The sequence below is a fragment of the Triticum aestivum genome, chromosome 5A (genome assembly GCF_018294505.1).
Source record: "Triticum aestivum cultivar Chinese Spring chromosome 5A, IWGSC CS RefSeq v2.1, whole genome shotgun sequence".
NCBI lineage: Eukaryota > Viridiplantae > Streptophyta > Magnoliopsida > Poales > Poaceae > Triticum > Triticum aestivum.
Genome location: NC_057806.1, coordinates 638,914,417 through 638,986,505, shown reverse-complemented (window position 1 = coordinate 638,986,505; position 72,089 = coordinate 638,914,417). Strand labels below are relative to the sequence as shown.

Here is a 72,089-nt window from a genome sequence, read left to right as displayed (position 1 = left end):
TAAACTCTCTCGCGAGGGCTGATCTGGAGTCTGTTCGGGGCTTCGGAGAGGGGAATCCGTCGCCATCGTCATCATCAACCTTCCTCCATCACCAATTCCATGATGCTCACCACCGTGCGTGAGTAATTCCATCGTAGGCTTGCTGGACGGTGATGGGTTGGATGAGATTTATCATGTAATTGAGTTAGTTTTGTTAGGATTTTATCCCTAGTATCCATTATGTTCTGAGATTGATGTTGCTATGACTTTGTTATGCTTAATGCTTGTCACTAGGGCCCGAGTGCCATGATTTCAGATCTGGACCTATTATGTTTCCATGAATATATGTGAGTTCGTGATCCTATCTTGCAAGTCTATAGTCACCTATTATGTGTTATGATCCGTTAACCCCGAAGTGACAATAATCGGGATACTTACCGGTGATGACCGTAGTTTGAGGAGTTCATGTATTCACTATGTGTTAATGCTTTGGTCCAGTACTCTACTAAAAGGAGGCCTTAATATCCCTTAGTTTCCATTGGGACCTCGCTGCCACAGAGGGTAGGACAAAAGATGGCATGCAAGTTCTTTTCTATAAGCACGTATGACTATATTTGGAATACATGCCTACATTACATTGATGAACTGGAGCTAGTTCTGTGTCACCCTATGTTATAATTGTTGCATGATTGATCGCATCCGACATAATTATCCATCACTGATCCATTGCCTACGAGCTTTTTATATATTGTTGTTCGCTTATTTGCTTTTCCGTTGCTACTATTACAATCACTATAAAACCAAAACTGCTACCGTTACTTTTGCCACCGTTACCACTACTATCATATTACTTTGCTACTAAATACCTTGCTGCAGATATTAAGTTACCCAGGTGTGGTTGAATTGACAACTCAGCTGCTAATACTTGAGAATATTCTTTGGCTCCCCTTGTGTTGAATCAATAAATTTGGGTTGAATACTCTACCCTTGAAAACTATTGCGATCCCCTATACTTGTGGGTTATCATAGATGGTTGAGGATCCGTTTGTGTTGGTGGAGGCGCGTCGGTGGATGGGTATACTTGGAGATGGCCGAGGGTCCATTGGTGGGGGCGGAGGGGTCGGTGGAGAGGGTCGACAAGTAGGAACGGTCGAGGGCGCGGGGGCGGCGTTGGGTGGAGGGGGTGGATGACGGAAGTGGCAGAGCATGTAGGGGGGAGGCCACGGAGCATGGTGCCGGCGCTTGAGGGGGCCGGCGGCGTGCGGTGGCGTTCGGGGGGATTGGGTGGGGGGAGCTCGGTGTCGTGAATTGGGCGGGTGGGGGAATATCTTTCATGGCTCACCACGCAGACATAATTTTCATCGAGTTCCGCACCGGAAATTTGAAAAAATAAGTTGCAGTGGTGGGTGCGGCTGGTCGGCCGCCACATGTAGTGGACTTAATTACCAGTGGTGGGTCTTTCTGGCCGGCCGCCACATATAATAGGTCTGACATTAGCAATTTATTTTATCTGATCCACATCTTACAAAATAAGCGTCATGAATGCATTACACCACACGGTGATTATCGATTGGTCGATTCAATCCACATGTCTTAATATTACAAAAATAAGCTTCATGAATACATCACACCACACGGCGATTATCGATCCGATCCAAATGTCTTCATATTACAAAATAACCTTGATATAACATTACAAAATAAGCTATTAATGTATTCTACTCACGGTCTTCGCATGAATTTTTGTGATCTTCTTCCTAGTATGAACTATTGCCTTGTTGTGACTCCGTCTTAACCATGGTGCAATGTTGTCATTGGCCAATGTTGATCTTCTTCTTCTTCTCGGTACATGTTTTACGCCTCGTTCTTCTTCGGCTGGGTAGTCGTTGAATTGGCCATAGTCCTCCTCATCATTGACTTTGTCCACTCCGACGATACTCCTCTTTCCTCTCCGGTAGACCACATGGCTAGCCTTAATTGGGTCTTCTATGTAGAAGCATTGGGACAAAGTCTTGGTCAGTACCCATGGCCCATTTAAGGCACTTATTGCAAGCACGTTCACGAACTCATTTCATGATGGTATAACAATGGTAGTGAAATAATCGTCTTCTTGAAGTACTTGTTTCGCCCATCTAACATGGAACATGAGGAATATCCCTACATCCGCGTACCTTAGTTCCCAAATCTCTTCGATTCTGCCATATTGTTTGTTCTTCTCATTACTGGTGTATGCATGTAGTGAAACCTGAATTATGGTACACACCTTTCAGCTTATCTCTGGCCTCTGTATAGAAAGTGTATCCGTGGATGTCATAGGCTTGGTATGTGGTCACATTCAACACCGGTCCCGATGCCAAGGAGAATAGCTCTATAACTCTGTCATCATTTTCTAACAATGGATGTTCTCGCATGTATGTCTTGAACCAACCGGCAATTTATGTTGTTCTCATTTGTTAGTTGCTCAACAGAGTGTTTTATCCCACATGTCCTATATTCAGTTCTCAACTCCAACATGTGCTTCCTAGCATATGGGTTGACACACTTAATGTGTTATAACACCATACTGTGAGCTCTTACGAAGTCGGGCTCTCGGTTGGGAATGTTGAAGCTCACATGCAAATCATTTCTCCTTTTCTTGTGACCTATGCCCTTCAGCCAGCCAATGTGCTTATTCTTGGGCATGCCCAAAGGTTTGTTGACTCCAAGGTAGTTTGTGCAAAATGAGATAGCCTCTGTGGTTAGATATCCCTGGATAATGCTTCTGTCTGGATTGACCTATTATGACGTATCGTTTCCCATTTAACCTTTCAGAGGGGAACATATTGTGGAGGAATACTAGGCCTGGGTCTATGATATCTCCTACATCGTGGACAAGCAGATGCACCATCATGTCAAATAAATGAGTGCGGGGAGTATACCTCAGGCTCACATAGTATGACAACAATCTCTTCTTGCAGTTTTTGGCAATGCTCTAAGTTGATCAATTTATGAGAGATGACATCAAAAAAGTTACAGAGGTCTTGGAGTGTCTTTCTGACATGCGGTTCCATTATCCCTCTAATTGCAACCGGTAGTATCTGTGTAATCATCATGTGATACTCATGCGACTTCATCCCAGATAAAGTTTTCTTCTCACATAACAAATATCTGTGTATGTTTGACGAGTGCCCGGAACTGTTTCGAACATTAGGAAGGCAGTTGAATATCTTATCAAGCTCCTCTGGAGACAGATTGTAGCACGCGGGTTTGAATTTTAACATCGTTTTCTTACCTTGCCAACGTCGCTTTCCTCCACGTCAGCCCACAAATCCTCCCTAATTTCAAGTGCTTCTAGGTCTTTACTTGAGCTCCCCATATCTTTCATCTTGTCTAGGATGTTCAAAATGGTAGCAACCATACTCTCGCAAACGTTCTTCGTGATATGCATGACATTGATACAATGGGGCGTGGAGAGATACTTCCAATATTCCAAGTCCCAAAATGGACTCCGCATTTTTCCATACTTTGACGCTCTTCCCATTTGTTCAACATTTCTAGGATTTCTATTCCACTCCTCTTGCGTGGCTTCCCTCGCTTTTATTTTGTGTTATCAAATTGATCTTCTTAGTTTCTCCATTCATCATTGTTATTCAGTCATCTTCTATACCCCATGTAAACTGTTATGAGAGTCCTTTAGATATAGAGGATGAGTTTCATTCATACACCTAAAACATGCATGGTTCCCGTGGCAAATCTGACCCGAATTATAACCGTGTGTCGGATAGTATTGCATTGTCATGAGTGGCACAATTTTCAAAGGGAAATACGTACCCATTTTAGATTCATATGTCCACACCCCTTTATCTGACCATAAAATTTCTAGCTCCTCCTTGAATAGCCGCAGATACAAGTTCAGATCACTACCCAGTTGGCTTGGCCCTTGAATTAGCACGACTCCCCTCAAAAAAAAAGAATTAGCATGACCATGCATGTGTAGATGCTTCCCCTTCATGCACACCCACGGGGGGCGAGCGGTTGTATATGTTGGAAATATGCCCTAGAGGCAATAATAAATTGGTTATTATTATATTTCCTTGTTCATGATAATCATTTATTATCCATGCTAGAATTGTATTGATAGGAAACTCAGATACATGTGTGGATACATAGACTACACCATGTCCCTAGTAAGCCTCTAGTTGACTAGCTCGTTGATCAATAGATGGTTGCGGTTTCCTGACCATGGACATTGGATGTCGTTGATAACGGGATCACATCATTAGGAGAATGATGTGATGGACAAGACCCAATCCTAAGCCTAGCACAAAGATCGTGTAGTTCGTATGCTAAAGCTTTTCTAAATGTCAAGTATCATTTCCTTAGACCATGAGATTGTGCAACTCCCGGATACCGTAAGAATACTTTGGGTGTGCCAAACGTCACAACGTAACTGGGTGGCTATAAAGGTACACTACAGGTATCTCCGAAAGTGTCTGTTGGGTTGGCACGAATCGAGACTGGGATTTGTCACTCCGTGTAAATGGAGAGGTATCTCTGGGCCCACTCGGTAGGACATCATCATAATGTGCACAATGTGACCAAGGAGTTGATCATGGGATGATGTGTTACGGAACAAGTAAAGAGACTTGCCGGTAACGAGATTGAACAAGGTATCGGGATACCGACGATCGAATCTCGGGCAAGTATCGTACCACTAGACAAAGGGAATTGTATACGGGATTGATCGAATCCTCGACATCGTGGTTCATCCGATGAGATCATCGTGGAACATGTGGGAACCAACATGGGTATCCAGATCCCGATGTTGGTTATTTACGGGAGAACGTCTCGGTCATGTCTGCATGGTTCCCGAACCCGTAGGGTCTACACACTTAAGGTTCGATGACGCTAGGGTTATAACGGAAGTTTGTATGTGGTTACCGAATGTTGTTCGGAGTCCCGGATGAGATCCCGGACGTCACGAGGAGTTCCGGAATGGTCCGGAGGTAAAGATTTATATATGGGAAGTCCTGTTTTGGTCACCGGAAAAGTTTCGGGTTTTATCGGTAACGTACCGGGACCACCGAGAGGGTCCCGGGGGTCCACCAAGTGGGGCCACAAGCCCCGGAGGGCTGCATGGGCCAAGTGTGGGAGGGGACCAGCCCCAGGTGGGCTGGTGCGCCCACCACAAGGGCCCAAGGCGCCTAAGGGGAGGAGGGGGGGCAAACCCTAAGGGCAGATGGGCCTTAGGGCCCATGCCTGGTGCGCCACCCTCTCCCCCTCCACCTGGCCGCCACCCAGATGGGATCTGGGGGCTACCGCCACCCCTAGGGAGGGAAACCTAGGTGGGGGCGCAGCCCCTCCCATCGCCCTATATATACTTGAGGTTTGGGCTGCCCAAGACACACGAGTTCCTCTCCTTCTTGGCGCAGCCCTACCCCTCTCCCTCCTCGTCTCTTGCGGTGCTTGGCGAAGCCCTGCTGGAGTACCACGCTCCTCCACCACCACCACGCCATTGTGCTACTGCTAGACGGAGTCTTCCTCAACCTCTCCCTCTCTCCTTGCTGGATCAAGGCATGGGAGACGTCACCGGGCTGTACGTGTGTTGAACGCGGAGGTGCTGTCCGTTCGGCACTAGGATCTCCGGTGATTTGGATCACGACGAGTACGACTCCTTCAACCCCGTTCTCTTGAACGCTTTCACTTAGCAATCTACAAGGGTATGTAGATGCACTCTCCTTCCCCTTGTTGCTGGTTTCTCCATAGATAGATCTTGGTGACACGTAGGAAAATTTTGAATTTCTGCTATGTTACCCAACAGTGGCATCATGAGCCAGGTCTATGTGTAGTTTCTATGCACGAGTAGAACACAAAGTAGTTGTGGGCGTTGTTTTTGTTCAATATGCTTACCGTTACTAGTCCAATCTTGATTCGGCGGCATTGTGGGATGAAGCGGCCCGGACCGACCTTACACGTACTCTTACGTGAGACTGGTTCCACCGACTGACATGCACTAGTTGCATAAGGTGGCTAGCGGGTGTCTGTCTCTCCCACTTTAGTCGGATCGGATTCAATGAAAAGGGTCCTTATGAAGGGTAAATAGCAATTGGCATATCACGTTGTGGTTTTTGCGTAGGTAAGAAACGTTCTTGCTAGAAACCCATAGCAGCCACGTAAAACATGCAAACAACAATTAGAGGACGTCTAACTTGTTTTTGCAGGGTATGCTATGTGATGTGATATGGCCAAGAAGAATGTGATGAATGATATGTGATGTATGAGATTGATCATGTTCTTGTAATAGGAATCACGACTTGCATGTCGATGAGTATGACAACCGGCAGGAGCCATAGGAGTTGTCTTTATTTATTGTATGACCTGCGTGTCATTGAACAACGCCATGTAATTACTTTACTTTATTGCTAACCGGTAGCCATAGTAGTAGAAGTAATAAGTTGGCGAGACAACTTCATGGAGACACAATGATGGAGATCATGATGATGGAGATCATGGTGTCATGCCGGTGACGATGATGATCATGGAGCGCCGAAGATGGAGATCAAAAGGAGCAATATGATATTGTCCATATCATGTCACTATTTGATTGCATGTGATGTTTATCATGTTTATGCATCTTGTTTACTTAGAACGACGGTAGTAAATAAGATGATCCCTCATAATAATTTCAAGAAAGTGTTCCCCCTAACTGTGCACCGTTGCGACAGTTCGTTGTTTCGAAGCACCACGTGATGATCGGTGTGATAGATTCTTACGTTCGAATACAACGGGTGTTGACGAGCCTAGCATGTACAGACATGGCCTCGGAACAGATGCAAAACACTTAGGTTGACTTGACGAGCCTAGCATGTACAGACATGGCCTCGGAACACAAGAGACCGAAAGGTCGAGCATGAGTCGTATGGTAGATACGATCAACATGAAGATGTTCACCGATGTTGACTAGTCCGTCTCACGTGATGATCGGACACGGCCTAGTTGACTCAGATCATGTAATCACTTAGATGACTAGAGGGATGTCTATCTGAGTGGGAGTTCATAAGATAAACTTAATTATCCTGAACATAGTCAAAAGGTCTTCGCAAATTATGTCGTAGCTCGCGCTTCAGTTCTACTGTTTAGATATGTTCCTAGAGAAAATTTAGTTGAAATTTGATAGTAGCAATTATGCGGACTAGGTCCGTAAATTGAGGATTGTCCTCATTGCTTCATAGAAGGCTTATGTCCTTAATGCACCGCTCAGTGTGCTGAGCCTCGAATGTCGTCTGTGGATGTTGCGAACATCTGACATACACATTTTGATAACTACGTGATAGTTCAGTTAAACAGTTTAGAGTTGAGGTACCGAAGACGTTTTGAAACGTCGCAAAACATATGTGATGTTTCGAGGGCTGAAATTGGGATTTCAGGCTCGTGCCCACGTCAAGAGGTATAAGACCTCCGACGATTTTCTTAGCCTGCAAACTAAGGGAGAAAAGCTCAATTGTTGAGCTTGTGCTCAGATTGTCTGAGTACAACAATCATTTGAATCGAGTGGGAGTTGATCTTCCAGATGAGATAGTGATATTTCTCCGAAGTCATTACCACCAAGCTGCTAGAGCTTCGTGATGAACTATAATATATCAGGGACATATATGATGATCCTTGAGATATTCGCGATGTTTGACACCACAAAAGTAGAAATCAAGAAGGAGCATCAATTGTTGATGGTTGGTGAAACCACTAGTTTCAAGAAGGGCAAGGGCAAAAAGGGATGCTTCATGAAATGGCAAATCAGCTGCTGCTCTAGTGAAGAAACCCAAGGTTGAACCCAAACCCGAGACTAAGTGCTTCTGTAATAAGGGGAATAACCACTGGAGCAGAATTACCCTAGATACTTGGTAGATGAGAAGGCTGGCAAAGTCGATATAAGTTACATTGTGTTAATGTGTACTTTACTAGTACTCCTAGTAGCACCATGGTATTAGATACCGGTTCGGTTGTGTAACACCCCGGATATAACTTTCCCTATTTGTACTCCAACTCTTGCCGTTTCCGGCGTTAAGTTATATTTATTTCCTCGGGTTCGGGTTTTTGTCTCCGTGTGTTGTTGTCTTTGTCATGCATCTCATATCATGTCATCATGTGCATTGCATTTGCATACGTGTTCGTCTCATGCATTCGAGTATTTTCCCCGTTGTCCGTTTTGCATTCCGGCGCTTCGCTCTCCTCCGGTGGTCATTTCTAGCTTTCTTTCGTGTGTGGGGATTAAACATTTCCGGATTGGACCGAGACTTGCCAAGCGGCCTTGGTTTACTACCGGTAGACCGCCTGTCAAGTTTCGTACCATTTGGACTTCGTTTGATACTCCAACGGTTAACCGAGGGACCGAAAAGGCCTCGTGTGTGTTGCAGCCCAACACCCCTCCAATTTGGCCCAAAACCCACCAAACTCTGCTCCATGTCCTAGAGCGTTCGATCACGATCGCGTGGCCGAAAACCGCACCTCATTTGGACTCTCCTAGCTCCCTCTATGCCTATAAAAGGCCCCTCCATTTTCGGATCTCCTTCCTCCCCCCGAAACCCTAAAATTCTACCCGCCGCCGCCGGACACGTCCGGCCCGCCACCGGACATCACCACCGCCCAACCGCAGCGCGCCACGTGGCCAGTCGCGCCCACATCGCCGCCTCAGCCGCGCGCGGCCCGCTCGGGCCCATCCCCGGCCCTCCTGGCCCGAAGGCGCCTAGCCGCCCGCGCCCGAAGACCCCGCGCCGCGCCGCCTCCCTCCTCGGCTCCGGTGCCGCCACGCTAGCCGCCGCTGCCCTTCTCCATCGCCGGCGTCCGCCTCCGCCTTGGTCGCCGACCGGCCGCCGCCATCGCCCGACGCCGCGCGCCGCCCTAGCCTCCCCGACGCCGCGCCCGTGCCCCGTGCTCCGGCGAGAGCAAGCCGGCGAGCTCCTCCTCACCTCCGGCGTCCTCCTCCGGCGAGCCCCGACGCCGATCCTCAGCTTCCGCGCCGCCGTGAACAGTATGCGATCCAGATCTGGATCGGAGCTACAGTAAACCCTAGGAGGTCGAAATTTTATCCAAGTCCCTAAATTTTCAGTCCATATGCTCTTGTTTAAGGCCCCGTAACTTTGCATCCGTAGCTCCGATTCATGCATATAGCATATCAAAATGTTCATCTCAGAGAGTACATCATTTCATTCCATTGCAGCATTTTCATTTGAGCTCATCTTGATGCCCGAAATGCTATTAGAAGAGGGCTACTTGAGTTAATTGTCAGATCTGTTACTCCGTTTAGCACTTTTGTTATTTTTGCCATGATTAATGTGTGCATGTTATGCCCGTGAGTTCTACATATGTTTTGTTAAGGGTTTTGTCATCTTTCCAGAGGTGCAAACCATGTATTTTTGGGATGTGTGTGGTGACTTGTGCAAGCTTGCAAAGTGAGGCACCCGGTAAATCTGTTTTCAGGGACTTAGTAGTTTCACTAAGTCCTGGGATTGTTTAGTTCACGATGCCATATGTTCATGTTGTTTCCTAGTGATCCGTGCCTCTTTTCTGGATGATCAGTAAGGGAGTTTTGTTAATATTGTAGTGCTCTATCCATCCATGTCTTTGTTTGCAATTATGGAGCACCCTAGCTTGAGTCAATCGAGCTCTACTTTTGCTTCGTTGCGAATCTGGGCAGATCGTCAACTTGTTTGCGATTTTGCCGATGTTATTGTAGTTGATCCGTGCATGCTATGCCATTGTTCTTGCCATGTATAGCTTGCATTTTGTGCCTTCTTAAGGTATGTATGCTTGTCTTGCCATGACTTGCACCGTGGTGAGTGCATCGAGCTCGTAAACATGCCTTCGTGAGTTATGTTTCAGCATGTCCCAGTTTTCACTAAGTCTGAAAACTGGTTATGTTTTTGCTATGTTCGCGTGCTTCCAATTGTATTTTCTGATCCCTTTTGGCTCAAGGTCACTAAGGGACTTTTGTTAAGCTTGTTGAGTAGCTCCATGCCATATCTTTCTTTGCCATGTTCAGGTCCTGTAGCATATTGTTTTGTTGCTCCGAAGAGGGATATATGATCTGAAATTCCAGACAAGTGTTGATTTCACTAAGTCTGAGATCTGTTTGCCATTTGCATTTTTGCCATGCTTGTTTGAACCGGTTAATGGATGATTTGGCCGTAGCTCAGTGCTAGACTTTTGTTAAGCATCTTGTGTGCATCCCTGCCATGTATTTTGTTGTCATGTTTGGGTGTTGTAGCATGTTCATTTCGTTGCATTTATATGCCTACTTGCTGTAAATCGCAGACCGGTGTCATTTTTGAATCGCTTGCCATTTCCAAACCGTAACTCCGATTCCGGCGTTCTTTATATCGTTTTCAAGCGATTTCATCTCATATTTCCAGTGGCACACTTGGATTTCCAAGTTGAGGCCAGGTTCATGCATTTCCTGTCATATCTTGCATTTTGCATCCCGCATCGCATCCCGCATAGCATATCATCTTTGCATTGTGTTGTTTGAGTTTGCACGTGGTTGATTGTATCCTTGTTGCTTGTTTGTCTTGTTTGGGTAGAGCCGGGACACGAGTTCGCTAACGAGGATCCCGTTGAGTTTGCTTTCGAGGATCCAGTCAACGCTGACAACTGTGCAGGCAAGATGATCATACCCTTGAAATCACTACTATCTTTGCTATGCTAGTTTGCTCGCTCTTTTGCTATGACATTGCTACGATGCCTACCACTTGCTTGCGAGCCTCCCAAATTGCCATGTCAAACCTCTAACCACCATTGTCCTAGCAACCGTTGATTGGCTATGCTACCGCTTTGCTCAGCCCCTCTTATAGCGTTGCTAGTTGCAGGTGAAGATTGGAGGCCGTTCTTTCTTGGAACATCTTTTATTTAATTGTTGGGATATCATTATATTGCTATGTTATCTTAAATGCATCTATATACTTGGTAAAGGGTGGAAGGCTCGGCCTCTCGCCTAGTGTTTTATTCCACTCTTGCCGCCCTAGTTTCCGTCATATCGGTGTTATGTTCCCGGATTTTGCGTTCCTTACGTGGTTGGGTTATAATGGGAACCCCTTGATAGTTCGTCTTGATTAAAGCTTTTCCAGCAATGCCCAACCTTGGTCTTACCATTTGCCACCTAGCCTCTTTTTCCCTCGGGTTTCCGGAGCCCGCGGGTCATTTTATTTTAACCCCCCCGGGCCAGTGCTCCTCTGAGTGTTGGTCCAAACTAGAGTCCTGTGCAGCGCCCCCTCGGGGAAACTCGAGGTTTGGTTTTAGTTGTATGGAGCGCTCATCTGAGTGTGCCCTGAGAAAGAGATATGTGCAGCTCCTATCGGGATTTGTCGGCACATTCGGGTGGTGTTGCTGGTCTTGTTTTAACCTGTCGAAGTGTCTTGAGTTACCGAGATACCGAGTCTGATCGGAACGTCTTGTGAGGAGGTCTATTCCTTCGTTGACCGTGAGAGCTTGTCATGGGCTAAGTTGGGACTCCCCTGCAGGGATTGAACTTTCGAAAGCCGTGCCCGCGGTTATGGGCAGATGGGAATTTGTTAATGTCCGGTTGTAGATAACTTGAACCTTAATTAAATTAAAATGAATCAACTGAGTGTGTTACCGTGATGGCCTCTTCTCGGCGGAGTCCGGGAAGTGGACACGATGTTGGAGTAATGTTTGCGCAGGTTGCTCTCTAGTTTCTCGCTCGCGCTTGCCTCCTCTTCTCGCTCTCCTTTGCGAATAAGTTAGCCACCATACTTGCTAGTCGCTTGCTGCAGCTCCACTCATATTTTACCTTGCCTTACCTATAAGCTTAAATAGTCTTGATCGCGAGGGTGCGAGATTGCTGAGTCCCTGTGGCTCACAGATTACTATTACACCAGATGCAGGGCCCGATGATTCCGCTTCAGGAGACGCGTATGAGCTCAAGTGGGAGTTCGACGAAGACTCTCAACGTTACTATGTTTCCTCTCCCGATGATCAGTAGTGGTGCCCAGTTGGGGGTGATTGGGACCGTGTCGCATGTTGGGCTATCTTTCATTTTGGCGCCGTAGTCGGGCCATGAGTGTTTGGATGATGTAATGTTATTTATGTACTTGATTGACGTGGCGAGTGTAAGCCAACTATGTTATCTCCCCTTTATTATTTATATTACATGGGATGTTTGTGAAGATTGCTTAACTTGCGACATATGCCTTCAATGCGATTATGTCTCTAAGTCGTGCCTCGACACGTGGGAGCTATAGTCGCATCGAGGGTGTTACAGGTTGCTAAATGTTAGTAAACTCGAAATAAAAAGCTGCGGAGTAAACGGAGACTAGCTAAAGGTGAGCTGGCGATATGTGTTGGAAGTTTTTCCCAAGCTTGATGTGATCAAGCATCGCACGCTCCCTCTACCATCGAGATTGGTGTTTGCGTTGAGCATAGACATGATTGGATTATGTCTATCGCAATACGGTTATTCATTTAAGGAGAATAATGGTTACTTTGTTTATTTGAATAATACCTTCAATGGTCTTGCACGTAAAATGAATGGTTTGTTGAATCTCGATCGTAGTGATACACATGTTCATGCCAAAAGATATAAGATAGTAATGATAGTACAACCTACTTGTGGCACTGCCACGTAAGTCATATCGGTATAAAATGCATGAAGAAGCTCCATGTTGATGGATCTTTGGGCTCACTCATTTTTGAAAAGTTTGAGACATGCGAACCATGTCTATTGGTGTATATGCATGAAGAAACTCCATGCAAATGGACCATTTGGACTCACTTGATTTTGAATCACTTGAGACATGCAAATCATACCACATGGGCAAGATGACTGAAAGCCTCGTTTTCAGTAAAATGGAACTAGAAAGCAACTTGTTGGAAGTAATACATTTTGATGTGTGCAGTCCAATGAGTGCTGAGGCGTGTAGTGGATATCGTTATGTTCTTACTTCACAGATGATTTGAGTAGATGTTGAGTACATTTACTTGATGAATCACGAGTCTGAATTATTGAAAGGTTCAAGTAATTTCAGGGTGAAGTTGAAAGATCGTCGTGACAAGAGGATAAAATATCTATGATATGATCATAGAGATGAATATCTGAATTACGAGTTTGGCACAGAATTAAGACATTGTGGAAATTGTTTCACAATTAATATAGCCTGGAACACCATAGTATGATGGTGTGTCCGAACATCATAACTGCACCCTATTGGATATGATGCATACCATGATGTCTCTTATCAAATTACCACGATAGTTTATGGGTTAGGCATTAGAGACAACCACATTCACTTTAAATAGGGCACCACGTAATTCTGATGAGATGACACCGTATGAACTATGGTTTAGAGAAACCTAAGCTGTCATTTCTTAAAAGTTTGGGGCTGCGACGCTTATGTGAAAAGTTTCAGGCTGATAAGCTCGAACCCAAAGCGGATAAATGCATCTTCATAGGACACCCAAAACAGTTGGGTATACCTCCTGTCTCAGATCCGAAAGTAATAGGGATTGTATCTTAAATCGGGTCCTTTCTCAAGGAAAGGTTTGTCTCGAGAATTGAGTGGGAGGATGGTGGAGACTTGATGAGGTTATTGAACCATCACTACAACTGGTGTGTAGCAGGGCACAGGAAGTTGTTCCTGTGGCACCTACACCAATTGAAGTAGAAGCTTATGATAGTGATCATGAAACTTCGGGTCAAGTCACTACCGTACTTTGTAGGGTGACAAGGATGCGTACTGCTTCAGAGTGGTACAGTAATCCTGTCTTGAAGGTCATGTTGCTAGACAACAATGAACCTACGAGCTATGGAGAAGCAATGGTGGGCCCAAATTCCGACAAATGGTTAGAAGCCATGAAATCCGAGATAGGATCCATGTATCAGAACAAAGCATGGACTTTGGTGGACTTGCCCAATGATCGGCAAGCCATTGAGATAAATGGATCTTTAAGAAGAAGACGGACATAGACGGTAATGTTACCGTCTATGAAGCTCGACTTGTGGCGAAGAGTTTTTCACAAGTTCAAGGAGTTGACTACGATGAGATCTTCTCATCCGTAGCAATGCTTAAGTTCGTCGGAATCATGTTAGCATTAGCTGCATTTATGTAATATGGCAGATGGATGTCAAAACGAGTTTCCTTACCAGTTTTCGTAAGGAAAGGTTGTATGCGATACAATCAGAAAGGTTTTGTCGATCCTAAGGATGCTAAAAGGTATGCTAACTCCAGCGATCCTTCTAAGGACTGGAGTAAGCATCTTGGAGTTGAAATGTACGCTTTGATGAGATGATCAAAGATTTTGGGTTGATACAAAGTTTATGAGAAACTTGTATTTCCAAAGAAGTGAGTGGGAGCACTATAGAATTTCTGATAAGTATATGTTGTTGACATATTGTGGATCAGAAATGATGTAGAATTTCTGGAAAGCATATAGGGTTATTTGAAAAGTGTTTTTCAATAGAAAACCTGGATTAGGCTACTTGAACATTGAGCATCAAGATCTATGAGGATAGATCAAAAACGCTAAATGGTACTTTCAAATGAGCACATACCTTGACATGATCTTGAAGGTGTTCAAGATGGATCAGTCAAGGAAGGAGTTCTTGCCTGAGTTGTAAGGTATGAAGTTAAGACTTAAAGCTCGACCACGGCAGAAGAAAGAGAAAGGACGAATGTCGTCCCCTATGCTTTTGTCATAGGCTCTATACGGTATGCCATGCTGAGTACCGCACCTGGTGTGTGCCTTGCCACATGTCTGGCAAGAGGGTACAAAGGTGATCCAGGAGTGGATCACTAGATAGCGGTCAAAATTATCCTTGGAGTAATAAGGACATGTTTCTCAATTATGGAGGTGATAAAGAGTTCGGCGTAAAGGGTTACATCGATGCAAGCTTTAACACCTATCTGAATGACTCTGAGTAGCAAACCGGATACGTATAGTGGAGCAACCATTTGGAATAGCTCCAAGTGGAGCGTGGAAGCAGCATTTATAATATGACCTAGAGATTTGCAAAGTACATACGGATCTGAATGTTGCAGACCCGTTGACTAAAACCTCTCTCACAAGCAAAACATGATCAAACCCCAGAACTCATTGAGTCTTAATCACATGATGATGTGAACTAGTTTAGTGACACTAGTAAACTCTTTGGATGTTGGTCACATGGCGATGTGACCTGTGAGTGTTAATCACATGGCGATGTGAACTAGATTATTGACTCTAGTGCAAGTGGGAGACTGTTGGAAATATGCCCTAGAGGCAATAATAAATTGGTTATTATTATATTTCCTTGTTCATGATAATCGTTTATTATCCATGCTAGAATTGTATTGATAGGAAACTCAGATACATGTGTGGATAGATAGACTACACCATGTCCCTAGTAAGCCTCTAGTTGACTAGCTCGTTGATCAATAGATGGTTGCGGTTTCCTGACCATGGACATTGGATGTCATTGATAACGGGATCACATCATTAGGAGAATGATGTGATGGACAAGACCCAATCCTAAGCCTAGCACAAAGATCGTGTAGTTCGTATGCTAAAGCTTTTCTAAATGTCAAGTATCATTTCCTTAGACCATGAGATTGTGCAACTCCCGGATACCGTAAGAATACTTTGGGTGTGCCAAACGTCACAACGTAACTGGGTGGCTATAAAGGTACACTACAGGTATCTCCGAAAGTGTCTGTTGGGTTGGCACGAATCGAGACTGGGATTTGTCACTCCGTGTAAACGAAGAGGTATCTCTAGGCCCACTCAGTAGGACATCATCATAATGTGCACAATGTGACCAAGGAGTTGATCACGGGATGATGTGTTACGGAATGAGTAAAGAGACTTGCCGGTAACGAGATTGAACAAGGTATCGGGATACCGACGATCGAATCTCGGGCAAGTATCGTACCACTAGACAAAGGGAATTGTATACGGGATTGATCGAATCCTCGACATCGTGGTTCATCCGATGAGATAATCGTGGAACATGTGGGAACCAACATGGGTATCCAGATCCCGCTGTTGGTTATTGACCGGAGAACGTCTCGGTCATGTCTGCATGGTTCCCGAACCCGTAGGGTCTACACACTTAAGGTTCGATGACGCTAGGGTTATAACGGAAGTTTGTATGTGGTTACTGAATGTTGTTTGGAGTCCTGGATGAGATCCCGGATGTCACGAGGAACTCCGGAATGGTCCGGAGGTAAAGATTTATATATGGGAAGTCCTGTTTTGGTCACCGGAAAAGTTTCGGGTTTTATCGGTAACGTACCGGGACCACCGGGAGGGTCCCGGGGGTCCACCAAGTGGGGCCACAGGCCCCGGAGGGCTGCATGGGCCAAGTGTGGGAGGGGACCAGCCCCAGGTGGGCTGGTGCGCCCCCCACAAGGGCCCAAGGCGCCTAAGGGGAGGAGGGGGCAAACCCTAAGGGCAGATGGGCCTTAGGGCCCATGCCTGGTGCGCCTTCCTCTCCCCCTCCACCTGGCCGCCACCCAGATGGGATCTGGGGGCTGCCGCCACCCCTAGGGAGGGAACCCTAGGTGGGGGCGTAGCCCCTCCCACCCCCTATATATACTTGAGGTTTGGGCTGCCCAAGACACACGAGTTCCTCTCCTTCTTGGCGCAGCCCTACCCCTCTCCCTCCTCGTCTCTTGCGGTGCTTGGCAAAGCCCTGCTGGAGTACCATGCTCCTCCACCACCACCACGCCGTTGTGCTGCTGCTGGATGGAGTCTTCCTCAACCTCTCCCTCTCTCCTTGCTGGATCAAGGCATGGGAGACGTCACCGGGCTGTACGTGTGTTGAACGCGGAGGTGCCGTCCGTTCGGCACTAGGATCTCCGGTGATTTGGATCACGACGAGTACGACTCCTTCAACCCCGTTCTCTTGAACGCTTCCGCTTAGCGATCTACAAGGGTATGTAGATGCACTCTCCTTCCCCTCGTTGCTGGTTTCTCCATAGATAGATCTTGGTGACACGTAGGAAAATTTTGAATTTCTGCTACGTTACCCAACAGTATATGCATACAACCACGAGACAGGTGTTGTCTACATTGTTTTGGTTGCAAAAGGGATTCGGACCGTCCATGCTATAGCCCAGCCTGACATTCCTATCATCTTCACTGAGATGAGGGAACTCATCATTGATTGCTTTCGACTGCCGACCATTCGCAATGTGTCTAATCACTCCGTCATCCTTCTTCCTCTTAGAATGCCAAAGCATAAGCTTTGCCCGCTTCTTGTTTGCATACAAACGCTTCATGCATGGAATGATTGGAAAGTACCATACAACCTTATAAGGAGTACCGCTAGCGGGTGCTCTATCATCATCATTGTCTTCCCAACTATTATTTCTCCGCTTGAATCGGGGAAAATTTCATGTTGGACACCTTGATAAGTTGGAGTGCTCGTTCCGGTAAATGATGCAGTCTTTTTTGCACGTGTGGTATTTTATTGGCTTGATATCAAGAGGACATGATACCTTCCTTGCCTCATCGATATTTTTTGGCAACACCTTGCCTTCACTAAGAACATCATGCAAATACTTCAAGTTCACATCGATGGAAGTGTCTGTGCTATTGGTTTTTGCCTTAATGTCCATAAGATTCATCGTGAGCGTACAAAGGAGTTGTTTAGTCCTTCACGAGAGTCGCCAGTTTGGTAGCCTCTCTATGAGAAGTTGTCTCGATGCTAGTCTCTTTCACAGTCAACCTTGCATGTATTGGTCATACACCATTCCTGCCAATTTTCCCCTGATGATTGCCTTGTCTTCTTCGGCCTCCTCAGTTTCATGGACTCTTCACCTGACTCATCATATTCATCACCGTCGGATTGTTTAGCATGTCCATCCATCATCCATTCTTGTTCCTTGTCATGTTCCGCTCCTTCACATGACATCCCATCCTCACCATGACTTGTCCATGTTGTATAACTGGGCATGAAACCACTAGCCAATAAGTGCTTATGTAACTCTTCTAATTCAATTGTGTTGACATAACATCATTCTCGCAAATAACACATGGACAACATATTTTCTTCCAACCCCTTTTCCTAACATATTCCTACGCAAACTATAAAAACTCCATCAAACCATTAACAAAATCATTGGACGTTCGTGGTATGGAGTACATCCAACTACGATCCATCATTCGACGCTAAAACCTGCAACATGCATACATAACGTAATTGATTACTATTTGATCGAAGAATATGAAATATTCAAAAATTCAGCACGACCTTTGCTAAGAATGAGACATATTGAGTGACACCAACTTGACGAAATGAAAATTAATCAACATTTCGACGAGAATTGGCACTCATTTCTTTTCCTAAAAAATGCAACAAAGCATGGGATTGATCGAATGTTGAATCACTCAACATGTCCACTATGCCACACCAACAATCAACTATGCATGCATGCTCATACAATGATACATACTACATACTCAAATTTAAGCATATAGAGCTACAATTTAGAAAAGAATTCTCATCTAAAACGCGGGTCTACAAATGCTAATTAATTAGGGTGGAGGTGGGCCCGTGGAGTAACTATGCCATGGAAAGTGGGTCCCATAAGGCTAAAGAGGAGAGAGAGAGAGCGGCTAGGATGACCAATAGTGAGAGGAGTAATAGGAAGAAGAAGAGGGCCTTGTTGGAGAGGAAGAAGAAATTGGGGAGGGGAAGCTACTGTACTAACCTGCAAACATTATACACGATCTCACCAATGGCGGGCGCTAAAAGGGCATGTCACTGCAAAGTGCCATGGACAGCACCCCATGCGGGAAAATGTTTTGTGGTGGGTAGAAATTAATGCCCACCACTGTTGTTTAGCCTACCACTGCCATGCGGTAAGTAGTACCCGCCACTGTTGTGTTCTCCCAAAACTAGACATCTGACAAGGATAACTAATGGTGGTTGCTAGGAAGCGCCCGCCACTGCTGGTTCATGTACCTAGGGCGGGCATTAGTTAGTGCCCATCACTGCAGAGTTACGCAAACAACTCCCACCCGAAAGATTATACCTATGGCGGGCGACAAAAAGTGCCTGTGACGCCCCTAACTGTGTCAGACCCTTTTTGTTACCCGTCACTGCTAGTTTTTAAAAATAGTTGTGGCAGGTAACTTGTCGCGCCCGCCACTCATTTGAGTTCACCTATAAGGCTTTTCCCAGTAGTGGATCTTTATGTATGAGAACCTCTAGTGCTATCTGGAGAAGAAGTTATAGTATCCCACTTTTTGATTATAGTGGAAGAAGATTTGGATGGCTCGTCCCATGGTTTTTCTTAATTTTGGTGGTTTTCCATGCAAGAATAATGGTGTTTATCTATGTCGATTTTTCGCTACTGTTCTCTGTATTTTCGGTTCGCACCAAACGCTTCGAGATGGATGTCTAAGGTGTAGCACCATGCTGGAGAAACTTATAGAAGGAACTTAAGTTTAGTCCTAAGTTTTGACTCAACCCGGCAATCCGGCCCATGGATCCGTCCGCCCATGGGCACTCGACCCAAATGGGTAGGTTATGGGTTGTCGAGTTCGCCCATAGGTCTTGCACATGGGTAACCCTATTAGTCGTGAGTAGGGTGTGGGTTTAAGTTTATGCCCGTAGGTCATCCGACGGGTCACCCGACTAATAGTAATAATTAAATTAATTAATTGTTCTCTATTATATCAGGATTATTTTAATCTAAATACACTAACATGTAGCCTATCACTAGCATTAAAAGATACGACAACTTCTATGAGCAAAAGAATGAGGGACAACTAGTTTTTTTCTTTTTCTTTTGAGGGTATCACCAAGCTTAATTGATCAAACTTCAGGTGGAGCGGAATACAAAAGGGATCATGCGGCGATAACAACCAAACATATCTTCCCTGATCAACCGAGTGTCAAAACTTTGCTAACCTATCGGCATCTACATTGGTAGCACGGCCTTCATATGTAAAGATACAATTAAAAGGTAAAGCCCGCTGAGATACCCCAATCGATGTCATTAATAACCTGCTTCGAATCCGAAGCTACGATGAAGTTTCTTATGAGAGGGAGCTCCTATTTGGTGAACAATGTTTGCTAATTCAAAATTCAATGAACTTTTTTTTTTGAATTTTACGAACAGTTTTTTCAACTTGGAACATTTATTGAACTTGATGAACAATTTTTAAATTCGATGAACAATTTTTGAATTTGAGAACATTTTTTTACATGATTGAACTTTTTTTAATCTGATGAACAAAATAATGTTCACGAATTTTAAAATAAAATTAGAAAAAAAATGTGAAAACATAAAGGAGAAAAGGCACAAAATAAAAAATAGAAAAGAAAAGAAAAGAAAGAACCCGAAAAGAAATAAAAAAGAAACATAAAAAAGAAAAAGAAATAAAAAATACCAAGAGGAAAAAAACGGTTTGGGGAAGGTTCTAGAACCTTCCCAAAACCGATGGGGTAAAACACTATATTGGGCAGGCCCTAACACTCGATCTGGCGCCACAGGGGAGTACGCGCGCTAGCGGGTGACCTGTGCGCCAAATAGTAAGGATCGACTTCTTTTTTGAGGCAGTCTTACGAGGGACAACTAGCTGGTCCATGCGAGTGTCTCAAAAAAAAAAGGCTGGTCCATGCGAACATAGCCATCACCGGGCCTTTTTTCACTTCTCTCATTCACATGTTTGCGATGGCCCAATTCTGACTAGACGCAGGTTGCACTGCTCAGCGCCGCAGCTCCCCCTTGCGCGCTGCTATTTCAATGGGCCGGCCCATTTCGGGGTTTCACACCAACCGGTTATGGGAATATTCTAGGACATTCCCTGAACCGGGTTTTTCTGGTATTCTTTCATTTTTTTTCATTTTTTTCATTTTTGTTCTTTTTTCTCTTTTCTTTTCTGTTTTCTTTTTTCATTTTTGTTTTTCTTTTCTTTAATTTGCGAAAAACTTTAAATGTTCTTTTTTTTACTCCTTTCCCATTTCTTTTTTCCAACAATGTTTCAAATTTGCGAATCATTTTTCTCAAATTGCGAACATTTTTTGAAAGTGGAACATTTTTTACAAATCGATGAATATTTTTTTCAATTGATGAAAAGTTTTTAGACATTCATGAATATTTTTGGAAATCTTGTACATTTCTTGAAATCAAGAACATTATTTTTAAAATACTAAAAAAATTTAAAAGTCGTGAACATTTTTCATATTCCTGAACATTCCTAGAAATTGTGTACATTTCTGGAAAATGTGAACTTTTTTGAGATTTTCTGAATTTGAGGAACATTTTATAAAATTTTGTTAACATTTACAAATTCTAGAACATTTTTTAATGTTTTGAAAAAACTAGAAATTCATGAACATTTTTTGAAATTGTAAAAAAATGAATAGCCAAACATTATTTTTGAAATCATGTACATTTTTTGAATCCATGAGCATTTATCATTTCCTGAACACTTTTCAAATCATGAACAATTTTTGAAGTCGTGAACAATTCAACAATTTTGCAACTTTTTCTAAAATCTTGAATTATTTTTAAAAAAAATCTAAAACAGAAAAAACAAATACACAAGGAGCTCCCCGCCCCGCACATGGGCCAGCCCATGAGGGCGCGCGGGGGAGCGGGGAGGGTGCACGCTCCTGTGGCTCTCGGCGTGTAGGCCGCCATATAGGAGGTCCCGCGCAGCGCCGTACAAATGCATCTATATCTATACCAGTATAAAAAGACCTAAAAAGGCAGATCCAACTGATCTCGACCATTGAACTAAGTTAATCAACGACTTAAACTGCTCCAATGACGAGCGTTGAACATGTTTAACGTATAATTAATATCATACCAAATATTGCACTAATCACACAATTAATACATAAATAGCATACCTAATGTCCGTGTGGAATTAATATCTTCTCTGTTTTTAATGGAGCAGTTGGTAGTCTCCGCCTGTCAATTTTCGTCTCACCAGAGACGATTTTTTTTGTCCTCGATCCTACCTCCCGCGTCCTCTCGGTTCCCACCTCCGTGCTCGAACCAGAAAATAAAAATCGATATGCTCCCATTATGTCCAGTACTAAACCCTCCGGTTCATCGAAAAAACTCGCGCCTGAAAATAATCTACGACGGTTAACCTACAAAGAATTAGCCAGACGTTTGCCGTGCGTTGCGAACGAGCGAGCGAAGCCTTTGCCCTCGAGCGACGCCACACCAGACCCTTCGCCCTCGCCGCCGCCGCCGATCCCCTCCCTCAAACGCCGCCGCCCGTCGCTGCCGCCCCCGCCACCTCCCGTCGCGGGCAGGCGGTAGGAGCCCTGCCCGGCCATGGCGACACCGCCGGCGGCCTCCTCCTCCCCCTCACCTTCTCTCCCTCTCCCAAGGGATGGAAGGGATCTGATTGGAGCGGTGGATCTGCGCCCTTGCCGTCTCTTCTTTTCTTCACCGATTCCAGGAGGAGATCGAAGTGGGAGGTAGACGAGCAGGAGCGCCGCGTCCGCGACAGCGATGAGCGACGACCCAGGTAACGCTATCTCCCTGCCGATGCCCCAACCCATCTTCTCCCCGTAGGCCTGTACTTACGCGCCCCCAGGTTCTCCTCTCCCATGGCAGGGGTCGGCGAGTGGCAACAGATGCGGGACACCAACTGGTGGCGCAACGGACAGCGAGAGGCGGGACACCAACTGGGCGCGCCTCTCGCGGCCGACTTCCACGGCGGCGACGTCGTTTACCTTGGCGCCTGCTTCTTTCCGACTCAGCGATCCCCGCGGGCACCGATGGACGGCGACGGGCAGCACGTGCGGCCGCGGAGCCGCGCGCTCCTGGCCGGCGACGAGGATGACGGGACGTACGCCAGCGACGTGTACAGCGGCAACCTCGCCGCCACGGGCGGGTCTCGTGCTGGCCGGATCTTGGTGAGTTCCTTCCTTGTGCGACTTGGTTTGTTCATGGGTGTGAGATTGAGAGCAATTCTTCTTCCCTTCTTTCTGAATCTGCGGTTTCTAAACGATTGTTTGCGACCAAATGCAGGGGCGGTAGCAGTACTTGGTGCAGCGCCGCCGCGGCGACTACGGCAGCGTCGGGGTCGTCGTCGTCCTCATCCGCACAGGGAAGCTGGACTCGGAGGTTTGCTGCTTCCGGTCGGCAGACGATGGCTATGACGCTATGCCCAGCACGAGTGCTAACGCCATCACGGCCGGCACCACTGGTGAGAGCCTCCTTGGGCGCATGTCTCTAACTGCACTTTTGTTATGCAAGAAATTTTAGTCTTGATCCATCACTGGGATTGTTCATCTCTATTTTGTGTGGATAGGTTACAAGAAATTTACCCTACAAAAATGTTGAAATAAATTGGTATGTTGCTAGATAGGCTAACTAGCTAGGAAGCTGCGAGCTAGATAGGTTAACTGAAATTGTTTGACTTTAAAGTGTTACAGATCAGCTGCCATCAGTCATGTAAATAAGCTGAAAGGAAATCATGCTACTCTGATAACTGGATTCCTCTTTAATTTCGTGGTATGATCTTTTAGTACGTAGCAGACTAAAACCGAGTCTGAAAGTAGTCACTCTGTGCATTTTAAAACCGAACCGAAAATAAACCGAACCGAACCGATTTTATGGTTTTTATGGTTTCTGGTTTCGGTATGGTATGAACTTTCCATACCGATTTGAACTTTGGTTTTTATGGTATATACCGAAAAACCGAACGGTTAACCGAATAAACCGAAGTGAAAATAAATTTATATTTCTTGAGATGAACAACCGTACGAGTTGTCATTTTTCTTGTACATGAGTCAAATTCACTGCTAAGCACGTAAATTTTTCTTGTAACATAGTCATTTTTCTCTTTTTAAAATGCTAAGCACATCCATAACCATCAACAGATGAATCAATGCATGCATATATACTTATATATATAGTCATATACTATTTGTGCAAAATAGTATGTGTTTTGAATCATAAATTTGCAAATTATTATTACGTCATTTTCAAATTCGCGTCAACTTTGGTTTTTATGGTATATACCGAAACCATACCGAAATAATTTGGTATATACCGAAACCGAACCATATTTTATTTTCATACCGTATTTACCGAAGTATTAATACCGTACAAACCGAAAAACCGTATAAACCGAACCATGTAAACCGAATAAACCGAACGCACAGGGTGAGAAAGTAGTGTCAAATTTGGTGTAGACTCCACGTTCAGCAGTGGCCATGCAAGGTATTTTTTGTTGGGTGTGCCATTGTGTTTTTTGGAGCAATAATCCTACAGCTATTGGGTAAGATTTACAGTCCGTGTAGACGAGCCGTATGTCTTATTGTTAGTATCTCTACTCCTAATGTCTCATTTGGTAGTCTCCGTTCTACGGTTAATTTTCGTCCCACCTCCACTGGTTTATTTTCGTTCTCCATCACATACACACGTCTGTGCTTGCTTGCTGATGTGTGTGTGTCGATGCGTCCCTCACGTGCTCTCCCGCCAGGCACCAGCAGCCGCTCGGTGTGCTCTCCGGGATGCTGCAGTCGAAGGGTCGAGCAGGAGCTATGGATGCCAGCAAACAAGCCTGTGTAGACGGCAATGCATGTGAGGGCTCGCATCCTCATCCCCATCCCAATCTCTGACTATAATACTATAGATTAGATTATATGACATGCATTAGTTGCTTACCTTTGTAGCTGGCATGCACATACACCATCGTTTTCTGATAATTAACCATATTATTTTGAGTGATCAAGTTAAAAATTATATCATACTAATCTATTATGGTTGTGATTTTGTTATTATCCCGAAACAAAATACTGTACTGTAAATAAATCACAATTAGAGATTCTATTTTTGAGAGGTGCTATATGTTTTCTTTTCACAAACACATGCACCTTTTTATGTACTATGCATTTGCCATGTGATTTCTTTTGTGATGCTTATTTGCTCGTTTTTATAGTTTTATTTTATTTACCTTCTCTTACAGCAATCAAATCGGATGGAGAACATCAGACAACAGGTAAACATTCTTGTATACTGATATTGAAAAATTACATCTTTGTTTGATTCAGATAGTTTTTAGCAAGAGGATGGATATACTGTGATGTTATTTCTAATTAATAATTTTTTGGCAAAATTTTATGATAAGCCTTTCTCCAGGACATAAAGAAAATGGTGGCACTTTGGGTTTTGCAGACGCCGCCTCGCGTAGGACTACGAACATGGGACGCTCGGTCGAGTTTTTCTTAACTCGTCAGGATTCTCATGCTGCAAGGGCAAATTTTTGGGTGTCCTGATGTGTTTGCGGATTGATGAAAATTTGGCGAGGGAGATCATAAACCATCGCTCGCTGCAGCACATCAATTGTTGAATTCGTTTGAAGGAGCTGTCAATTGTTGAATTCGCTTGAAGGAGGTGTGTTTGCTCTCTGTTCCCTTGAGTCAATCACCATGATTTTACATCGAGACGATGTTTCTTCTTCAAAAGGGGATGATGAACAACATGGGAACAAGGAGGAACTTTACCCGCCTGTTATAGACTAAGCACTAAAAGCATGCTTGCATTCACTTTAGCTTGTTCATTCTGTTATAGGGCAGTGCTTTCGTTATGCGTATGATGCTTTCAGTTTATTGAAAGATTTGTTCCAAGGATAAATTCTGATCTTTTGAAACTATGTTTTTTAGTGATAACCTTTATAAGTTGGACTGTTTATGGGCGCTGGAAGTCTTGTAATAACCGTTGTTGTACATACGTTTATCATCATAAGAGAGATAATATATTCTTTTGATCCTCACAAATTTTTGCAGATGGAGCTCGTTTGGCTGAATTTGCTACTGAGTTGCCACATTTTGAGGGCCTGCAATTGAAGAATACAACACTTGAGATAACAATTGAAGAATACTAGAGTAATAATAACTACTGCAAGAGTGATGTATTTTCTTTTTGTTGGAGATTTTCTGCATCTTTTATGGACGGTAACATTTGAGATAACAATTTGATGTGCTAACCATCAAGATCAACTTCGACATGTTTGGTCTCTAAAAGTTACTATTGACCATCATTGGTGCATCCTATAAGGTATAGTCAGTACTATGAGTAACTTACCAGACATTGACTGTAGAAGTTGCTATCCAACTCTTGTGAAATCTAACCATGTTATTCATTTACGATACCTATACGTATGTGGTACACAATCTGAAATAGTAGAAGGGGAAAATAAAGCATTAATGTGGAGTATGTTCCAATGGAAATCTTCAGGAACACCTTGAAGGTAAGCATCATATGATCCTTCACGTCCATTCAATCTATGTATGATAGGTGCAATCGTCTTTTCAAATTCTATGTTACTGAGTTCAGATGTATGCAGGTCTGAGTGCAATTTTTCTTTAGTTCTCTGTGAGCTTAAAAATGCAACTGATGTGGCCCATGCAACTGAAATTAAAAACATGGAGAAGAATCATAAAAGATCTCGCTGAAAATGCCCTCGTTCCGCACTTCGTGTGGACAGGCAGCGCCCTTTACCTTCGAAGTCTCGAAAAATGGTCTGGGTGATGTGGGTGCCTCAATGCTTGATGCCATGTTCTGTAAGAGGCCAAGGTACTATATTTTGTCCCTGATGCATAACCTGCATTGATTTTTTGTAAACTGTCCTTTTAGAGGCAATGATGAAAATGATTTTTGTGCATGAAACAACAAACCAGTTCAGTCTTTTTTATGCAGAGATCAAATTGATTTTTGTGCATAAAATTCTTCTTTGTGATACAAGGTCTTCTAATCAGTTTCTGCGCTATGCTTGAGGTACCAGAAAAGCATATGGGCATCAATTCGACAGGGTTTTGCATTATGTTTCATGCATATGTGTGCATAGACTCGATTCTTGTAGGTCCTGAATTACGTGCAACTTTATGTTATGGGTTAGATGAGTCAAGATCGATGATTTGAACTTGTTATCATTCCAAGCAGCTCAGCTCACTGAAATCTGAAATCCAAATATGAGCTCAATGAATATTGATTGCCTCTAAAAGAAATGCTTAGGTTTTGATGTTTTTATTCAGTTTTATTTAGGGTTGAGTAGTTCAAATTTATTTATTCAGGAATTTTTGTAGGGACCGTGTGTATGGCACTTAATATTTGTCTTTGTGTCTTGTTTGTGCACTTAATATTGGTCCAATTTTTGTTGCATAGGTTGTATTTGGGTGTCCACGCGCTACAGGGAATTACTGTGCGGAGTAGTAAGAATTGATTTAAACGTAGAGCCTAGACTCGCACTCCATGAGCATCCATGGCCGGCGAGACAGGACCCTCGACCCTCGGCCTCTGTTGAGAAGGATCGTTCCACTGTGTCCGATTTGTAGTACAGAGCAATCTCATTCCTCTGAAGTTCCTATTGGGCAAAATGGGCAAGATGTGTTTGGTCAGTGGTGCTTTGTTTTTTAGGCTATGGCTATGATAACTTGATGACACCCCTTTGTAGTACAGAGCAATCTCATGCATTTGTCCTCCATCTTCAGGAACATTTATTAGTGTACAATGGCCAAGCAATTGTTTAAAAAAATAAGAAACCTGGAATTGAATTGCTAAAACATGGAATTATTCTGCTTATTTGTAGGTTAATGTATGACTATCACGTTCCCCACCAAGTGAAATGTGCTATTTCACCACAAACACTGACGAAGTTAAGCTCAGTGCAGGCAAAATGGATAAGTCTGTAACTGGAACTCTGGATAGTTGATCCTCTGAATGGCGAAAAATTTATCAAAGTTGCTGAGGTTCAGGGGTCTGAAATTAAGGTATTGATGCTTTGGGGTTCTTATCTTTTCATTCCCATGTTACAATGCTATGAGTGTAATTTGGTCTTAGTATCTATCAACTTTTCCCAGCTCAAAAAACAATATATTTTTCGCCAGGACAGAGCTCAAAATACAAAGACTGACTTTTCCTTGTCTAAATTTTACTGATATTAGCGTGTGTGTATTAGCTCTTATGTGTGTTCTAAAAAAATATGTAATATTTTCATGTTGCAGCCATTTGTGGATAGTTTATCTAAATGCCCAAAACCCACTTAGAGCTCCAGAGAGGTCTTGTTTTCTTGTACTATGGATTTAAGGTGATTCTCAAGAGGAACAAGTCGCCATGGACCGATGAGATCGAGAGACGGCTCCGCGGTTGCGTGGAGTGGCGGCTGAGAGGAGAGGCAACAACAACTCGTTGTCCGTGACGGCCCGAGCGTTTGCGAGAGGGGATGGAGCGGGGGTTGCATTGTCACGGCCAGTTGCCGGAGTGGATGGAGTGGTGGCCGCACGGACGCGCTCCTGGAGGTGCCGGTATGCACCCTGATTTTGAGCCTGGGAGGTTCCTTGCTCTGCCCTATCCTCAAGGGTGTTCATCTACTTTGGTATCGTGCTCTGGAGTCAGGACGATGCACTAATGCAGGTTTGATTCTTTACTTTTTCTTTTGTTTTATTTGTATGCACATCCCTGAATTTTGTGTGTCGTGATTTAAATGTTGTCGTGTGTGCCATTGTGTCCTATATAATTATTCTATTGAAGCACCGCTGCAACCCAGATTGTTTATCAAATTGATGCAAGAAACAAACTAATACATAGAGAGTATAAATTTATTGCATTAATCTGTATATCCCTGCACCTAGCAATAGGTAGAGATGGAAAAATTTTGTAGCTTTCTGATCCCGGTTTTTCCTATTGAAATTATGGATTTGGAAGCTAATCATGGAGTGTTTCGATTGCCTGCTTACGGAATCGCAATGAGCACAAGTCTGCAACCTTGAAGGAAAACCCGTTGCAACTGGTGACATAATATTACGTCGCAACAAGAATGTATAGAGCTACAGAGCTCTGTGGATCCTTCTCTTCACAAAAGGTGAGGTTTAAAGTTCATGTTTGTGCTTATTGAAAAACAAAGAAAGAGACGAGTTGCTTGATATATTGACAGGTATATAGTGTAACAAAAACACGCTTATAGTTCTAACATGAATTTGATTGACTTGGGAGTTGTGACATGCAAGTATTTTATGGTTGATAATTCTGTACTACTTGTTATATTGTATAAAAATAGTCTCTGGTTTCATCTTCTTTGATGACATATTTTCTATAACAATTGAAATGCATTATGCACCTGTTCTTTTTATTGTGGTTCCATATTTTTTCAAATTTATATATTCTCTATGAATAGTTACATAGATGCATGTTCTTAATCTATTTTAGATTTTTGTTCACCCGAAAATGCAGTATAGATCTGCCATTGACATTTTTTTGAAGCACTGGGTGAACATTGCCGAGATGCTGATAGGAAAAGCCTTTTTGTTTCCTCATAAAATGTTGCCCATCAGTTATTAAACTTAATGGATGCATGTTGTGGGCTTGATGACCATGTACACCTTTTTTAGTTAGAATTGTGTCTGCTATGGATCTATCTTGCTTAATACAAAGAACTCTGCATGCTTAGGAAACAAGAGGTAATGTAAACAATAGATTCTCTTGTGAAATTGCGATTCAGCCTTGGGGCGTGGATGGCGAGAAGCGGAGGCGTGTGCCTAGAGTAACGGACCATGATGGATTGATGAGCTGATGTCACGTGACGTACTCACGTGGCGGCTGGTTAGGCTCCGGCGGCTGGAGCCATCATCGACCATGATGCCGCGCCAGGAGCACAAGGGCTAAGACGAGGACATGTTGGTGCCGATGAAATAAGGTTTATTGGGTCGTCCTCTTCCAGCAACATATTACACAATCTATTTAAGCCGATTGATTCTCTTTGGTACAAATGTCCCTCATTTAGTTGATGAAACTCTACCTTCATAAAATTAATTGAGTTGGGAACCATAACATATATACATCTATGACTGGTATCTATTTGGCTATATTAAACTGACAATTTATTCTTCTTACCGGAAGGATATGTCGTGAAGATGATTAATTCTACAAACTATACTGCTAATTCATCGGAAATGACTACCAACTTGTTTAATTCCGCATGTGCAGGTGCTGCCGGTTGATGGGGGCCTAACCATGAGTCTAACTGAAAGTGAACGGGAGCGATGTGCAGAAAAAAAATCTTAGCACATAGGCTGAATTTGTATAGTACTTCGAATTTATTAGGCAGTACCCCCTCCATTTGTATATCACTTCCGAATACAAGTTCAGGTTATTAGGCAGTACTATTGAATTTAAGGATTGATACTTGAAGATTTTAAAAGGTTACTAAATTTTGTACCAAGTCTACTGTTATGTATGGGAAGAACATGCGCTAAAATATTGATAATGCAAATGAAAGTGATCGTTTGATTATTAAATCATGCCACTAATAAGATAAGTTCTTGTCACTTATTTCTTCACAAATTTCCATTGTTCAGGTTCGGACTTGATTTGTTGAGCTATTTTAATTTATGTATGAGAGAAATGAAATACTTTATGAGTTGTATGTCGAAACTTTGACCAGTTCGTTGTGGAATAATGTCGGTGATTTGGATTCTTAACTTATTTATGATAGGCTTCCCTTTTGGGGGCTCTCATTTGGTTTTATGTGCTTTTTTCTTACCAGATAGAAGATACTTAATGTTGGTATCCCAGAGTTTTACTTACTACATATAAATAGAAATGAGACTTGTTTATTGAGAATTTTATCTGTAGTGTGTGTCAGTGCCCTCATACTTCTCACATGAAACCTTGAAGAAAAGCATAATGAATGATATAAAAATGTTGGTGGCGCGGAAAAAATATAAAGTCGAGGGTACAAAACTATTAGGATCTCCGTACCGGCGGATGTAGTGGGTTGCACTGATTGCAGTTACTTCTTTGCCGTTATTTGTTATTATTGTCATAGTTCATTTTTCGTGCTTATCATACCTCATGAATACACTTGAGTGAAATTGGGGATAGTATATATACATTCTTCCAGAGTTTCAAGAAGGATAGCAGAGAAATATTTCTTGGGGCTGTGACATAGCTGTGTGGTACTTCTACATCTGCAGCATTTACAGTTCATGTACTTACAGCTTAATGCAAGCACTGGGATTAGTTACAGATTTCCTTTGATTTAAATTTCTAAATCTATACTACTATTAAAAGAGCAAACATGAATTCATTTAAAGCCATACACAAAACTGTACACGGGACAACCGAAGCCCTCCGATTAAATCAACTTAAATAGATCCGACTGATCATATTACGCCAATGATATGTCGCTTGGATGAACGTCTGAGATCAAATGTTCTTCCTAGGAGACGTCTGCCAATAGTCGCGCCTCGCGTACCCAATCCCCGCGGCCCCGCCCGTAACTCCATGATTTCCGGATCCTCCCCACCTTTCTTTCTCTAGGCCCCAGGTCGAGAAGAACAGATCCGCAGCAACTGCCGCCGCTCCTCCCTTCCCCTCCTCCCGTGCGTGGCCATCTCATCCACCCCGAGTCGACCCCGCCTCCGGTCGCGGCGCACTCTTCTACAAGCCGCGATGACATCCTCGCCGGTCAGCCGCACCCAGCGCCCTCCTCCTCCCTTCTCTCTCCCTCTCCTCACTAATCTATCTCCCTGTCTCCGTTGGACCTTCCTCGTGACTGCCGGCCTTCCTCCTCACTAGATCAACGACGGCGACGACCGGATCTCCCATGCTGCCATTGCTCAGACACACCGCGCATTTGCCCCACCTCCCAGCAAACGCCGCCGCCCCTTCCCTTCCGATCCACCTCGAGTCAACCTGTCGCCACCACGCACGCGAGCCACGGCGGGGGACGCGAGAGGAGGAGTTGCGGCTTCCTCCGGGCACACACGTGCCGTTGCAGTCGGCCTCTCCTGGAGCGTCGGTCGCCGAAGCCGCCTGCCGCTCGGCTTCTGCCCCACGGGCGCCACGTCCAGGAACTCCCCTCCGCCGCTGCCGGGTGGGTCAAAATCACTGCTATCGCCGTGTCCCGCCCCATTCTGTTCATGCTCTGACGTGATCCTGATGCGCATGCACACATCCTTTTCTGTACAGAGTAATGGCCATTGGATTTGGATTTTGGGAGCTTCCAATCGTGGATGCTTGTTTCCGTATGGAGTAATGACATTTTTTAACTGACGGATTGATCCATGTAATTAGGTTTCTAGCTCAATCTTTCCATATAGTTGCATCGACTTATACTGAATTCTTTAGTGTCGCTGTATATAATATAGATATTCATGTACTGCTGGAATGTCCGGTCAATGTCTGGTCTATGTACAACCCTCTAAAATTCTTTTATATCTAAACATGTCTGAAACATCATTTGTCAAGACACACTGTTAGTTAATCAATTTAGTCTGAAACATCATTTGTCAGAACAAAATGGCTTGCAGGTGTTAAGATGTTAAAACGAAATTTTTTGCACATGCATGCATGTTTGTAAGTTGTAACCATAGTACCATACTGAAACGGAGCAACAACATTATGCTGAGGACATGAAACATGGACAACCCATTTTTAGTGGCAATACTTTGCGTAATCAACCAACATAGGATCACTCTGCACCAAGCAGATGGTAGTTCTAGCTGAGGAGGATACACCAAGAGAATCAACCAAGCAGAATTAAGCACCATAATTTTCTATGTACACACTTTGCTGTAAAAGATTTTGTACACGGCAGTGAAAGAGTTGAATATGAATAGATCTTTGGTGTCAATACTGACAAATAGAGCAGCCTATCATGAAAATGAGACATCTTTACTGTCAATTTTATAGTCATCAAGTGGTCCTACATTTCCTGATTGTTTGTGTGTTCCCGCTTGATTTATGTACCACAATTGATAATCTAATTATGATTTATCCGAGGATTTGTCCCAGTTCAACTCAGCATTTTACCACCATCAGATCTCTCCGTAGTCCTTTGATCACAGTTTTATTTGCTTTTATGCATCAGGTCTATCATTTAGCATTTCTCATTCATTGGCCCTTTGAACTTATAAGCATTGAATTCATGATTGCAGGATTGTCTCCAGGTGCAATAGTCGTTCAAGCACGTGCAGTTTTTGGGAGTGAAGTCAAAAGAATAGCTTGGTACTTCTGTGGTTGAGGTTTCAACAGATTGATTTCAACAGAGGGATGCTGGTGCAGTAACCATATCTATGGTAAGACATATGGAGTAAAATTAAGCGTTGATACCTTTTTTGTTCTACTGAAATTTTACTCGTCTAAAGAAACTTCGTATCATATACTAAGAGGAGAAATTGTATTCTTCAGTTCCAGACATTTAACAGTGATCTGAGAGGTTCTGGCGTGAACTACAAACTAATCTCAGCTATGTCTGAATGTAGTGCAAGGAATTCTGCTTCTTGCAGCTGTAGGACCATGAGATGTCGACGCTACACGATAGGGGACACCAAGGTCCCAGCCAAGTCAGTGATGTTGCCCCGACTCCCTATTTCTTCAGCTTGAGGAAGCCCTGTGGCAGCCTGACTCTCTTCTTCCTATTGTCGTCCTATCTGACCTGCTACTAGGCAACTACTACTACTCACGATTGATAGGTGAACCTTCTGATTCTCCCTTCCTGTTCTTCCCTTGTTGTTATCCAATTGCTCTTGATAATTTATTGATTCAATCAAATTTCATTGCAAAGCAAACTGTACCAGGCTTTTCTTCTTTCTAATGCTGTGTTAGTTCACATTAAGTTGTGAAATCCAAGTCCATACATTTAAAATTCTTCTTGTTCTAATTACACAAGTATTTTCTCATATTGTATTTTTTTTTCATTAACTAATGTTCATACAGGAAACCATCTCAGTAACCTGATATAGTAGTTAGTTTTGACATTAGACGCAACAACTTTGACATTGCTAATTTCCTCGTGTTTTTAGTAGGAAAATAAAATTTTCTAGCATTTCATTATGAGCTGCAAGCTCTGAAAACAGATGTATCTGCTCCTAAATTATGCTCTGTGTGGTTTCTGAATCATACATGCTGACATGCATTGGCAATCATTATTCAACCGAATTCCTTTTCACTGAAATAAGAACCACGTAATGCTTACGATTTAATCTGGTCATCTAGACAACTAAATGGGTTAATATTATGCTTAGTATCCTTTGGCATATGTTTTGCAGGGAAGAAAACCCTTCACTATTTATCTTTTGGCTTCCTGCTGTTGAGTTTTAGGTTGTCTGCTAATACTTTTAAGTCTTTCTTACACTCAATTTCAGATGCTATCTTGCGAACAACTGAGCAGTCTCGGCTATACTTTAACCCAGACATCAAAGAAGCAAATAGCTTGATATATGGTACATACATGATTACCAAAGCCTTGCTATTTTTTTACCTTGACTAACACAAAGGTTGCAAAATGTGTAGGTTCAGGGAGCTCCGACGCTTGCTCCGACCAAAGAAGTTTTTCACACTGGCACATAGTGGCATTGGCTGAGGTGTTTGTAACAAATTGTACAGATCTTGATTAATTTTGCTCTGTTTTTTCCTCCCCCTTATACCATACTATATTAATGAAAATTTGACCATAGAACTATTGTTGTATGGTTTGTGGTTAAACAAAAAGAACCAGCAAGGAGGTGGAGTTTGCGAAGCACACGTTCGACCATGACAACCCCAAGCATGTGTCCCCATACGACGAGGCGACCAGGTGAATACCACTCATGAGATGTGTGAGCTCTGGCGAAGAGCATGAGTAGAAGCATAGAACACATTTGTCATTAGGGACTCGCGAGGATGTTGTTGCAACATACGGGCTCATTTACTTAAAAATAAACAGATTTCAAAAGACATGTGTTATATTTGAGAGACGTGCGTTGCACGTGCATGCTTACTAGTGTTAACAACAATGACAACTTGTGACATGCCTAAGTTTAATTTCCATTGAGAGAGAGTGGGCGATGGATTATGAGATGGAACGAAATTAAAATGCAACTGATCTGGCCATGGCTGGTTGTCACAGAATCCTTGTGGTCTGTTCTACTTTGACTTAGAATGTGCGGCTATGATAATGTAAGTGATGAGTTTTTTTCCCGAATCTTCTATGGGAGGTCAGTCAGAGGTGAGTTGTAGACCAAGAGCTGGTGGGCAGCAGGGCATGCACGCGCACGAAGAACAAATCTGAACTACGCCCCTGCTTCTATTGGTTTCTACATAGAGCGTCCAGCTTAGAACTTAGACCAATTGGTCGCTGTCAAGGTCGCCAAGGTGGTCTTACAGCACCGTCGTGGGGATTTCTCATGATTTTATGTAGGCAAGCCGCAAGCGGTGGTGGTGATTTGCTGGGTGGTGTTGCTGCTTTGGGGAGAGACGATGGTCCTGTTGTGGGGATAGCCAACGGCAATACATTGACTACAGACTCATCGCAGACTCGTAGTGAACCTGGATGCAGTGAGCCTGATTCGTGGATCGATGGCAGGTCTTGACGTTGTTAGAGTTTGGATTGAATGATTGTGGGGGGTGGTGTGCTTGGTTGGGTTCCCATGGAAGAATGTGGCCTCCCCGTGGATCTGGTCGTGGCCATCACAGAGGACATTGTCGCCCTTCCTCGAGGAGCAAGGATAGTGCAGGCGGCAGCAGGGGTTAGAGGTAGATGCGGGGAGGGATGTCGGCGTCTGCTCGAGGTCATCGTGATGAAAGCCTTGATGACCTGTCTTTATCAATGCAGGTGAAAGAGCATGAAGTCGAGATTGGATAGGAGTTTGAGTTCTTGTTGGTCCCGGATGGTTCCCACTTTAGGCTCCGTTCGGTTTGCGGGGAGAGAGAACTAAGGAAAGAAAAACTTTGTAGGGATATGGCTGATGGCTACCGGATTGCCATGGAGTCTAGAAACAGGGGAACCAAAAAAATTAGACTGTTCATGTTGCAGGAAGATACGCCTATGAAGCAGTACATGACCACAATATTTTATGTCTTTCTGAGTGGAGTACAATGCATGCATGAAGTTTTTTATTGAACTGGTCACCGGCTCGCCTCGGGCTTTCGTCAAAACATGAGATCCCACTGGATTCTATCTTTCAAGCAAAATCAATACGAGAAGGCCTTGTTTCATTTGAAGTATTCTTCATGCTTCCTGTGAACCGAACACCACCAAGGCAAAATTTCCTATGGACGACAGTTCCATTAAAAGTCCTACATATTTCCTGTGAACCAAACGCACCCTTAGAGATGTATTTTTTCACGTGCCAGGTTGATTCTAAAATGGATAGGGGCTTTTCTGCAGAAGTGCATGCCGAACAAAAAATATGACCTCCCTTTATTAGTAGGATAGATGTCATATTCTTTGTTATTGTTGGTTCGGTGAAATTTTCTAATACTTGATTGTTGCGTTGCTAATTAGAGCACCCAAGATTCACCCGAGATGAGAGAATGATAAATAAAAGATACTGATATAAATTTTGAAGAGCCTGTGGCAACGCACGGGCGTTCTATTGGTATTGCCTAAATATTAACGTGCGTCGTACGTGCGCATTTACTAGTTATTTTTAGTAACACAAGTGATGTGATCCATTAGTACCACCTCGCCTATTCGAACGCATTGAAATAGAAGGGTAGCTCCACCTGTAAGGTAGAGACTGTTGGTTCCGTGTTTTGTCAGAGCGGACTTGGCAAATTCGGCCCCTCAAACGCCCACATACCCGCTGGGCATGCTCGCAGACCCGGACGGCCCCTAATATCTCCTGTTTGGTATCTATATATCTCAAATTCGGACTCTTAAATCCAAACAAATCCATACACGTCCATCATACACATCAATGTTGTACGTAAATAACAAATGTTGGTGCCGAAAATACATATTTCTTACATAAGATTTATGCTAAGTGCACAACTTAAACATTAGCTCTTTGGTTTCCATTGTGGATTCACATATGCTCCACAAATATCATTGAGTAGCTGCGCGTGCACCTGATGATTGTAAAGATTATGATGCATATGTAGAAAGTTCATAAACTGATTTGTATCTTGATCTTCCGGGATTTGAACTTGTTCTCCAGACGCTTCAAAATCATTGGTTTGGGCAACATCATCACCCTCATCCTCGACAATCATATTGTGCAAAATAACACAACACTCTAGGCGCAGAGGCTCGGAACGGCTATGGAACGCGCGCGGCGGCGGAGCTGCGAGACGGACATAGGAGGAAGAAGAGAGGAGAAAGCAAATGAATCTGATAGGTGAAGGGATTGGATTTGTTAGAATTTGAAGTGGGTAGGCTTGTCGGTTCCGACGTGGCAGCCACGCCCGGGCGAGCCCGGGAGCCCCCATATCCGCCCTAGATTTAGGCTAGATACGAGGGGTACCGGTCAGCCCGGGCATTTGAGGCGCCCATCTAGGTCACATTTTCGCGACCGGTTAGTGACAGGACCACCCGCCGGGGTGTTTGAGGTAGGTCCGGGGCATCCGGATGTAGATGCTCTCACTTGGTACTGGGTCCACCCCTCACGACCGGAAATATAAATTGTCCCGCACCTAAATAAATATATAAATAATAATTAAACCTTGTCAGACCCGTTGGTTTCCCAATAGGGTCGGGTTAACCATTGGGTTCGGCTGTGGGTCTATGTCTAGACCCATGGCTAGGGTCTTGGGTGTAGGGAGGACCCATAGTGTTCTACGGCATGTGTCTGGTAGAGGTCGACCTGACCAAACCCGACCCGATTTGTGCAGTGTTTTAGATCATCGTTAAGTGTGCGCTAACTCCCAAACAAAGGACGATGTGGTAGTGGCCTCGGGGTTGAGGTGGAAACCCCCCCCCCCACACACACACACACCACAGTTGGGGTAATGATCTTTGGTGGGAAAATGTCTTACCCTTCCGCTAGCACTATCTCGGTGTAGTGGGGAGTACTGGATGACATGACAACCGAAAGATTCATCATCCAGATGGTGATTAGAACACAATTTCATATCCAGGGTTAAGACTCTTGTTCTGCTTGATTGATGGACTCATCAACAAGAAATTTGTGTCGTTATTTTGTTGGAGGAGGCATCTCCTTAGTGATGTGTTGGCCTTGAGTGGTTGGTCTCGGTAAACAGGATGAAAATCCTTGTCTTGGCCATCTTTGGCTGGACATAGCGAGGCTTTACTCCTTGAAGGTGTTGTTGTGGAAAAAGTCGACTTAGTCACACCTGCTAAATTCATATCTTGTAATGATTATGCCATAGTTACCTATGTTATATACTCCGTTGTTGCTGATTTTAATCTTTACTACTATAAAAATCTAAGTTGGTGATCATGGTATGTCTGTCATCTTGTGTTTAGGATCATCGGATGTGTATCTAACGCACAACACAAAGCAATATTTGCAATTTTACAGAAAGACGACTGCTTCACGTCATACATTTGCAGACAGCCCCTCCAAGTCCCATCTCTCCCCAACTCATCCAAATCCATCCAGAAGGCGCTGGAAGAACAATCAGCCGGCGGCACTGGAATAGATCTCGCGTGATGGCCGCTGCTGACGTCCTCCACCCCCATGCCTCTCACGCCTGCTCTCATCATCCCGAGTACCCACCACCACAAGCCCCTCCTTATTGTCATCTCCCCCGCCCCCTTTTGCCCATCTCCTTTGGTGCCGACCTCGGCAAGCACGTACGCCGCCGATGACGTTCATCCGCCGACACATCCTCATGTTATGCCGCAGCACAACCGCCGAACATCTCCACCACGCCGCCCTCTTCAGCGTCATCCCCTCCACTCCACCATCTCCTACTATTCCACTCCCGCAAGTATGCCACTGCCGCCGTACGTGCCCTGACCCGTCTCTTGGTTCCTGCTTCCTTTCTTGCTGCAGTAGCCCCACCACCCACCGATACCACCTCATCCTCTTCCTCATCACCATCTCCTCTGCCCGCTCCCCATATCCTCCGATGCCGACCTCTAGAAGTACACCGCCGGCTGCGCCGCCACCTACTACTACCCCGTCCCTTTCAACGCACTCTATGGCATGTTCTGGTGTGATGGACATGGACACGTGCTCTGCTCAGCTACTGCCTTTCCTTACCAAACCTCACCTTGCCCATCCGCGCGCCAAGGTGGAACTATCTAGAAACATGTCATGTAGCCAAGTAATCGAGTGGGCGAGTAGATGAGATTCACTCTACTCGAACCACATCCCAAGAAGCCAACATGCTCTCACATTTCAGATCAAACAGTGTAAGGAAGTGGGATTCACTACCCGTCGCCTTCTGATCTCCTCTGTCAAGAAACAAGGTATGTTGTAAAAGCTACTATATATCTCATCAACTCTTGCTTCGTCTCTGTAGGCAAATGTAGCTTAATGCGGGCCTTGATTTATAAATGAATTACAAGTGTTGCATGAAAAATATGAACATGAGTGCATGTTCTAATATTGTGTTAAAAGAAGTCTATTTTTTATATCCCAAAATTTACTAATGATCTTAATAGACGATTCTGCTTAATGCATTATGCATCTTGTCAATGTATTTAATTTTCCCACTGCAAGTTGTAAGTTGTTACCCTTATTGTTAGGTTAGCTTGTTGTGATAGTCTCTTGCGGAATGTTGTGAAATTCCATACTTAACTAGCAGAGTGCCCATTGCATTGCCATGGAACAACTAATAGGTGAAAAGGACACGCGTCAAAGGATTCCATTTAACTGCCACGGAAAAGCAAATGGATGTAAAATACATATGTCCAAGGGTTCTATTTAACAAACACATCCAAATGGAGCATAAGGTATTTTTGGTCCAGCATCAATTATTGTTCGCGGAGAGCCTTTGCCAAAGAATGCTTCATCTCGAAGGATGGTTTGTATTCCTAAAGTAGTTATTCGTAAAACAGCTAATACCTTCGATGGAATGTAAAAATCCAATGTCATAGCAGGATAATCGTTTACGGATAATAGATATGCGAATATCAAGTACTATCTTTTCTACTTAAATTTTGAAGTATTCATAGAAATAATATGATCAATGCAAAAAATAGTTCTTCTATATGAGTGTGAATGCGATTTTTATGAAGCCATTACAGGCTTATTGCATTGTTGATTGCAATTTTTTCTTAGAGATATCACACGCTTATTGTACTTCATATTGAATAATTTAGATATAAAAAGTTATAGAAGCTTCTAAAGTACTAAACTCAGAGGATCGGAATCCAGTTGAGCTCCATTACTGATTAAGTTATTGAACTACATCCTACAGGAAACATTAGAGATCATATGACCATTTCTTCCTGATGCTAAACCCAGAATACTCTATTCCAACATAAGTTGATCAAGTACACCCTTATCTAATACCCGAAAAAATCAGAGAGCAGTAGAACATTTGTTCCTGATGCTAAATGCTCCTTCGGGTTGTCGGTTCGATCAATTGTATCAATTTTCTTATCATGTTAGAGCCATCATGTCCTGAGATTGCCAACCAAAGTACTTCTCAACCCAACGATAGATAATTAACCTTCAGTTGGCAACATTTAAACATGCCTATAGTGTGACCTTTACATCTACTCAACACATTATTCCAAAAGCCTAGGATTGATCAACTCACATAAAAGAGACTGGACATAATTGGCACTTTCTTTGGGCCAACAAGTAGCCTTTTCACTTCTATGTGTTTTCTCTACCTTGGTTTGTGCTTGATCTGCTTAAATGTTGTGTGCATGGCTGCTTGCAGCTTCCACTAGTCAGAGATGAATGACAGCAAGGGAGTAGCAGCAGTTGGTAGGCTCAGCCAAGGACTTGGAGACTGTAAGTTAATTGGTCTGATACCGTGGTATTAGATACCCTTATGCAAGAATAGCTTATTAAAATGATTTGGCATGACTTATATTTCTGTAGTTGTATTAGTGAGCAACCATCATGTGCGGAGTAAGATTGTTGCAAGTTACTGATATTTGTGTTGTTTGCCTGATGAGGTCTCGACTGAGGAATTGTTGTATGAACCCATGTATTTATGATCTACCTTTGTTTTTTCTTATTTATGGACCCAAGTTTTCCTTTCATCCACTCGTGAGTTTACTTTTTTCTGGCAATTTTGGTGATGTTATCATGTGGCGACATCAGATGCTTAGTCAATTCTGATATCTACTCCTATAAAAAAATCAGTTGGTTGTGATGATGTGTTTGCCTCTACATTTCCATGAGCTTTTATTTTGGGTTTTCAGATAACCAGCCAATAGAACAAACCACATTCAACCATTTCCTCGATTCCTCATGCTAGAATTCTAAATATATTTCTGCTTGGATCCTAAATTTAGTCAACGATGTTTCTATACATGTTTATAATTAAGAAACCAGTGGGTGTGTGGTTCAGGGTTCAAAAAATAAAATCAATTTTGCAATATATTTCTAGACATGTTTTATCTTTTGTAGCAAGGCACGGGCAACTTACTAGTCAACTTCAATAAAGATGGTTCCCTCAGCCAGAATTAATTTTGATCAGAGGGAGTATATGAAATTATAACCAATTATACATATACGTAAATTAATTTAGCACACATGACACGCGAATCTCAATGTAAAATCAATAAGGCTGGTCACAATGGGCAAGAACATAAGCTAGTAACTTACACACTTCCCTAGACTATGTTACTACCTCCATAGTGGGTAGGAACATCTATGTAGTGTCATGCAACGATGTATTTATTAGGTTCTAGACTCATTGTTTCTTGAAGTGTGTGATGTTCCGGTAACTTAGCTAGTTACCACAAGCACCTTTCTCTTCATTAAATATGTGCCACATAAGCAAAGTTGTATTGGAGTGTGTGATGTTACTCCTAAATTCCTCCCCATTGTGACCAGCCTAACATATGACTTAGATGTGCAATACTTATGACACATCTAGATATGCTTTAGCAAAACTGTTTAGCATAAATCTTATCTTCAATAATTACTTTCACAAAAACAATACGTAGAGAAGGCGTTTCCCACACATGCTGCGGGTTACCGTGTTTATATGTGCTTGGTTGAATCGTTTAACTCGTATGTTTCATCTCTGGCCAAAAGGACAAAAAAAAATAGTGTAGACGTGTAACAAACAAAATACCACTCATCATCAACATGAAAAGAAGCCGATCATGCATATGAACAACGTTAACATACAGCAGTATCGTCATCAAATTACCATGTACATATAACCTGATGCATCATTATCACCGATCGAATCCAGCATTCAAACTCGACAATTAAAATTACAGGACGTCCATCATCATCGCCACCCGCCAATAACTACCGGTCGATGAACTAGCACGTACGCATATACGACGTACGAGATTAGATGTCGAAGGAGTTCTTGCCGGTGAACTTGACCTCGATGGGGCTGACGTTCTTGCCGATGCTGCGGAAGTTCTGCCCCACGCCCTGCCTGCCGGCGTTGACCTTCTCCGGGTAGACGCCGTCCTTGGGGTGGAGGTACTGCACCTCGCCGTTGGGGAAGACGCGGTAGAACTGGTAGGCGATCTTGTACTTGGAGCGGAGGCGGTTGCCGAGGGCGAGGCACTGCTCCTTGCGGGCGAGCTTGAGGAGGTTGGGGCCCTCGCGCATGATGGCGGCGCCGCCGGTGGGCATCTCGAACACCTGCTCCTTGGGGGAGGTCCAGGTGATGACGTAGAACTCCTCGACCTGGGCCTTGCGGAGCAGGCCGCCCGTGCTGCCGCCGAAGATCGGGGACGGGGTGGACGGGTCCAGCTGCGGCGGCACGAAGCCCGCGGGCGCGGGCTCCGCCGGCGGCGCGGCGGGGGCGGGGGTGTCCGGGGCCGCGGCGCAGAGCGGGGCCGGGCCGCGGGCGGAGGATGGCATGGCGAGGGTGGCGGGGCGGGGCTTGGCGGAGGGCGACCAGGCCGCGGTGATGAGGTGGCGCGTCGCCGCCGAGGCTTGCGTGGCCATGGCCATGGCGGTGGCGCTCCAAGCTCGGTGGTTCTTGGCGAGAGAGGAGATGGGGAGAGGAGCGGAGGCCACACGCGCGCGCGGGAGATGGAGTGGTGTCTGGTGGGTGATGAGCAGGAGAGCTAAGCTAAGAGGTACGGGGGCTTGGGGTGGAGAGGGTGAGGGGAGTGGATAAGGTGATATGGCGATATGAGGCCGGCCAATGGGGAGTGCCGATTTTGATACGGCCGGGGTCTCCGCACCGCCGCCACACACATATGCAAAGCAGACGCACGGCCGGGTCCCGGATGCCAATGACATGGCATGCAGCGGCCACGCGACGATCGATGTTCGGATCACTCTCCACGAGTCCACGGGTCGTATGTTCCGTTTACGTTCATGGGGCGACGGGCGAAGCAAGAAAAATGCACCGGCGGTGCCACATTTTCGTTTTACGGAAACGATAAATCCCAAACATTCGGTATTTGACTATGGCAAAACAAACGTTTTTTATGATAATTTTAGTGATGCAAGGATGGCAAGTTTAGTTGACACGCACGATAATTTTCAGGCAAAAAATACACTAAGCATGGATTTACCATGCTTACCAACTAAACTTGCATTCTCGTATCATTAAAATTGCTACAAAAATGTTCATTTTTTCATGGTCAAAAAAATAACGTACAGGAGTTATCGGGGTCCTTTTTTAACATAGTACAGACGCAGACGTTCATACATATGCATATAAACTCACCCATATGAACGCACACATGCACATCCTATCCCTATGAACGCCTTCTATAGACTGAGTAGTGAGTAGGCACATCATCTTGAGATTGACGAAGTCACCATAGACGCCTCCATAGTCGACGGAAATGTCTCCTCTCATTGAACGAGTATCGCCGAAAAGTCTGGAATAAATCCAAAAAAATGTGAGCACCAATGTCAAGTCTCGGACTTGAACCATGGTGAGCTGGTTCCACCACAAAGGACCTAACCATCTGAGCTAGGCCCGGTTCGCAAGTTTCTGAATATAACAGTGTCACATTTCTAAATATAACGGTGTCACAAGTTTTTTTTTTGAAACAATAGGTCTCTCATTGATATATATACATTAAGGCCCTCCTTTGGTTTGGAGGTATGTAGGAATTCTATAGGAAAAATTCCTTTAGGGTCTTTTGATTTATATGATAGAATCATATTTGCATGGAGGAATTCTACCTACCATCTACATTCCATGGGAAAATAAATATTAGCCTAGCCTTAATGGGAAAATTCCAATGATGTTAACCAAATGGGCATATCTTTTTTCATTCCTATTCATAGGATTTGAGATACAGGTCATCTCATTTCCTTGATTTCCCTATTCCTATAACTTTTCTACCCTATGAACCAAATAAGGAGCCTCCTTTGGTTCATAGGAATTTCGTAGGAATTGTGAAGGATGTGAATTTTGTATGGAAAAAAAATATCATTTGGAGCCCTTTTGTTTGTAGGAATGGATCCTTATTCATATGTAGGAGAGGAACCAATCTTTCACATTTAAAAGAAAAAACATTAGATTAGGCTTAGTGGAAAATTCCTATCCTATGCATCAAACGACATCTTTTTCCCTATAGGAATTGAGATAGATGTTATCTCACTTCCTAGATATTCCTATCCTATGAACAAGGGAGGCATAAAGGAACTGAAACGATGAGTGGTAATCCAGAGATGATTCCAGGTTCAGCGTGCATATTTTCGTTGTCAAATGACATTCAAGAGCTCATGGGAAAAAAAATCGAATATACACCGTGTTTCTTTAAGTTTCTTTGGCGGTCAATCTTTTTTGCCATGACCTCCATGAATGTTATTTGACCACACAATTTGCACTCAGCTACCTCACCCAAGCATATTGAACGCTTAAAATATTCAGATTTTTTTGATATTTTTACTATTTTCTTTGAATTTATTCATGAATGGGTGTAAATGATCCCGGGCTCCGAATCGTGCTCTCAACAATGAGCCTCTTATCATCAAAGAGGGAAAAACATAGTTTTTACTCGGATAACTTGACAGTGGCATGCAACGACCACACAAATGGTGTTAAGGCATATCTCTCTCGAGGTAATTTTGGTGATTGATGACAACATGTTTGCGGACTAATCATGTGCTTTGAGTAGTTCACAGATTCATCCTTGGCACGAGACGTTTTCTTCCCTTCGAAGTGTCGTTCAAGACGGTGTAGCTCTTTCATTTCTCTTTTGGTGGACTAGTTGCGTAGAGGGCACCGTACTATCAAGAGGGGGTCCGCTGGGGTATTGCATGGGTGGAATCAACACGTACACGTCAGTTTCTCACCCTCCAAGCTCTTCCACTTCATTGGAGAGATCTCTTCTCTTTTCTTTGTCCTGTCTGGATTCCAGCGGTAGTACCGCGCAACCCAGCGGTAGTATCGTTGAGGAGTCACAAGCGGCAGTACCGCTCCGCAGCGGTAGTACCGCCCGTGACTCCACATCAGTACTACCGCTGGCCTGCCTGGCACCACCGCCTCGTCCTCAGCCTCGATGGAGAGATCTTCTCTCTCTTCTGTGTCCCAGCGGTAGTACCGTCGAAGGGTCACAAGCGGCAGTACCGCTCCGCAGCGGTAGTACCGCCTGTGACCCCGCAGCTGTACTACCGCTGGGCTGTCTGGCTCCTACCGCCTCGACTCGAGGGCTCTTTTTCTCATGTCGGGTTTTGCGGCACTAGTTGCGGTTGTAGGGACGGTAGTACCGTTCCGGAGAGGTAGTGCCGCCCTTACCACCGCGGTAGTACCGCGCTGGGTTCAGATCCCTGCTGCTCTTCTCTGCGTGGCAGTACCGCTCGCTGGAGTGGCAGTACCGCTGGCTCAGCGGTAGTACCGCCCCCGTTAGCGGTACTACCGCCTTGTGCGGGGCTGGTTGGTGGAGCAACGGTTGGATTGTTGCCCCCACTATAAAAGGGGTCCCCTTCTTCTCCTTTGACCCACCTCTTCCCCCTCAAGCTCCATTAATGCTCAAGCTCCATTAAATGCTCCAAGCTCCATTTTCGCCTGATCTATCTCTCCAGCCAATCAAATTTGTTGATTTGCTCGGGAGTGGTTGAGAAGGCCCCGATCTACACTTCCACTAAGGGATTTTCGATTCCCTCACTCATCCCTAGCGGATCTTGTTACTCTTGGGTGTTTGAGCACCCTAGACGGTTGAGGTCACCACGGAGCCATAGTCCATTGTGGTGAAGCTTCGTGGTTTTTTTGGGAGCCTCCGATTAAGTTGTGGAGATTGCCCCAACCTTCTTTGTAAAGGTCGGTTGCCACCTTCAATGGCACCAATAGTGGAATCATGGCATCTCGCATTGTGTGAGGGCGTGAGGAGAATACGGTGGCCCTAGTGGCTTCTTGGGGAGCATTGTGCCTCCACACCGCTCTAACGGAGACGTACTTCCCCTCAAAAGGAAGGAACTTCAGTAACACATCCTCGTCTTCACCGGATCCACTCTTGGTTATTTCTTACCTTTACTTGTGCAAGCTCTTTAGTGTTACTTCTTTTGCTTGCTTGTATGCTTGTTGTTATTGCATCATATAGGTTGCTCACCTAGTTGCACATCTAGACAACCTACTTTGATGCAAAGTTTAATTTGGTAAAGAAAAGTCAAAAATTGGTAGTTGCCTATTCACCCCCCTCTAGTCAACCATATCGATCCTTTCAATTGGTATCAGAGCCTCGTCTCTTTATTAAGGACTTTACCGTCCAAAGAGTATGGTTGATGCCGTAGACGGTGTGGAGGAACACTCCGGTGTGAATCTGACCTCGTCTACGGGCGATGGGGGAACCTCGGTCTCTTGTGAGGAGTTCAATGTGGCCTTGGAGACATTTAAAACCTCCATGATGACCGAGGTTGAAAGCATGTTTACTAAATTTCTTGAGGGGCTTAAACTATCCACCGCACCGTTGAAAGTGGGTGACCCCACCGACAAGGTGACGGATGCTATCCCCGACAAGGGGGAAGCTAGTAGTGAAAAGGCTCCTTCTTCTAGTGGTAAAAATGGCACCGGCATCTTTGCTCATGTGGAACCACCACTTGTTTATGGTGGACCGATTCCTTCTACTCATTTGAATCATGCCGGTCCTCCCCCTAAGATTGTGAAAAATGAGGACTTTGATTCTTGGGTTTACCACTTTAAACGTCATTTAAATCATGTGAACACTAACCTTTGGAGAATCATTGAAGAAGGTTTCTATCTGCATGATCCAAGCAACTTCACTCCTCGAGAAGCCGTGGATAATCAATTCAATGAGAATGCTCTCTTCATTATTCAAGATGCAATTCCACCCGAAGACCTACCTCATCTTCGTCCCTTCGCCTTGGCCAAAGATGCATGACATTGTGTTGTCTCTCTCTACCGAGGAAGCGCAAGCATTCAACGCTCCAACTATGAAGTGGTGCAAGATGAGGCCGATGAGTTTGCAATGAAAGAAGATGAAGAACCTCGTGAGCTTTATCGGAGAGTAACCAAACTCGCGGTCTCACTACGAGATCACGGGAGCAAGTGAAGGAAATATGCCCTAGAGGCAATAATAAAGTTATTATTTGTTTCCTTATATCATGATAAATGTTTATTATTCATGCTAGAATTGTATTAACCGGAAACATAATACTTGTGTGAATACATAGACAAACAAAGTGTCACTAGTATGCCTCTACTTGACTAGCTCGTTAATCGAAGATGGTTATGTTTCCTAACCATAAACAAAAGAGTTGTTATTTGATTAACGGGATCACATCATTAGGAGAATGATGTGATTGACATGACCAATTCCATTAGCTTAGCACCCGATCGTTTAGTATGTTGCTATTGCTTTCTTCATGACTTATACATGTTCCTATAACTATGAGATTATGCAACTCCCGTTTACCGGAGGAACACTTTGGGTGCTACCAAACGTCACAATGTAACTGGGTGATTATAAAGGAGTACTACAGGTGTCTCCAAAGGTACATGTTGGGTTGGGCCCTCTCGGTAATGCACATCACTTAAGCCTTGCAAGCATTGCAACTAATGAGTTAGTTGCGGGATGATGTATTACAGAACGAGTAAAGAGACTTGCCAGCAACGAGATTGAACTAGGTATTGGAATACCGACGATCGAATCTCGGGCAAGTAACATACCGATGACAAAGGGAACGACGTATGTTGTTATGCGGTCTGACCGATAAAGATCTTCGTAGAATATGTAGGAGCCAATATGGGCATCCAGGTCCCGCTATTGGTTATTGACCGGAGACGTGTCTCGGTCATGTCTACATTGTTCTCGAACCCGTAGGGTTCGCACGCTTAAGGTTACGATGACAATTATATTATGAGTTTATGCATTTTGATGTACCAAAGGTTGTTCGGAGTCCCGGATGTGATCACGGACATGACGAGGAGTCTCGAAATGGTCGAGACATAAAGATTGATATATTGGAAGCCTGTGTATGGATATCGGAAGTGTTCTGGGTGAAATCGGGATTTTACCGGAGTACCGGGAGGTTACCGGAACCCCCGGGAGCTATATGGGCCATTATGGGCCTTAGTGGAAAAGAGAAGAGGCAGCCCCTCATGGGCCGCGCGCCCCTCCCCTCCCTTGGTCCGAATAGGACAAGGAGAGGGGGCCGGCCCCTCTCTCTCTTTCCCCCCCTCCGCGAATCCTATTCCAACTAGGATTGGGGGGGGGGGATCCTACTCCCAGAGGGAGTAGGACTCTCCTGGCGTGCCCTCCTTGGCCGGCCAGCCTCCCCCCTTTAGTCCTTTATATACGGAGGCAGGGGCACCCCAGAGACACACAAGTTGATCCACGTGATCTTTTCCTTAGCCGTGTGCGGCGCCCCAGCCACCATAGTCCTCGATAATATTGTAGCGGAGTTTAGGCGAAGCCCTGCTGCAGTAGTACATCAAGATCGTCACCACGCCGTCGTGCTGACGGAACTCTTCCCCGACACTTTGCTGGATCGGAGTCCGGGGATCATCATCGAGCTGAACGTGTGCTAAAACTCGGAGGTGCCGTAGTTTCGGTGCTTGATCGGTCGGGCCGTGAAGATGTACGACTACATCAACCAAACGCTTCTGTTGTCGATCTACTAGGTATGTAGATCATACTCTCCCCTCTCGTTGCTATGCATCACATGATCTTGCGTGTGCGTAGGAAATTTTTTGAAATTACTACGTTCCCCAACAGTGGCATCCGAGCCTAGGTTTTATATGTTGATGTTATATGCACGAGTAGAACACAAGTGAGTAGTGGGCGATATAAGTCATACTGCTTACCAGCATGTCATACTTTGGTTCGGCGGTATTGTTGGATGAAGTGGCCCAGACCGACATTACGCGTACGCTTACGCGAGACCGGTTCTCCCGACGTGCTTTGCACAGAGGTGGCTTGTGGGTGACAGTTTCTCCAACTTTAGTTGAACTGAGTGTGGCTACGCTCGATCCTTGCGAAGGTTAAAACAGCACCAACTTGACAAACTATCGTTGTGGTTTTGATGCGTAGGTAAGATTGGTTCTTGCTTAAGCCCGTAGCAGCCACGTAAAACTTGCAACAACAAAGTAGAGGACGTCTAACTTGTTTTTGCAGGGCATGTTGTGATGTGATATGGTCAAGACATGATGCTGAATTTTATTGTATGAGATGATCATGTTTTGTAACCGAGTTATCGGCAACTGGCAGGAGCCATATGGTTGTCGCTTTATTGTATGCAATGCAATCGCGATGTAATGCTTTACTTTATCACTAAGCGGTAGTGATAGTCGTGGAAGCATAAGATTGGCGAGACGACAACGATTCTACGATGGAGATCAAGGTGTCACGCCTGTGACGATGGTGATCATGACGGTGCTTCGGAGATGGAGATCACAAGCACAAGATGATGATGGCCATATCATATCACTTATATTGATTGCATGTGATGTTTATCTTTTATGCATCTTATCTTGCTTTGATTGACGGTAGCATTATAAGATGATCTCTCACTAAATTATCAAGAAGTGTTCTCCCTGAGTATGCACCGTTGCGAAAGTTCTTCGTGCTGAGACACCACGTGATGATCGGGTGTGATAGGCTCTACGTTCAAATACAACGGGTGCAAAACAGTTGCACATGCGGAATACTCAGGTTATACTTGACGAGCCAAGCATATACAGATATGGCCTCGGAACACGGAGACCGAAAGGTCGAGCGTGAATCATATAGTAGATATGATCAACATAGTGATGTTCACCAATGAAACTACTCCATCTCACGTGATGATCGGACATGGTTTATTTGATTTGGATCACGTAATCACTTATAGGATTAGAGGGATGTCTATCTAAGTGGGAGTTCTTAAGTAATATGATTAATTGAACTTAAATTTATCATGAACTTAGTCCTGGTAGTATTTTGCAAATTATGTAGATCAATAGCTCACGTTTTTGCTTCCCTGTGTTTATTTTGATATGTTCCTAGAGAAAATTGTGTTGAAAGATGTTAGTAGCAATGATGCGGATTAGATCCGTGATATGAGGTTTATCCTCATTGCTGCACAGAAGAATTATGTCCTTGATGCACCACTAGGTGACAGACCTATTGCAGGAGCAGATGCAGACGTTATGAACGTTTGGCTAGCTCAATATGATGACTACTTGATAGTTTAGTGCACCATGCTTAATGGCTTAGAATCGGGACTTCAAAGACGTTTTGAACGTCATGGAACATATGAGATGTTCCAGGAGTTGAAGTTAATATTTCAAGCAAATACCCAAGTTGAGAGATATGAAGTCTCCAACAAGTTCTATAGCTAAAAGATGGAGGAGAATCACTCAACTAGTGAGCATGTGCCCAGATTGTCTGAGTACTACAATCGCTTGAATCAAGTGGGAGTTAATCTTCCAGATAAGATAGTGATTGACAGAATTCTCTAGTCACCATCACCAAGTTAGTAGAACTTCATGATGAACTATGATATGCAAGGGATAACGGAAACAATTCCCAAGCTCTTCGTAATGCGGAAATTGATGAAGGTAGAAATCGAGAAAAACATCAAGTATTGATGGTAGACAAGACCACTAGTTTCAAGAAAAGGGCAGAGGGAAGAAGGGGAACTTCAAAAAGAACAGCAAGCAAGTTGCTGCTCAAGTGAAGAAGCCCAAGTCTGATCCTAAGCCTGAGACTAAGTGCTTCTACTGCAAAGGGACTGGTCACTGGAAGCGGAACTACCCCAAGTGATTGGCAGATAAGAAGGATGGCAAAGTGAACATAAGTATATTTGATATACATGTTATTGATGTGTACTTTACTAGTGTTTATAGCAACCCCTCAGTATTTGATACTAGTTCAGTTGCTAAGATTAGTAACTCGAAATGGGAGTTGCAGAATAACAGAGACTAGTTAAGGGTGAAGTGACGATGTGTGTTGGAAGTGGTTCCAAGATTGATATGATCATCATCGCACACTCCCTATACTTTCGGGATTAGTGTTGAACCTGAATAAGTGTTATTTGGTGTTTGCGTTGAGCATGAATATGATTTGATCATGTTTATTGTAATACGGTTATTCATTTAAGTAAGAGAATAAATTGTTGTTCTGTTTACATGAATAAAACCTTATATGGTTACATACCCAATGAAAATAGTTCGTTGGATCTCGATCGTAGTGATACACATAATCATAATATTGAAACCAAAAGATGCAAAGTTAATAATGATAGTGCAACTTATTTGTGGCACTGCCGTTTAGGTCATATTGGTGTAAAGCGCATGAAGAAACTCCATGCTGACGGGATTTTGGAATCACTTGATTATGAATCACTTGATGATTGCGAACCATGCCTCATGGGCAAGATGACTAAGACTTCGTTCTCCGGAGCGAGCAACTGACTTATTGGAAATAATACATACTGATGTACGCGGTCCGATGAGTGTTAAGGCTCACGGCAAGTATCGTTATTTTCTGAACTTCACAGATGATTTGAGCAGATATGGGTATATCTACTCAATGAAACACAAGTCTGAAATATTTGAAAAGTTCAAAGAATTTCAGAGTGAAGTGGAGAATGATCGTAACAAGAAAATAAAAGTTTCTACGATATGATCGCAGAGGTAAAATATTTGAGTTATGAGTTTGGTCTTCAGTAAAAACAATGTGAAATAGTTTTACTACTCACGCCACCTGGAACACCACAGCATAATGGTGTGTCTGAACATTATAACCGTACTTTATTAGATATGGTGCGATCTATGATGTCTCTTTTTGATCTAACACTATCGTTTTGGGGTTATGCATTAAAGACAACTTCATTCACGTTTAAAAGGGCACCATCTAAGTCCGTTAAGACGACACAATCTGAACTGTGGTTTGGCAAGAAACCAAAGTTGTCGTTTCTTAAAGTTTGGGATTGTGATGCTTATATGGAAAAGTTTCATCCTGATAAGCTCAAACCCAAATCGGAGAAATATGTCTTCATAGGATACCCAAAGGAGACGGTTGGGTACACCTTCTATCACAAATCCGAAGGCAAGACTTTTGTTGCTAAATTCGGAGTTTTTCTAGAGAAGGAGTTTCTCTCGAAAGAAGTGAGTGGGAGGAAAGTAGAACTTGATAAGGTAACTGTACCTGCTCCCTTATTGGAAAGTAGTTCATCACAGAAATCTGTTCCTGTGACTACTACACCAATTAGTGAGGAAGCTAATGATGATGATCATGTAACTTCAGATCAAGTTACTACCGAATCTTGTAGGTAAACCAGAGTGAGATCCGCACCAGAGTGGTACAGTAATCCTGTTCTGGAAGTCATGTTACTAGACCATGACGAACTTGCGAACTATGAGGAAGCGATGATGAGCCCAGATTCCGCGAAATGGTTTGAGGCCATAAAATCTGAGATATGATCCATGTATGAGAACAAAGTATGGACTTTGATGGATTTGCCCGATGATCGGCAAGCCATAGAAAATAAATGGATCTTCAAGAGGAAGACGGACGCTAATAGTAGTGTTACTATCTACAAAGCTAGAATTGTCGCAAAAGGTTTTCGACAAGTTCAAGGTGTTGACTACAATGAGATTTTCTCACTCGTATATATGTTTAAGTCTGTCCGAATCATGTTAGCAATTGCCACATTTTATGAAATCTGGCAAATGGATAAACAAAACTGCATTCCTTGATGGATTTCTTAAAGAAGAGTTGTATATGATGCAACCAGAAGGTTTTGTCAATCCTAAAGGTGTTAACAAAATATGCAAGCTCCAACGATCCATCTATGGACTGGTGCAAGCATCTCAGAGTTGGAATATACGCTTTGATAAATTGATCAAAGCATATAGTTTTATACAGACTTACGATGAAGCCTGTATTTACAAGAAAGTGAGTGGGAGCACTACAACATTTCTGATAAGTATATGTGAACAACATATTGTTGATCGAAAATAATGTATAATTTTCTAGGAAGCATAAAGGAATATTTGAAAGGAGTTTTTCAAAGAAAGACCTCGGTAAAGCTGCTTACATATTGAGCATCAAGATCTATAGAGATAGATCAAGACGCTTGATAAGTTTTTCAATGAGTACATACCTTGACAAGATTTTGAAGTAGTTCAAAATGGAACAGTCAAAGAAAGAGTTCTTGCCTGTGTTGCAAGGTGTGAAATTGAGTAAGACTCAAAGCCCGACCACGGCAGAAGATAGAAATAGAATGAAAGTCATTCCCTATGCCTCAGCCATAGGTTCTATAAAGTATGACATGCTGTGTACCAGATCTATTGTATACCCTACACTGTGTTAAGCAAGGGAGTACAATAGTGATCTAAGAGTAGATCACTGGACAGCGGTCAAAATTATCCTTAGTGGAATTAGGAAATATTTCTCAATTATGGAGGTGACAAAAAGGTTCATCGTAAAACGTTACGTCGATGCAAGTTTTGACAAAGATCTGGATGACTCTAAGTCTCGATCTAGATACATATTGAAAGTGGGAGCAATAAGCTAGAGTAGCTCCATGCAGAGCATTGTTGACATAGAAATTCGCAAAATACTTACGGATCTGAATGTGACAGACCCGTTGACTAAAATTATCTCACAAGCAAAACATGATCACACCTTAGTACTCTTTGGGTGTTAATCACATAGCGATGTGAACTAGATTACTGACTCTAGTAAACCCTTTGGGTGTTGATCACATATCGATGTGAACTATGGGTGTTAATCACATGGTGATGTGAACTATTGCTGTTAAATCACATGGCGATGTGAACTAGATTATTGACTCTAGTGCAAGTGGGAGACTGAAGGAAATATGCCCTAGAGGCAATAATAAAGTTATTATTTATTTCCTTATATCATGATAAATGTTTATTATTCATGCTAGAATTGTATTAACCGGAAACATAATACTTGTGTGAATACATAGACAAACAAAGTGTCACTAGTATGCCTCTACTTGACTAGCTCGTTAATCGAAGATGGTTATGTTTCCTAACCATAAACAAAGAGTTGTTATTTGATTAACGGGATCACATCATTAGGAGAATGATGTGATTGACATGACCCATTCCATTAGCTTAGCACCCGATCGTTTAGTATGTTGCTATTGCTTTCTTCATGACTTATACATGTTCCTATAACTATGAGATTATGCAACTCCCGTTTACCGGAGGAACACTTTGGGTGCTACCAAACGTCACAACGTAACTGGGTGATTATAAAGGAGTACTACAGGTGTCTCCAAAGGTACATGTTGGGTTGGCGTATTTCGAGATTAGGTTTTGTCACTCCGATTGTCGGAGAGGTATCTCTGGGCCCTCTCGGTAATGCACATCACTTAAGCCTTGCAAGCATTGCAACTAATGAGTTAGTTGCGGGATGATGTATTACAGAACGAGTAAAGAGACTTGCCGGCAACGAGATTGAACTAGGTATTGGAATACCGACGATCGAATCTCGGGCAAGTAACATACCGATGACAAAGGGAACGACGTATGTTGTTATGCGGTCTGACCGATAAAGATCTTCGTAGAATATGTAGGAGCCAATATGGGCATCCAGGTCCCGCTATTGGTTATTGACCGGAGACGTGTCTCGGTCATGTCTACATTGTTCTCGAACCCGTAGGGTCCGCACGCTTAAGGTTACGATGACAGTTATATTATGAGTTTATGCATTTTGATGTACCGAAGGTTGTTCGGAGTCCCGGATGTGATCACGGACATGACGAGGAGTCTCGAAATGGTCGAGACATAAAGATTGATATATTGGAAGCCTATGTATGGATATCGGAAGTGTTCCGGGTGAAATCGGGATTTTACCGGAGTACCGGGAGGTTACCGGAACCCCCGGGAGCTATATGGGCCATTATGGGCCTTAGTGGAAAAGAGAAGAGGCAGCCCCTCATGGGCCGCGCGCCCTCCCCTCCCTTGGTCCGAATAGGACAAGGAGAGGGGCCGGCCCCTCTCTCTCTTTTCCCCCCTCCGCGAATCCTATTCCAACTAGGATTTGGGGGGGGGGGGGGAATCCTACTCCTAGAGGGAGTAGGACTCTCCTGGCGCGCCCTCCTTGGCCGGCCAGCCTCCCCCCTTTAGTCCTTTATATACGGAGGCAGGGGCACCCCAGAGACACACAAGTTGATCCACGTGATCTTTTCCTTAGCCGTGTGCGGCGCCCCAGCCACCATAGTCCTCGATAATATTGTAGCGGAGTTTAGGCGAAGCCCTGCTGCAGTAGTACATCAAGATCGTCACCACGCCGTCGTGCTGACAGAACTCTTCCCCGACACTTTGCTGGATCGGAGTCCGGGGATCGTCATCGAGCTGAACGTGTGCTAAAACTCGGAGGTGCCGTAGTTTCGGTGCTTGATCGGTCGGGCCGTGAAGACGTACGACTACATCAACCAAACGCTTCTGTTGTCGATCTACTAGGTATGTAGATCATACTCTCCCCTCTCGTTGCTATGCATCACATGATCTTGCGTGTGCGTTGGAAATTTTTTGAAATTACTACGTTCCCCAACAGCAAGGACACAGATGACAATTGGATCAAGCGCAAATTCCTCAAGGCAATGATGCCCTACCACAAGGCCATGTCCTCCGTCATTCGTCAAAGACCGGAATTCCACACTTTGACCTCAAGCGAAGTGTTGCATGAGTTTGTGGCCATGAACATTTTGGACAAGACCACCGACAATGCGGTGCTCCGTTCTCAAAGGGCAAAGAAGCCTAACCTTGCATTGAAGGCCAAGCTCACCGTTGAAGAAGAAGAAGAGGAAGAAGAGGAGAACAACCCCGAAGATACGAAGTATGCGTATCATGAAGACATGGCACTTGCTTCAAGGCAATTTTGGAACAAGAAAAACTCGAGGCCAAACTTTAGCAAAAACAACTCAAGTGGCACGAAGAGCAAGCAACGTGTAAGGACTTGCTACAATTGTGGCAACGTGAGTCATTTTGTTGCGGAGTGCCCGTATGAGAAGAGGGAAGACAATGGTGGCAAGCTCATCCAAAAGTACAAGGCCAAGTCGTTCCCCAACAAGAGCAACTTCACCAAGAAGACTCCTCCCAAGGCATTGGTGGTACAAGAAGAGTACAATGAGGATGATGACGATGAGGAAGGTGATGAGTCGGTTGCCGTGGCCTCCGTTGCCATTGCGACGACTCCACGGGTGTCTCTTTTCGACTCACCCAATGAGAGCATCACCGCCAAGTGCCTCATGGCTAAAGCCACCAACAAGGTAACCCCCAACATCAAAACTACCATCATTAATCATCCTTCTCTGACGGATAGCATTAATGAACTTGAGGGAGCTAATGTGGAGGCTAATGAGTTTGAGGCCTTTATGGGCAAACTCAAGGGAAAATCCAAGAAGCACTTTGGTTCTCTCTTGGAACAACTTGGTGAAGCCAATGACATGATCGAGGCTCACGAAGACACCATCACTAAGATGGAAGGGCATAGTCGTGACTATGCCGATGAGATTTCAGATCTTTCCAATGCTCTTGAGGAAGAGCGTGGTCTTCGTTTGGCTCTTGAGGAGTCACACAACATTGATCATGCTAAGTTAAAGAAAGATTATGATCATGTCCTCATTGTTTCTCATGTGCTAAACTCCGAGAAGGCCGAACTTGAGGTTGATCTTGCTAGACTCAAAGAGGAGTTTGATCTACTTGACAAGGCTCACAAGGTCTTGAAGGGTGCTCATGCTAGCCTCAAAGAGTCTCATGATCAACTTCAAGTAAAGCTAACCAAGGAAAAAGCCACTTTCCCTCGTATGATGTTAATTGATAATGCAAATGCTACTAACCCGTGTTGTGAACATGTGCATCTCGTTGAGGAGAATGCTAAGCTAAAGGGTCAACTTGAGAGAGGTCTTGCGACTTGCATACAAGGCAAGAAAAACCTCAACGATCTCTTGATCAACCAAAAGGGAGTTGTAGCCAAGTAAGGGGTTGGGTACGTGCCCGACTCCAAGGACAAGAAGAAGAATGACAAGACCAAATGACCTCCTCCTTGAAGGAAATATGCCCTAGAGGCAATAATAAAGTTATTATTTATTTCCTTATATCATGATAAATGTTTATTATTCATGCTAGAATTGTATTAACCGGAAACATAATACATGTGTGAATACATAGACAAACAGAGTGTCACTAGTATGCCTCTACTTGACTAGCTCGTTAATCAAAGATGGTTATGTTTCCTAACCATGGACAAAAGAGTTGTTATTTTATTAACGAGATCACATCATTAGTTGAATGATCTGATTGACATGACCCATTCCATTAGCTTAGCACCCGATCGTTTAGTATGTTGCTATTGCTTCCTTCATGACTTATACATGTTCCTATGACTATGAGATTATGCAACTCCCGTTTGCCGGAGGAACACTTTGGGTGCTACCAAACGTCACAACGTAAATGGGTGATTATAAAGGAGCATTACAGGTGTCTCCAAAGGTAGATGTTGGGTTGGCGTATTTCGAGATTAGGATTTGTCACTCCGATTGTCGGAGAGGTATCTCTGGGCCCTCTCGGTAATGCACATCACATAAGCCTTGCAAGCATTGCAACTAATGAGTTAGTTGCGAGATGATGTATTACGGAACGAGTAAAGAGACTTGCCGGTAACGAGACTGAACTAGGTATTGGATACCGACGATCGAATCTCGGGCAGGTAACATACCGATGACAAAGGGAACAACGTATGTTTTTATGCGGTCTGACCGATAAAGATCTTCGTAGAATATGTAGGAGCCAATATGGGCATCCAGGTCCCGCTATTGGTTATTGACCGGAGACGTGTCTCGGTCATGTCTACATTGTTCTCGAACCCGTAGGGTCCGCACGCTTAAGGTTACGATGACAGTTATATTATGAGTTTATGCATTTTGATGTACCGAAGGTTGTTCGGAGTCCCGGATGTGATCATGGACATGACGAGGAGTCTCAAAATGGTCGAGACATAAAGATTGATATATTGGAAGCCTATATTTGGACATCGGAAGTGTTCCGAGTGAAATCGGGATTTTACCGGAGTACCAGGAGGTTACCGGAACCCCCCGGGAGCCATATGGGCCTTGATGGGCCTTAGTGGAAAGGAGAAAGGGGCAGCCCAAGGTGGCCACGTGCCTCCCCCCTTCCCCTAGTCCTATTAGGACTAGGAGAGGTGGTCGGCCCCCCTCTCTCTCTTTCCCCCTCAAGGAGTCCTATTCCAACTAGGATGGGGGGGGGGGAATCCTACTCCCAGAGGGAGTAGGACTCCTGGCGCGCCTCCTATGGCCGGCCAGCCTCCCCCCCCTAGTCCTTTATATACTGAGGCAGAGGCACCCCAGAAACACACAAGTTGATCCACGTGATCTATTCCTTAGCCGTGTGCGGTGCCCCCTGCCACCATAGTCCTCGATAATACTGTAGCAGAGTTTAGGCGAAGCCCTGCTGCTGTAGTGCATCAAGATCATCACCACGCCGTCGTGCTGACGGAACTCTTCCCCGACGCTTTGCTGGATCGGAGTCCGGGGATCGTCATCGAGCTGAACGTGTGCTCGAACTCGGAGGTGCCGTAGTTTCGGTGCTTGGTCGGTTGGATCGTGAAGACGTACGACTACTTCCTCTACGTTGTGTCATCGCTTCCGCAGTCGGTCTGCGTTGGGTACGTAGACAACACTCTCCCCTCTCGTTGCTATGCATCACATGATCTTGCGTGTGCGTAGGAAAATTTTTAAAATTACTACGAAACCCAACAGTGGTATCAGAGCCTAGGTTATTTATGTTGATGTTATATGCACGAGTAGAACACAAGTGAGTTGTGGGCGATATAAGTCATACTGCCCACCAGCATGTCATACTTTGGTTCGGCAGCATTGTTGGACGAGACGACCCGGACCAACCTTACGCGTACGCTTACGCGAGACCGGTTCCCCCGACGTGCTTTGCACATAGGTGGCTTGCGGGTGACTGTCTCTCCAACTTTAGTTGAACCGAGTATGGCTACGCCCGGTCCTTGCGAAGGTTAAAATGGAGTCTATTTGACAAACTATCGTTGTGGTTTTGATGCGTAGGTGAGATTGGTTCTTGCTTAAGCCCGTAGCAGCCACGTAAAACTTGCAACAACAAAGTAGAGGACGTCTAACTTGTTTTTGCAGGGCATGTTGTGATGTGATATGGTCAAGACATGATGCTGAATTTAATTGTATGAGATGATCATGTTTTGTAACCGAGTTATCGGCAACTGGCAGGAGCCATATGGTTGTCGCTTTATTGTATGCAATGCAATCGCGATGTAATGCTTTACTTTATCACTAAACAGTAGCGATAGTCATAGAACACAAGCTTGGCAAGACGACAGCGATGCTACGATGGAGATCAAGGTGTCACGCCGGTGACGATGGTGATCACGACGGTGCTTCGGAGATGGAGATCACAAGCACAAGATGATGATGGCCATATCATATCACTTATATTGATTGCATGTGATGTTTATCTTTTATGCATCTTATCTTGCTTTGATTGACGGTAGCATTATAAGATGATCACTCACTAAATTATCAAGAAGTGTTCTCCCTGAGTATGCACCGTTGTGAAAGTTCTTCGTGCTGAGACACCACGTGATGATCGGCTGTGATAGGTTCTACGTTCAAATACAATGGGTGCAAAACAGTTGCACACGCGGAATACTCAGGTTATACTTGACGAGCCAAGCATATACAGATATGGCCTCAGAACACGGAGACCGAAAGGTCGAGCGTGAATCATATAGTAGATATGATCAACATAGTGATGTTCACCAATGAAACTACTCCATCTCACGTGATGATCGGACATGGTTTAGTTGATTTGGATCACGTGATCACTTAGAGGATTAGAGGGATGTCTATCTAAGTGGGAGTTCTTAAGTAATATGATTAAATTGAACTTAAATTTATCATGAACTTAGTCCTGGTAGTATTTTGCAAATTATGTTGTAGATCAATAGCTCGCGTTGTTGCTTCCCTGTGTTTATTTTGATATGTTCCTAGAGAAAATTGTGTTGAAAGATGTTAGTAGCAATGATGCGGATTGGATCCGTGATCCGAGGTTTATCCTCATTGCTGCACAGAAGAATTATGTCCTTGATGCACCGCTAGGTGACGGACCTATTGCAGGAGCAGATGCAGACGTTATGAACGTTTGGCTAGCTCAATATGATGACTACTTGATAGTTTAGTGCACCATGCTTAATGGCTTAGAATCGGGACTTCAAAGACGTTTTGAACGTCATGGAGCATATGAGATGTTCCAGGAGTTGAAGTTAATATTTCAAGCAAATACCCGAGTTGAGAGATATGAAGTCTCCAACAAGTTCTATAGCTAAAAGATGGAGGAGAATCGCTCAACTAGTGAGCATGTGCCCAGATTGTCTGAGTACTACAATCGCTTGAATCAAGTGGGAGTTAATCTTCCAGATAAGATAGTGATTGACAGAATTCTCTAGTCACCATCACCAAGTTAGTAGAACTTCGTGATGAACTATGATATGCAAGGGATAACGGAAACGATTCCCAAGCTCTTCGTAATGCGGAAATTGACGAAGGTAGAAATCGAGAAAAACATCAAGTGTTGATGGTAGACAAGACCACTAGTTTCAAGAAAAGGGCAGAGGGAAGAAGGGGAACTTCAAGAAGAACAGCAAGCAAGTTGCTGCTCAAGTGAAGAAGCCCAAGTCTGGTCCTAAGCCTGAGACTAAGTGTTTCTACTGCAAAGGGACTGGTCACTGGAAGCGGAACTACCCCAAGTGATTGGCAGATAAGAAGGATGGCAAAGTGAACATAAGTATATTTGATATACATGTTATTGATGTGTACTTTACTAGTGTTTATAGCAACCCCTCAGTATTTGATACTAGTTCAGTTGCTAAGATTAGTAACTCGAAACGGGAGTTGCAGAATAAACAGAGACTAGTTAAGGGTGAAGTGACGATGTGTGTTGGAAGTGGTTCCAAGATTGATATGATCATCATCGCACACTCCCTATACTTTCGGGATTAGTGTTGAACCTGAATAAGTGTTATTTGGTGTTTGCGTTAAGCATGAATATGATTTGATCATGTTTATTGTAATACGGTTATTCATTTAAGTAAGAGAATAAATTGTTGTTCTGTTTACATGAATAAAACCTTATATGGTTACACACCCAATGAAAATAGTTCGTTGGATCTCGATCATAGTGATACACATAATCATAATATTGAAACCAAAAGATGCAAAGTTAATAATGATAGTGCAACTTATTTGTAGCATTGCCGTTTAGGTCATATTGGTGTAAAGTGCATGAAGAAACTCCATGCTGATGGGCTTTTTGGAATCACTTGATTATGAATCAGTTGATGCTTGCGAACCATGCCTCATGGGCAAGATGACTAAGACTCTGTTCTTCGGAACAATGGAGCGAGCAACGGATTTGTTGGAAATCATACATACTGATGTATGTGGTCCGATGAATATTGAGGCTCGCGACAAGTATCATTATTTTCTGATCTTCACAGATGATTTGAGCAGATATGAGTATATCTACTTGATGAAACATAAGTCTGAAACATTTGAAAAGTTCAAAGAATTTCAGAGTGAAGTGAAAAATCATCGTAACAAGAAAATAAAGTTTCTACGATCTGATCATAGAGAAGAGTATTTGAGTTACGAGTTTGGCCTTCAGTTAAAAACAATGTGAAATAGTTTCACTACTCATGCCACCTGGAACACCACAATGTAATGGTGTGTCCGAACGTCATAACTGTACTTTATTGGATATAGTGCAATCTATGATGTATCTTACCGATCTACCACTATCGTTTTGGGGTTATGCATTAGAGACAGCTGCATTCACGTTAAATAGGGCACCATAAAAAAATCCGTTGAGACGACGCTTATGAACTGTGGTTTGGCAAGAAACCAAAGTTGTCGTTTTTAAAGTTTGGGGTTGTGATGCTTATGTGAAAAGTTTCATCCTGATAAGCTCAAACCCAAATCGGAAAAGTGCGTCTTCATAGGGTACCCTAAAGAAAATGTTGGGTACACCTTCTATCACAGATCCGAAGGCAAAATATTCGTTGCTGAGAATGGATCCTTTCCAGAGAAGGAGTTTCTCTTAAAAGAAGTGAGTGGGAGGAAAGTAGAAAACTTGATAAGGTAATTGTACCTTCTCCTTATTGGAAAGTAATTCATCACAAAAATCTGTTCTTGTGACTACTACACCAATTAGTGAGGAAGCTAATGATGATGATCATGTAACTTCAGATCAAGTTACTACTGAATCTCGTAGGTAAACCAGAGTAAGATCCGCACCAGAGTGATACGGTAATCCTGTTCTGGAAGTCATGTTACTAGACCATGACGAACTTGCGAACTATGAGGAAGCGATGATGAGCCCAGATTCCGCGAAATGGTTTAAGACCATAAAATCTGAGATATGATCCATGTATGAGAACAAAGTATGGACTTTGATGGATTTGCCCGATGATCGGCAAACCATAGAAAATAAATGGATCTTCAAGAGGAAGACGGACGCTGATAGTAGTGTTACTATCTACAAAGCTAGAATTGTCGCAAAAGGTTTTCGACAAGTTCAAGGTATTGACTACGATGAGATTTTCTCACTCGTATCTATGCTTAAGTCTGTCCGAATCATGTTAGCAATTGTCGCATTTTATGAAATCTGGCAAATGGATAAACAAAACCGCATTCCTTAATGGATTACTAAAGAAGAGTTGTATACGATGCAACTAGAAGGTTTTGTCGATCCTAAAAGTGTTAACTAAATATACAAGCTCCAGCGATCCATCTATGAACTGGTGCAAGAATCTCGGAGTTGGAATATACGCTTTGATAAGTTGATCAAAGCATATAGTTTTATACAGACTTGCGGTGAAGCCTGTATTTACAAGAAAGTGAGTGGGAGCACTACATCATTTCTGATAAGTATATGTGTATGACATATCGTTGATCGAAAATAATATAGAATTATTCTGCAAAGCATAAAGGAGTGTTTGAAAGGAGTTTTTTCAAAGAAAGACCTCGGTGAAGCTGCTTACGTATTAAGCATCAAAATCTATAGAGATAGATCAAGACGATTGATAAGTTTTTTCAATGAGTACATACCTTGACAATATTTTGAAGTAGTTCAAAATGGAACAGTCAAAGAAAGAGTTCTTGGCTGTGTTACAAGGTATGAAATTGAGTAAAGACTCAAAGCCCGACCACGGCAGAAGATAGAAAGAGAATGAAAGTCATTCCCTATGCCTCAGCCATAGGTTCTGTAAAGTATGCCATGATGTGTGCCAGATCTATTGTATACCCTACACTGTGTTGAGCAAGGGAGTACAATAATGATCTAGGAGTAGATCACTGGACAGCAGTCAGAATTATCCTTAGTGAAATAAGGATATGTTTCTCGATTATGGACGTGACAAAAAGGTTCGTCGTAAAAAGTTACGTCGATGCAAGTTTTGACACGGATCTGGATGACTCTAAGTCTCGATCTAGATACATATTGAAAGTGGGAGCAATTAGCTAAAGTAGCTCCGTGCAGAGCATTGTAGACATAGAAAATTGCAAAATACATAACGGATCTGAATGTGAAAGACCGTTGACTAAGATTCTCTCACAAGCAAAACATGATCACACCTTAGTACTCTTTGGGTGTTAATCACATAGCGATGTGAACTAGATTACCGAATCTAGTAAACCCTTTGGGTGTTGGTCACATGGCGATGTGAACTATGGGTGTTAATCACATGATGATGTGAACTATCGATGTTAATCACATGATGATGTGATCTAGATTATTGACTCTAGTGCAAGTGGGAGACTGAAGGAAATATGCCCTAGAGGCAATAATAAAGTTATTATTTATTTCCTTATATCATGATAAATGTTTATTATTCATGCTAGAATTGTATTAACCGGAAACATAATACATGTGTGAATACATAGACAAACAGAGTGTCACTAGTATGCCTCTACTTGACTAGCTCGTTAATCAAAGATGGTTATGTTTCCTAACCATGGACAAAGAGTTGTTATTTGATTAACGAGATCACATCATTAGTTGAATGATCTGATTGACATGACCCATTCCATTAGCTTAGCACCCGATCGTTTAGTATGTTGCTATTGCTTCCTTCATGACTTATACATGTTCCTATGACTATGAGATTATGCAACTCCCATTTGCCGGAGGAACATTTGGGTGCTACCAAACGTCACAACGTAACTGGGTGATTATAAAGGAGCATTACAGGTGTCTCCAAAGGTAGATGTTGGGTTGGCGTATTTCGAGATTAGGATTTGTCACTCCGATTGTCGGAGAGGTATCTCTGGGCCCTCTCGGTAATGCACATCACATAAGCCTTGCAAGCATTGCAACTAATGAGTTAGTTGCGAGATGATGTATTACGGAACGAGTAAAGAGACTTGCTGGTAACGAGACTGAACTAAGTATTGGATACCGATGATCGAATCTCGGGCAAGTAACATACCGATGACAAAGGGAACAACGTATGTTGTTATGCGGTCTGACCGATAAAGATCTTCGTAGAATATGTAGGAGCCAATATGGGCATCCAGGTCCCGCTATTGGTTATTGACCGGAGACGTGTCTCGGTCATGTCTACATTGTTCTCGAACCCGTAGGGTCCGCACGCTTAAGGTTACGATGACAGTTATATTATGAGTTTATGCATTTTGATGTACCGAAGGTTGTTCGGAGTGCCGGATGTGATCACGGACATGACGAGGAGTCTCGAAATGGTCGAGACATAAAGATTGATATATTGGAAGCCTATATTTGGACATCAGAAGTGTTCCGGGTGAAATCGGGATTTTACCGGAGTACCGGGAGGTTACCGGAACCCCCCGGGAGCCATATGGGCCTTGATGGGCCTTAGTGGAAAGGAGAAAGGGGCAGCCCAAGGTGGCCGCACGCCTCCCCCCTTCCCCTAGTCCTATTAGGACTAGGAGAGGTGGCCGGCCCCCCTCTCTCTCTTTCCCCCTCAAGGAGTCCTATTCCAACTAGGATTGGGGGGGGGGGAATCCTACTCCCAGAGGGAGTAGGACTCCTGGCGTGCCTCCTATGGCCGGCCAGCCTCCCCCCTAGTCCTTTATATACTGAGGCAGAGGCACCCCAGAAACACACAAGTTGATCCACGTGATCTATTCCTTAGCCGTGTGCGGTGCCCCCTGCCACCATAGTCCTTGATAATACTGTAGCAGAGTTTAGGCGAAGCCCTGCTGCTATAGTGCATCAAGATCGTCACCACGCCGTCGTGCTGACGGAACTCTTCCCCAACGCTTTGCTGGATCGGAGTCCGGGGATCGTCATCGAGCTGAACGTGTGCTCGAACTCGGAGGTGCCGTAGTTTCGGTGCTTCATCGGTTGGATCGTGAAGACGTACGACTACTTCCTCTACGTTGTGTCATCGCTTCCGCAGTCGGTCTGCGTTGGGTACGTAGACAACACTCTCCCCTCTCGTTACTATGCATCACATGATCTTGCGTGTGCGTAGGAAAGTTTTTGAAATTACTATGAAACCCAACACTCCTCTCATGCAAACCTTTATGAAGGAGGGAGAAAGTGCCTCCGAGGAGAAGAAGAAGAACAATGCGAAGGGTGGCGTTGTCAAAAGGGGCAATGTCACTCCTCGCATCAAAGCCGACGACTGTAATCCTTCTTATGTGTTATGTCATGCTAGTGATGGGCATGTCTATGCCAAATTCATTGGTTCTCTTCATGAATACATTGAATGGTCTATTGGGGTTCCAAAGACCCTTATTACTAACATCGAAGGACCCATTACAAAATGGGTACCTAAAACCAAGCATTAATATCTTGTAGGTGTTTGCTTCCGGTGGGGGATCATGGTTGCTCGATAGCGGAGCTACAAATCATACGACCGGAAGCAAGGACTTGGTGGTGGACGTGCACAAGATTCCATCTATGCCCACCAATGTCGAGTGGGGTGACGCCTCATCCTCCAAGGTATTGGGACTTGGCAAGGTGGTCATCTCTCATGATCTCACGATCGAGAAGGTCATGCTTGTTGAGTCCCTTGCATACAATTTACTTTCTGTTCGTCAACTTGCAATCATGGGCTTTGCCACTTTCTTTGATATCGATACCGTGGCCCTCTTGTGGAGCAAGACTCTTAAAGTAGCCTTTGTTGGGCATGTCGAGAACGGTCTATATGTGATTAACTTTTCGGAGCGACCCACTAAGACCGCGACATGCCTAATGGCTAAAGTTGATGTGGGATGGCTTTGGCATCGCCGTTTAGCCCATGTCAATATGAGATCTTTGCAAAGTCTCCTCAAGGGGGACCATGTCCGTGGACTAACGAATGTTAGTTTTGCTAAAGATCGTGCTTGCAGTGCTTGTATCGACGGAAAGCTACATGAGAAGGCTCACCCTCCCACGACTATCATTTACTTAAAGAGGCCTTTGGAGCTCCTTCACATGGATCTCTTTGGGCCTCCATCCTTCGATAGTCTTGGAGGTAGGAAGTATTGCTTGGTGATTGTGGATGACTTCTCAAGATACACGTGGGTGTATTTCTTCAAGAGGAAGAGCGAGACCCAACAAACCGTCATTGACTTTGCAAATGAAGCACAACGTCAACACAATGCAAAGATCTTGACAATAAGAAGTGACAACGGCACCGAGTTCAAGAACTACACCTTGGATGAGTTTCTTAGTGATGAGGGGATCAAGCATCAATATTCCGCACCTTACACCCCTCAACAAAACGGTGTTGCGGAGAGGAAGAACCGGACGTTGATGGATGCGGTAAGGACCATGATGGCGGAGTTCAAGTCTCCGTACAACTTTTGGGCTGAAGCCATCAACACCGCGTGTCATGCATCCAATGGGCTCTACCTCCGCAAGGGCTTGAACAAGACTCCATATGAGATACTCACCGGTAACAAGCCCAACCTCAAGTACTTCCGGGTATTCGGGTGTAAGTGTTTCATTCTCAAGAAAGGTGTTCGGATGTCTAAATTTGAGGCTAGAGCTTATGAGGGCATATTTGTTGGTTATGCTACAAACTCTCATGCTTACCGTGTCCTCAATAAATCCACGGGACTTATTGAGGAGACATGTAACATGGAGTTTGATGAAAATAACGGCTCCCAAGTGGAGCAAAGTGGCACTTGTGATGTATGTGATGAAATTCCTCCCCAAGCCATAAGAAGAATGGGTGTTGGCTTTATCCTGCCCATTGAGGAACCCCTTGTGGCCGAAGGAGAAGGACAAAGCTCCACTCAAGTGGAGCCATCACTAACCCAAGGCCCACACGCTTCCGAAGAACAACATGAAGGCCCTCATCCTCAAGAACATGACCAAGGGCAAGATCACGCTCAAGACGGTGTTGACACATCAAGTGATGCCCAAGGTCAAGTTCTCTCCTCCAAGCAAGTTCAAGAACAAGAACAAGCCCAAGACGACGCTCAAGATGATCAAGTGACCACTCCTCGTCTCACCCCCGAGGAGGAATTAGAGCGTCGTGCCGCCAAGGTTGCTTCCAAGCTCTCCACCAAGGATCATCTCATGACGAATGTGCTTGGAAGCTTAAGAAAGGGGTAAGCACTCGTAGACAATTAGCAAATTACTGTGAGCATCACGTGTTTGTCTCTTGTGCGGAACCCCACAAAGTCTATGAGGCGCTAGAAGATCCGGACTGGCTCAATGCCATGCATGAAGAACTCAACAACTTCGAGCGCAACAAAGTGTGGAGATTGGTGCCAAGACCGGCGGGGAATCACAATGTCATTGGAACCAAGTGGATATTTAAGAACAAGCAAGATGCCCATGGGATTATCATTCGCAACAAGGCTCGTTTGGTAGCACAAGGCTACTCCCAAGTCGAGGGTATCAACTACGGTGAAACCTTTTCTCCCATTGCTCGTCTTGAATCTATTCGCATGTTGATTGCTTATGCTTCTCATCATAACTTTAAGTTACAACAAATGGATGTGAAGAGTGATTTTCTTAATGGTCCCATTAATGAATTGGTTTATGTCAAGCAACCCCCCGGGTTCGAGGATCCCTACTTTCCCGATCATGTGTATTAACTCGATAAGGCACTCTATGGCCTTAAACAAGCCCCACGTGCGTGATATGACCACCTTACCGAGTTGTTACAAGACCGTGGTTTTGAAGTTGGGCTAATCGATCCCACTCTTTTTACTAAGAAGGTCAAAGGGGAGTTGTTTGTGTGCCAATTATATGTTGATGATATCATCTTTGGTTCCCCTAACAAAGCTTTCAATGAGGAATTTGCCGCTCTCATGACCTCAAAGTTCGAGATGTCTTCCATGGGAGAGTTGAAGTTCTTTCTAGGGTTCGAAGTGAAGCAAAGAAGAGAAGGAGCCTTCATCAATCAAGCCAAATACACTCAAGACATGCTCAAGAGATTCAAGCTAAATGACGTCAAGCCGACTTCCACTCAAATGCCCACCAAGTGCCAACTTGACATAGATCCCAATGGTAAAGTGGTGGATCAAAAGGTATATCGCTCCATGATTGGATCCTTGCTTTACCTTTGTGCATCTAGACCGGATATCATGTTGAGTGTGGGAATTTGTGCACGGTTTCAAGCCGCACCTAAGGAAAGTCACTATGTGGTGGTCAAATGAATCTTTTGATACTTGGCTCATACCCCAAACTTTGGCTTATGGTACCCAAGAGGATCAAACTTCAAGCTTGTAGGGTACTCGGATTCCGATTGGGCGGGAGACAAAGTGGATAGGAAGTCCACTTCCGGAGGGTGCCAATTCCTTGGTTGCTCTTTGGTAAGTTGGTCTTCCAAAAAGCAAAGTTGTGTGTCTCTCTCGTCCACCGAGGCGGAGTATGTAGCAGCCGGTAGTTGTTGTGCACAACTCCTATGGATGAGGCAAACTTTAAAGGATTACGGTGTCACTTGTGACAAAGTGCCTCTTTGGTGTGACAATGAAAGTGCCATCAAGAAGATCTCTCTCAACCCGGTGCAATACTTCAAGACGAAGCATATTGAGATTCGGTATCACTTCATCCGGGATCACATTAGGCGAGGAGAGAACGAGCTCAACTATGTCAACACTCATGACAACCTTGCAGATATTTTCACGAAGCCCTTGGATGAAGCAAGATTTCGCGAGTTAAGGCATGAGCTAAATATCATTCATTCGAGCAATGTGGCTTGAACCCTTGCACACCCCACCACACTCAATTTGTTGTCTAGTTTAGGTGTAGGCATGGACATAGGGGGAGTGTTGTTCTCTCAATGAACTCTCCCTCACCCCATTATGCATAAATTGATCAAGTCTTTCACTTTAGCCATTGTTGATGGTACTTGTGTTTCAAAGACGAGTTTTGGTCATGGGCCCAAGGTTAAAATCTTTGCGGCGCCATACCTCTTGACTCAAACATAGGTGGCCTCGGCCACCGCCCTCTCTTGAAGAGGTGTGTCTTGGTTGTTTGCTGGTGTGCTCTCTTTTCTTGCCGTTTTGTTTTTCCTTCGAGCTAAGCCATGTTGTTTGGTTGTCGTGGCGTACTGGGTGGTACTACCGCTGGTGGTGCGCGGTACTACCGCCCCCCAGCGCGGTACTACCACTGAGGGACGGGACCAGGGGGTTATATCGGGGCAGGGGAAGGTTTCTTCTCCCCCATACCCATTCGCTTCGCCCCCTCTTTCCTCTTCCTCTCTCCAGCCTCAACTCGTCGTGGGAGGGCTCTAGCGGATCTCCGTCTCCGGGGCGTCCCTCTCCATTTCCTTCGGTGGAGTCGATCCCCACCTCGTTCTCTTGCCATGGATGCCGGTATTGCCCCCGTTCCTTCTCTCCTTTTGTCTCGTTTTCAGATCTTGTTTCTTAGGGGCAATGGTGGTTGCATCTCTAGATTTTTGGCTAAATCTAGGCTTGAGTAGGTTGAAGAAGGAAACTAGACTATCTAGATTAGAGTTTGGTAGGAATATTTTTGAATTTGGCAGGCCGGTAGTGCTGGATCTGACCACGGTAGTAGGAAACTGTTGTTTCTCCGCCTCATGTAGTAGGAAACCACTGTTTCTCCGCCTCGAGCAGTACTACCGCTCTCGTTGGAGCGGTACTACCACTTGACCTCGAGCGGTACTACCGCTCTCTTTGGAGCGGTACTACTGCTTGGGCTGTACTACCGCGGGCATGTCACGGTACTACCGCTGCTTGCCAAATTCCATCATATTCCTGCCTTACCTTGATCCCTTTTTGTTGTGTTTGTTGGCTTATGCTCGTTCTTTCTAGTTGTTTTGCGTGTTCTTGTGTTTGGTTCCAGGTGATGAACATCCTGAGCATCAAGCTCGCCGTATCAACCCCGGGCGTGCAACATCAAAACGCTACCGCACCTCTGAGCCAGTCGGTGGTTCCTCTAGCACCCAACCATCACCAGCAGGTGCATCCGCAAGTGTTCCTCCACCTTCTCAGCAGTCGAAGAGATCCGCCACCAAGCCAAAAGGGAAGACTGTGACTGAGATGACTGCCAAGGAGTTTTGGGAAAGGCGTCGCCGCAATCCCTATGAGGTGGACCAAGAACCCACTTTGGTTAACCGCCCGTTCTGGAACCGATTTCAGTTTGCCATCTATTTTGATGTGATCAAGGCCAAGAAGAATCTCTTTGTTGATGTTCGCTCCATTAACACTGATGTTATGGAGAAGGACCCTGAGTACTTTGGCGAAGCCCTTCAGATGTGCACTCAGCTAAACATTCTCAGGATCATGCAGTCCAACAAGGATTTCGATGCAGATTTGGTGGCTCAATTCTTTGCTACCGTTCATCTTGGAACGGATGCCGACGGGACTCTGACTTGGATGACCAATGGCAAGTTGCTTTCCGTCAAGTGGAAGGCCTTCATGGAGTTACTTGATGTGGAGGATATTGGTCTTGAGACTTCAGTCGGTTCCCACCCTCACCGCAATGCTACGTCCACTCACAAGCAAGACCTTTGGCCCTACTGCACTGTGAAAGTTCACCTAGTGACTAAGAAGAAAACCTATGAGCTGTCTCCGTATTTGGACATTCTTCATCGTATCTTCCGTGAGACTCTCTTTCCTCGCATCGGGAATCTGGATATGGTCCACTCTTATATCATGGACATGCTTTTGTTCTGTCAGCATGAGAAGGAAGCAAACACTGGAGAGAGCCTGGATATTTCTCATGTCATGTGGTCTGGACTTCTCTCTGCCGTGTCTGAGCGCAAGTGCCCGATATATGGTCCATTCATCATGAGGCTCATTGAGAGGGCCTGGGCACAGATCTATCCCAGAGTGTTGCTGGAAACTGGAGACTTGGTTTCCCATGAGATCAAGCGTCTGAGGAAGAAGGACAATTGGGTCACCCTAGCGCCTCAAACCGGGGGTCCGTCTACTGCTGTTGTTGCTGCCATGGAGACCGAGGGTGGGGCTGCCACTGATGATCACGAGGAGGACTTTGGGCCCTCTAGTGCAGAACCTTCGTGGGCGCAGAAGCTTAAACGCAAGATGAAGAAGCTTTTCTGCATGGAGTCTCATGGTCAGTACATGACTCATGTGGCGGAGAAGCATGCCAGGGTGCGCCACAAGGAGCTCATGCGTCAGATGGGAGCGACAGTTGCCAGTGGTTCTGAGGGTCAGATCACTGAAGAGGAGGAATGGATTCATCAACATTGCCCTTGGACCGACTCCGACACCGAGCAGTTTTCAACCCACGACGAAGATGCAGACGATCACGCTGAGATGTGATGTTCGAGATCCTCAGCTTGCCATCATCTGGAGTCGTAGCGTCACTCTTTACCCTTTTTGGTGTCTTGCTGCCAAAGGGGAGAGAGTGTAGGGATTTGTGTTGTTGCCGTGCTTTGAGTGTGTCATCTTGTGTTTTCTTGTGTGTTCTCTCGGT

General features: G+C 44.2%; 2 protein-coding genes and 1 long non-coding RNA gene across 28 annotated transcripts; 2 read left to right on the top strand and 1 right to left on the bottom strand.

The window, feature by feature from the left end:
• Positions 1–22,078: 22,078 nt before the first annotated feature.
• Positions 22,079–30,220, top strand: LOC123105537 (mucin-19). 21 transcript variants are annotated; one of them, XR_006450910.1, is made up of 14 exons: positions 22,086–22,443; positions 22,513–22,834; positions 22,950–23,127; positions 24,409–24,509; positions 24,895–24,927; positions 25,057–25,322; positions 25,715–25,985; positions 26,115–26,178; positions 26,275–26,504; positions 27,093–27,321; positions 27,594–27,697; positions 27,932–28,788; positions 29,374–29,619; positions 29,910–30,220. XR_006450910.1 is itself a non-coding variant. In XM_044527619.1 (9 exons), exons 1-6 carry the CDS (start codon positions 22,428–22,430, stop codon positions 25,202–25,204), a joined length of 798 nt encoding a protein of 265 aa, XP_044383554.1. In that variant the 5' UTR covers positions 22,079–22,427; the 3' UTR covers positions 25,205–25,322; positions 25,715–25,985; positions 26,115–26,178; positions 26,275–26,505. The 21 variants fall into 21 exon arrangements, 1 of the variants encoding a protein (XP_044383554.1); XR_006450909.1 differs by having other exon boundaries at positions 27,517–27,697; XR_006450908.1 differs by having other exon boundaries at positions 22,087–22,443; positions 27,599–27,697.
• Positions 30,221–31,195: 975 nt separating this feature from the next.
• On the top strand, positions 31,196–34,680 carry LOC123105536 (uncharacterized). 6 transcript variants are annotated; one of them, XR_006450900.1, is made up of 6 exons: positions 31,196–31,391; positions 31,503–31,992; positions 32,864–33,004; positions 33,191–33,400; positions 34,073–34,150; positions 34,221–34,680. It is a non-coding gene; the product is annotated as an uncharacterized lncRNA (long non-coding RNA). The 6 variants fall into 6 exon arrangements; XR_006450899.1 differs by having other exon boundaries at positions 31,198–31,800; positions 31,896–32,000; XR_006450896.1 differs by having other exon boundaries at positions 31,199–31,800; positions 31,896–31,992.
• Positions 34,681–41,876: 7,196 nt separating this feature from the next.
• LOC123105535 (photosystem I reaction center subunit II, chloroplastic) lies at positions 41,877–42,823 on the bottom strand. The gene has a single exon (XM_044527618.1). The coding sequence runs from the start codon at positions 42,704–42,706 to the stop codon at positions 42,089–42,091; it is 618 nt and encodes a 205-aa protein (XP_044383553.1). The 5' UTR covers positions 42,707–42,823; the 3' UTR covers positions 41,877–42,088.
• Between the last annotated feature and the right edge of the window lie 29,266 nt (positions 42,824–72,089).

Coding starts and splice junctions, on each gene's coding strand:
- LOC123105537 (XM_044527619.1), top strand. Junction 22,835..22,949: donor CTCGTGCTGGCCGGATCTTG/GTGAGTTCCTTC, acceptor GACCAAATGCAG/GGGCGGTAGCAGTACTTGGT. Junction 24,510..24,894: donor CTGTGTAGACGGCAATGCAT/GTGAGGGCTCGC, acceptor CTTCTCTTACAG/CAATCAAATCGGATGGAGAA.
- LOC123105535 (XM_044527618.1), bottom strand. CDS start 42,706: ATGGCCATGGCCACGCAAGCCTCGGCGGCGACGCGCCACCTCATCACC.